This window comes from Pezoporus flaviventris, unplaced genomic scaffold (assembly GCF_033815535.1).
Source record: "Pezoporus flaviventris isolate CSIRO_AGI_PZ_B2104156 unplaced genomic scaffold, CSIRO_AGI_Pfla_v1 ptg000002l, whole genome shotgun sequence".
NCBI classification, from domain to species: domain Eukaryota; kingdom Metazoa; phylum Chordata; class Aves; order Psittaciformes; family Psittacidae; genus Pezoporus; species Pezoporus flaviventris.
Window position 1 is genome coordinate 25,878,449 of NW_026892550.1, and position 59,029 is coordinate 25,937,477.

Below are 59,029 nucleotides of genomic sequence, written 5' to 3' on the forward strand. Positions count from 1 at the left end.
TAACATAAATGAATTTAGTCACAGATACAAAACTAGCCAGGGCCACTTACCCTTAATAAGTTGCTACTATGAATTCAAGCCATTTTGGGCCCCAAGACCTCTCTAACTGAGCATTTCCTTTACATTAAATCATCTGGATTTTGACCTAATGTAGGATCATCACGATCCTTCTTTTTAATTACTCAACAGCAGTGCTGGGAAAACCCAAAAGAACCAGCGATTTTCTTTGCCTAACAAGTATTTTGCCTTTTCAATTAAAGTGATCTCTTTAAACTGTTCAGAATTCAAATAGTTTTTTTTTGGTGAACAATTTGTATTATTGCCAACTGCTCAAAAACCATAAGCTAGGGCTCCCAAAACAAGGGGACTGATTTAAAATAGAGACTTTGGGGTGGGGGGTGGACGGAAGGGAATAAAGACAAGTTGTTTTTTTTTATTTTTGCCTTCTGGCTTCTGAGCAGTTGCAGATTGTATTTTAAAGCTCTTCCCTACAATCTTCAGGGCTAAATTATTTATATTATCTCCGAGATAGAGCATTACATTTAAACATTGTTGTCTTGAGATTTACAAAAAGGTATCATTTAACAAATTGATTTAAATATTACAATCTATATCTAAGTACTGTAAAAAGTTTTTACAATCTACCTGGTTTTGAGTACTGCAGGAAGTTTTGGATTTGCATATGTAGTTTATTAAGATGATTCTTACTGAGCTATTACAAAAAATGTACTTACTTCATGTAACTTATCTCCATAAATATCTTAATTTCTGGTGAAGTTTGCCAATCCCAAACTTCAAATCATAGCTATTTAACAATAGATGAGCTCTAAAGAATTCTTCATGTAGGGTCAGACAGAAAGCCTTTCTCCCTCAGGACCTGTTCCTACCTACCACTAAAAGATAAAAAATAATTTAGTTCTATTATATTACAGTAAGAAAGAAATCTTTATTGGCCAGTTAAAAGCCATCATACCTAAAAATAATAATTAGTTTTCACAGGGAGTCACTGACACCTTTATCATTAGTTTTTCAGGATAAAGGTGAAACAGACATAATTAGCATAATCTGTTAAACAATTAATACCAAGTGGGTACCTAACTCTTACTATTCAGGGAAACTGGAAATAAGATTATTTGTAGGAATTAACAAATTGCAAGAAGCTGAGCAAGTTCTTACAATGTTATGTTACAGGCTGTGTCCCGGAAATCCTAATAGCTTCTGTCTGCTCAAACTGTTGCAACTTTATTCTTTGCCAATTGGACAAAAAAGAGGTAACACATTTCTTCTCCATTGCACACAAAACCCATACAGTATTTTAGAAACAACATCAAAGAAAAATCCTGATGACTGCTGCAGGAATTAAATAGTTGATTTAAATTCCTGCCAGTTTAATTTCCATCACTGTAATTAATTAATAGAAAGGGACTGTATGAAAATGTCCTCTAACATTCTTACTAGGTGAGTGTACTTTCTCATCAGGAGAGTTAACACTTTAGAACAAAACTCATCTGTATATGCTCGCAGTTTCTCAAGTTTCCTGATTGTATTTTAAGTCAGAGACATTGTCTTAATAAAATATCAGAAATGCTGTAAGAGGCAATCACTCTGGCCTCCTTACTAAGGGATTTAACTTTACTTGCTCAGAGCTCTACTCTGGCCCACTATATTAGAATTCTTAGAGACAGTCATAGTTAAAATACAGACATGCCTGGTAACCGAGTAGATGACTGCAGATGCACCCAAAAGTAGACAAGATCTTAACCAGCACTACTGCTCATGTAGGAGCTTTACAAAGGAAACACTTTGTAAACCAGAAAGCCGCACGCTGTTCACTGCTGGGGTTTCAGTACACATCACACTCAAATCAGCTTTACTGTAGGTCATTTTGGGATACTGCTGGAAAGGTAGTGGTGGTGTCACAGAATGTATTATGGCAAACTTGGGTAGTAAACAGGCGAATAGCTCACACTGAATACAGCGCTGGTATGAGCATAGCACAAGCCATATCCCTCCACACCAATGAACTATCAGTGGAAAACTGCATCCATGACACAAACCTTTCTATACAGCCAACTGAGAACTTTCATAATAAAATTTAGGCCTTGTATAATTCAATATTTACTTTATTGAAAACTGATACTTGAAGAAATCAACATGTATTTCTGGTCATCGGTATTTATCACCAGTTACCATTTCTGTTCAATTCCAACCTCTCCCCTGCACCTCCAACCTGCACAGCCATCAGTGTCAGGCTTCTGGCCCCTGTTGCGGGCTGAAACTGGTCTGAGATTGTACCTATTATTTCTGAGTGAGAGGAGGAGTGATGCAGACCTAGATTTGTACTAAAGAAGAGGCTGAAATTGAGTTTTAAAACACTATAACCAGTTACTTTGGAGAGAAACTGTTGTGGGATGCAGAAGACTGAGGCAGCACAAAACTGCAATCTGTTAATTAAAAATCATATTCCATCAAGTCAAACACACTTGTGTAGGCTTGTATGAAAAGCATAGCTGAGCTATTTTCAAAGTAAACAGTAGGAATCCACAGACAAAAGCTGAGCAAAGGATGAGGTTTGGGAAGAGATACAGAAGATTTAGATTTAAGGAAACTTGTAACTTTCTAGACCACTCCCACTATCAACAATTCAGGAATATAATACTCACTAGATAATATTTTACAGAGAATAAATATTTTGAAGACATAGAAAAATAGTTCACAGCATCAAGGTATTTGTAATATATTACCTTGAAATAAAACTTGTATTTAAAAGATTAAAAAGAGAAGACTATTCTTGTAGTGGTATCAACTTTTCATTCATACAAATATTAAGCAGGGTATATTTGTTTTTTTCGTATATTCACATTATTGCTTGCTACCACAACTGTACAAGGAACATCTTAACTTACATTAATGTTCACATACAGTAATTTTAGATACCTAAAGGAAATTAAAAAACATGATTGAGTTGCAATTAAAAAAAAACTATATGTGAAGATATGTACAACTAAGATACAAGAAATGAAAATACAACTGGCCTGACCCAAGCATACATCATATATCCAGTTAAAAAAAAAAGTCTTACACTTATGCAGAAAATAATACTTGTAAACCAAAATAAGCAGAAGCAAGGGTGCAATAAATAATTATCTAACACATTAAAACTTTTCACTGTTGCCCAGTGTACCCTGCTTTGATTATTTTTAATACATGGCATCTGCATTTGCATCTGGAACAGTATTCAAGATTTCTTCAATAATCTTTTCCATTTATGTGGCTTCAAAACAAACAAAAATAAAAATCCTGAAAGGTCCTCTTGGACGATATTTTCTAGTAAAACAAGTCATCCTCCACCTCTGTGCACAGGATCTGGTAAACAGTTAGAACAAAGCTGATACATGGCATTACCTTGAATTAAAACAGCTACATTATAAATTGTAATAACAATATGCTTTTGTGATCTTGAGTTCTACTAATCAGATGCATGCAAGTCTCTCAGCAATTCTTCTAGTCTGAGTGAAATAATTCTAGTTTGTTGGGGTTTTTTTAAAAAAAAAAACAAAAACCAAAAAACCTTTAAATTAGAACTTTTTCAGAACCAGCTGACTAGACTTCTTCATGAAAAGCACAGAGATTTCTACTAATGCAATGACATCTGGGTTCCAAAAAGCACAGTTTCAAAAAGAACTTTATCTCCTTCTTTTGTTGGAAGAGGGTAGCCAATATCCCAAAAACAAATAAAAATATTTACAATTGACTAGTCCCTGACAAAAGCTTAGGAAGATCTCGGAAGGTATTTCAGCATGTAAATGAATGATTAAAAGGACTTACATAATGTACAGTCAATCAGTTGTGTCATTTTGGGATAAAAAAATACCTGCTCGCTTGTATACCATTTTCAGCTGTGTATTTAGTTATATATATATATATATGTACACACGCACGCGCACACATATAAAAGACTCTTTGAAAATCAAGATATACTAATAAACAGAAGTAGTAAAAGTAACAATAACTTAAGTAGCAGTTAACATTTGTGTGAAATTCCTTTGCAGAGTTTGACCAAATGCACTTGGAACATGCTCTTACTGAAAAAAATAAACCCAACAAAACAAACAAAAAAGAATGACAACACCACAAGATTCTGTAGAACCAATCTATGTTACCACCAGGAGAGCACCAAGCAAGGCACCATTGGAAAAACAACATACTTGAATAAGTCTCTATAAATAAATCAAATGTTAATCTGGTCGAAAAATCGGTGTCTTTGGTAAAAATTCTATAAGGATGACCTGTATAAAAAGAAAAAAAAAAAACATGTATTAGATGGAAGATGGCAGCAATCTGATTATCTATCATAATGATAATTCATAAGCCTTTTTTTTCCCCAAGTACATCAAGTTATAATGATGATCAGAGATCACTTAAATTCAACTGGAAAGGTTTGCCTACCAACACCTAACATCTAAACAAACTGAAATACGCTATTTCATAATTATTCTTTGTTATAATTCATTTACTTTATTAGGAAAAAATTATGAAAGAGATAAACATTTATTAAAGAAATCAGAAGGTGCAATGTATGCAAAGTTATTTTTAAATTACATATTCAATTCCCTTTACTTAATTTTTTTTCCACTTGAGTATTCTGAATTATATTTAACATTCAAAACTTGTACAGATAGAAAGGTGTATCAACCTTTGCAAAGTTCCCATATCTAACGAATCTGCAAGTAGTTAACAAGAAACCTGACTAATGCTTTTGCATGATTATTCTTATGGCCCCTATTTAAATTTAAACCAGGTGTTTCTGAGCTACGAACACATGGTACTGTACACTCCAGAATACAATCCAAGCATTCATCCTACTTTAAACAGAAAGCTTAAGGGAAATACTCACTTGTGCACTTTCTTCAGAAATAACAGTCATTACACAGCAGCATGATTGTATTCATAAACAAATAAACGCACCCAGTAACAGAACTAAGGATTTTATTTACTTTTAGGGGAGCTTGCCTTTCTAAGAAGTTAAAAAAAAAATAATTCTAAACGTTTTTGATTGTAAATGAGAACACAACTTGGCTGCTTAGAGAGTAACCACTTTATCTCTGATAGCATGTTGAACATCAGAAGTCTCTGATTTTATTATTTTGAATCTGTTTGCCTTAGACATATCAAAATCAGATGTATAAATTTAGTTTTAAGAGATATTCACAAGTGACTTATATGCGGAAGTGATGTAAACTGCTCAAAATCCACTGAGCCCTGACACGAGTCAACCAGTGAATGCTTCGAATTCCAGGGCTACTGATACTCAAGACAGGGTTTCAAAAAGGAAGCAAAGACCCAAAGCTGGAACTCTGTGTTTATGCCAAAGATGTAAGGCTATTGTGGTTCTGTCTATTTAATTATTTATTTAATTTAGCATCTTCAGCAGTGGATTTTGAACTTCAAGCTGGAAAAGCACCAAGTTTTGGGTACAAGAATCTAATTTAAATAATCTGCTTTGGAAAAAAGGATATATATTATTTAAAATTAAATCATAAACATAACATTAGGGACAAGAGACCAGCAAATCAGTTCCCTGAAAATGAAAAAATGGTAGAGAGGTTTTGTAAAAATTCTCTCTTTATATATGTCTGGAGATAACATATTAAACATTTCCCAAATTGAAAATAAAATCTTCATCTTTAGCCTGTGAAACTACATGCTTATGACTACATATTAATGTAAACAGGTCGTGCAAAACTTATTTTAAATTGTATTTAACAGAATTAATATTCATCCGTAAAGGTTGCTGGGCTATAGCGTTTACAAATTAGCACTGTACATGTCTTTTTCAATTGAATCTGCAAAACATTGGATGTGACAATGTCTTCCTGTAGGAAAATGAAATTTTCAGTGAAATAAAAAAAAAACAACTCGAAACACTTCATTTAGGTAAAGTTCAAATATACTTTCTGAAATTTGCCTTATTCCATTTTCAGCCACATCTCTTAGATCTAAACAACAACAGAATTGTAGAATAGATGGTACAAAAAAAATCTACTTATAGAGTCATTCTGTGAGAAAGCACTTTAAAGATCTTATGTTACAGGCTAGAAACAAGATCTAATTTACAAACAGGAAAAGGAGGAATACTAAAAGAAAATTATTCTTTTAATACCTTTTCCAACTGCTTAATCACTTTTAAAATTTTTATATGCATGATAAAGACCACAGATACGTTAGAACTAATACAGTAGACATTTCTCAAATAATAATCTTTCTTTTTAACAGGTTAACCCTTCCTATCACCTGCTTCCTAGAGCATTAAAAAAGTATGCAAATTCTGATGCTTCTCACATTTTAGCAGCTTAATTTCATCTTATTCTATGTACCGCCAAGATATTCTGAAAACTGAAATAAAAGCAGCACCAAAAAAGAGAAATAAGGTTGCAAGCTAAACAAACTGAAATCCCACATTGGACATCATTCATTTTAAACAGTATATTCTCACTGTATATTTCCAAGATGTGCTTATGGAGTTTCAGCCAAAGACTGGAGTAAATTAAACCTCCAGAGACTAATTTAAAAATATTTTAGTGACACAGCTTAGAGATAAAGATACTTTCAAGACAGTTGAGGTAAGGGGCAGTTAAAATTTAAAAAGGCTAAAAGTTTCTTAAGCTCCAACAGCTTAGTTGAAAGGTCTTCTTCCATACTTTTAGACTTGATTAGCATTATATAAAACAGCCATATCTGACTTGCTGCGTAACCAAAGTTGTGGTTATTCTTTATACAGCATCTAAAATTTCACACTCCATCAGCACATGTTCAAGCTATTTTATCTTGGCAATTAATTTATTATTTTTCAGAACACAGTGAAGCCTTGTTTTCAAGTCATTCATAACTTTATAAATCAGTCCTGCACATGAAACCATGCATCTGTGAACCGTAGAAAATCCTTGCACTCAGGCGATTAAGCTCCTGACACCTTTACTGATTAATAATCACGAAAAGAATAAGATCAGAAGCAAAATAAATGATCATTTAATAGAGAAACTCACAAAACAGCCCTTTAACTTACATATTCCATCATGTTATTCGTTTCACATTTCCTTTTGCTTAGTCTCCAATGCAAGCACAGCTAGACAAGGAGGAAAGAAAAAGAAGAAAAATGAGCTGTATTTTATTGCAGCACACAGACTAGCCCATTTGTCCACCTTTCATATTTTTCGTTCAACAAAAGCATCTGTTTCCATACTGTGCAATTCAAACTCCAACAGTACGAAGCTGCTCCCTGCGGCACTCACCTTGTGGTATAACCTATTGTTTTCCCATTCTAATAACTTCTCAATCGATCTTCGTGTCTGGAAGACAAATGAGAAAGAATTTTACTCTTGACTGGTTTTAGAAAAACTTTGTTATGCAGCTGCTTTTGTGTGAAAGAGAGGTACAGGACAGTGACTGAGTACAGGGTGGTCTGTAGTACTATCAAAACTTCTCTGGTATTAAACAGTAACTAGAACAACTTTTTACAACACCCAAATAACTATCTTCAAATATTTTGGAACAGCTGTTCATATGTATATGCTTTCTGGTTTTTACAGCAGTTACAACTTTAAAATCACAGAAATTATGAAGTGATGTAAGTATAAAAGCAGGAACACTGCTCCCCTAGTATCAGTGGTCTAAATGCACCGCTTTTGAGAAGGTTGGTATCTAAACTGACAAATGTTGCCAACTATTTTGCAATGCTGTAGGTCAAGTACAAACATGCAATACCCTAAACAAAAGAGATTTTTTTTGTGACTTTTATATCCAGATTTTAGAGACTGAAAACCAAATGCAGAAAGTTCCAGTAAATTACACAAACAACTATTACTATATCTGTGCGTTGTATAAAGAGTGAACCCAGTATTTAGGATTCTAAAGCAAAGTTTTACTGCCTATGTTGCCCACACTTGACACTTCATATAAAGAATCCTTAAAGCTGTTTGCAGAGCTTTTTAAGATTATGCAGTATCAAAAGGACATTCTGTGCTGCAAAGTTTCACAGTATTTTGAATATAATTATTCAGTTATATTTACATTTAAGAAATACATACTGACATTTATGGTCATTTGACTGCCAGAATATATACTGCTTAGCTCTAAATGGGATTTGCTACTGGCTATGAATAAAAAGAGGATAATTCATGGTGCCAGGTGTTAAGATGAGACCAACAGAGCTGCAGGTGCAAAAGGACAGAGCAATGACAAGGATCAAATACAACTTAGTGCAGCTGCAGCTTCCTTACAAGGCAGAGAGGGGTGAGGGGAAGGGATGAGAAAGCATCTTGCTGTTATTAGTACAAAATACAAGTACTGTAAATGAACCTTAACAAATCAAACTAAATGCTGTCATGAGAAACAAGGATGTCTGGGTAAAATAAAACTCAGACAACAAATTACTCATTTCACACTAAATATTAGCACCTTGGTTCTCAAACATCAGTTTCTCTCTAGTTTAATACCAAAGCGTTGTGGGGAAGCATATCTAAGCATGTACTGTGGTCACATGATTCAAAATTAGATCATTGCTACCTATGAGTAATCATTACACTGAATTTTTATTATGTTTTATTTTAAAAAGCACAAGTCAAGGAATTATCACAAGGTGGATGTGCTAGTGACTAATTCATCACATCAATTGGGGATTGAGTATTTTGGGGGTTATTGTTATTATTATGTTTTTAAAGACAGTGCCCTTTAACAATAATCAGTAGACCTCACTTGTTTCTTTGTAAAGATAGCCTTTTAGAGTCTGCTCTCCTTTTAAATGAAAATAGGGCAGCAGTTATGGTCACACTTTTGTTAATTTAGTTGCCAGTCAGCTCCAAATCAAAAGAAAATAAGGCTGCAGAGTGTAATTAACATTCAGTTCAGTCGTTTTGTCCCTTGTCTAGCCCCCAAGCTTTGTTAAAATTGCCATCTGAATGCTGAAGGCTGTAGGGAAATCGATTTGATTCTAATCGCACCATGAAAAGAACATGATCTAACTGCTTTCAGCCCTCCGTAAATCTGTACTAGGTCTTTAGCACAATGCAACTTCCAATTTAAAAAGCACTGAATGTCTCGTCAATGACTTTGTGAAGAAAAAAGAACAAGGAGCAGACATAAAAATTCCAATAGTTGTTTAAGCATTAAAGTTCATTTGCATCACAGCAAACCTGAAAAGGGCTGACCTCTCAAACCGCCTCTCAGGTCTATGAAGTTGTAGCCTTGACAAGCTCACATTGACAGAGCTCATTGACTCTGAAAGGCTACTCTATCAATGGTGAAAAATGGCAATAGGTTCTACTCTGAGCAGGCATCTGCCTGCCCACCCGCTGCTAAACCAATGGCAAAACTGATTCAAAACCTGAATCTACCTTGTAATCTTCCTTTCCAGAACCTTTTAATAATAGATTAAGATCACTATATAATTTAATTTCATTGTTTGCCCCAAAGAGTGTGAAAAACATCCAAGCTTTTCAGATTCCAATAAAATTACATATATATTACAATACATACACATAAATAAGAAATTGATAGGTAGTTATGTACTATTAATTGGTTTGTTTAAATAAGAAGCCAGTTTAAAGTAATTTGAATAGTGTGAGATAAAAGCACATGCAGCTTCAAGAATACAATTATTTAGGTTCCCAGAGCTTTAAATAGAATCCTTCCTGAGGTATAATTTGGGACAGTCATAGCTCCCAAATCATGTCACACTACCAATACAGAAATAAACGTTAACGAAAATTAGACTATAAAATATTTCTGCGAACCTCAGAGCTTGGGATAAAAAGAAATGAATCAAGCAGCATCACACAATTCACTATAGTAAGTTTTCTTCCTACTTGACAGGTGAAAAAAAAAGCACTTGCACGTGCAGCTTAATTAATCACTGCTCTTGACATCTCAATGATTTACAGTGAGGAGCAGGTGAGGATATACAAAACCAGAAAGGAACACTTGATTTGAGTGTAGCATTTCCAGCACACTAGGATGACAAGCTTATATATTCTATCAATGGTGCACAGAAAAACCCATACAGCAAATTATTTGTTAGCCGCAACAAAAGCACAAATTAAGTGGAAGAGAGACTTACTTATTAGGAAGATTAAATACTATCCAGCTTCTAATTTAAAACTGCAGTGTAATATTTGAGCAAACTAAAACTACAATTCAAGTACACATTTTAGCATGCCAATGATAAGAAAGTATGCTTTGTAACATATTTTGTGAAGAAAAAGCAGATAGCCTTTAATGTTCACCAAATTTTGTGAAACAGAGCTCTTCAATCAACAATCTAGATGCAATGTTTAATGAAACACTCCTGTAAAAGAACTGATTCTTTAAAGATATTAATGTTTGACAGCATCTTTGAAAAATCAGGCTACTGAAAAAAACCCAACTCAGAATACATTGTCACCAATGCTTATTGCTCCCAATTAAGTAAAATAAAGTTTTGCCCTTAAACATGGAAGAAAAAAAAAATAAATAGGAAGGCTATGAACTTTTCATGCAGAAACAAAGCAGCATTGAATACAAATACTACATTACCTGCATTACCAACTACAAGACCTACCAGTGTCTACTGAAGTTAGCTTACAATTCCAGACACAGTTATGATCTGGACTGGGATGCTGCGCAGCCACAGGGTCCCTCTTGCAGTGCATGACCTGGAACATGCACGTTATACTAAACCATACTACTGAAGGGGCCAAAGCCCCCTCAGCTCCGGCTGTAAATCAATGAATGACTGGTACAATATTAAACAAAAGGATCTTACACGACTCTCAAAACAGTGGTAATTTGAGTACCTCCCTTTGTCTTTTAAGTGGGGAAATAACCTGGATAGTAACAACTCCACTACTGATTTTATTTGTAGTTGTCTGGGAACAACAGAAGAATCTCCAGCTAAATGTATTTGATCTCTGACTTCTCACCTGAAAACTGCAAAACATATGTAAATGTAGTGCAACATTAGTCTAATAAATAGAGATTTTAAAATTCCTTCATATAAAACTTTACCAAAGTAAAGTATTAGTAATTCTGAATATTGTCCTAAAAAAAATACCCTTTATGCTCAAATTTCAAAATACAAAGAGACCAATTTAAGCAGATTTTTGTTGATTCTTATAGGGTCAGATTTTGTATTATATACCAGAGAAGAAAGCAGAAGGAGTATATCAGAGGTCTGAACTTTTAAGATGTCAAAGAGAAAAATTATGGATGTCAGAATTTCTATTCATTCTCCAAAGATAAACCAACTATAGAATTCATACTCATGCAATTTATCAGCACAAACAAAATAAAAAGTAATCTTTCAACTGAATCACACAACTGCACACTCATTTTCAACATGCCAGAACATCCCCCAAGTCAATTTTGAAACCCACATTGGTACCACAAAAATGTTAAAGCTGTACTTGGAACACACATACCTGAATTACATACATGTTTACCTGTGCTGAGCAAGTCCCCACCTTTAACACTGTGTCACAAATAGACCCTTTAGAAACTGTAAATTTGTAAGATTCCAATCTTACTGAGGAATTCTCTATTTGTGAAGGGCAAAGATAACAAAGGTGAAGCCTGAGTTAAGTCCAGACCCTGACAACCTGGAATACCTGCTTCAGCATGTACAGTAACTTTAAAAGGTGTATGATCAACCACATAAGAAAGGTGATGCAAGATACACCCATGAATAGCTTGGATATTTCTTACTAGAGACTACTAGGTGCTCATCCCAGAACCCTCTGCAGCATCCATGCAAGAAAATGAATGAAGACCATACATCAAGGATTGAAGACTATCTGGAAATAAGTGTAGCATTCTGGTGCTTTTTGTACAATCTTGCCTTCTCCAACAGGATTACTACTGCTGTATCTTGTCATACCTTACAGATGATTCTGGGCAGAAAGCAAGCCCAGACAAAAGCAGATCAAAGCTCTTGATCAGGCAAAAAGAAATATAATCAGAATTCTGGAGTGGAAGAACTGACAACATCAAGTTCCCTTCAGGAGACTTGCTGTTCTAAAAGATAGCCCTGAGAATATTATCCCATTTTCTCACACAATCTTTATACTAATTTGTATGGGTCTCAACCCCGGATTAGTAAATCAGGAGAAATTAATTTAAAGCTTAATTAATCAAATCAGATCAACTACTTTCTGGAAAGGTCTCTTCCACCACACTGCTAATATAAAGAGAAGAGCAGCATTATTTGACATTACTGCATGTAACAGGTTTTAATGTTTAAGCCAAAGACGATTTCTGAGACTCTGGTTACCTTAATTGTCAAACTCCTAGACTGTTTAAGAAATCACTAAAGCAATGAAATATGTGGAGAATGGAGAAGGTATCAGAAACATACACCCCATGTACATTATTCAGGAGTACAATAGAGAACATCTTGTAGTATTATCACCATCAGACTAACTGATAGATACTGGATGACTCCAAAGCCACTTTGGTCTGGAGCAGAAATGTGTGGCCAAGAGCAATTATCAAGGAAAATCCCTAAAAGTTGATTACAAAATTCTCATATAAATATACTCTCAAATATAGACAATATACTCTCAAATATAGAAAATACAAAACTTTCAAATGAAAAAAGAGGCTTATAATAAGTGGAAGCAAGGACAGGTGGCATGGGAAGAGTACAGGGATGTTGTCCAGGAAGCTAGGGACCAGGTTAGGAAAGCTAAGGCCCAGTTAGAATTAAACTTAGCTAGAGGTATTAAAGATAACAGGAAGGGATTCTACAAGTACATAGCAAATAAAAAACAGACTAGGGAGAATGTAGGCTCCCTCAAGAAGCTCTCGGGAGAACTGGCTACACAGGATTTGGAGAAGGATGAGGTTCTGAATGACTTCTTTGCCTCGGTCTTCACTGGCAAAGGCTCTGACCAAACCCCCCAAGTCTTGGAAGGCAGGTGCAGGGACTGTGAGAATGAAGACCCTGCACCCACTGTAGGAGAGGATCTGGTTCCAGACCATCTTAATAATCTGAATGTGCACAAGTCCGTGGGTCCTGATGAGATCCATCCACAGCTCCTGAAGGAGTTGGCAAATGAAGTTGTGAAGCCGCTGGCCATCATATTTGAGAAATCATGGCAGTCAGGTGAAGTTCCCGATGACTGGAAAAAGGGAAATATAACCCCCATTTTCAAGAAGGGGAAAATGGATGACCCGGGGAATTACAGACCAGTCTCACCTCTGTGCCTGGCAAAATCTTGGAGCAGGTTCTCCTGGAAGGCATGCTAAGGCACATGAAAATCAAGAAGGTGCTTGGTGACAGCCAGCATGGCTTCACTAAGGGGAAATCCTGCCTGACCAATTTGGTGGCCTTCTATGATGGGGCTACAGAACTGATGGACAGGGGTAGAGCAGCTGATGTCATCTACCTGGACTTGTGTAAAGCGTTGAACACTGTCCCACACGACATCCTTGTCTCTAAATTGGAGAGACATCAATTTGATAGGTGGACCAGTCGGTGGATAAAGAACTGGCTGCATGGCCGCACGCAAAGAGTTGTGGTCAATGGCTCAATGTCCAACAGGAGACCAGTAACGAGTGGTGTCCCTCAGGATCGGTGTTGGGACCGCTCTTGTTTAACATCTTCGTCGCTGACATGGACAGTGGGATTGAGTGCGCCCTCAGCAAGTTTGCTGATGACACCAAGCTGTGTGGTTCGGTTGATATGCTGGAGGGAAGGAATGCCATCCAGAGGGACCCTGACACACTTGTGAGGTGGGCTGATGCCAACCTCATGAAGTTTAACCATGCCAAGTACAAGGTCCTACACCTGGGTTGGAGCAATCCCAGGCACAGCTACAGGTTGGGCAGAGAAGAGATTCAGAGCAGCCCTGCCGAGAAGGACTTGTGGGTGTTGGTTGATGAGAAAATGAACATGAGCCAGCTTCAGTGTGCACTCACAGCCCAGAAAGCCAACGGTATCGTGGGCTGCATCAAAAGGACAACTGACCAGCAGGTTGAAGGAGGTGATCCTGCCCCTCTACTCTGCTCTCCTGAGACTTCACTTGGAGTATTTGTGTGCAGTTCTGGTGTCCTCAACATCAAAAGGACATGGAACTGTTGGAACAAGTCCAGAGAAGGGCCACAAGGACAATCAGGCGACTGGAGCACCTCCCGTATGAAGACAGGCTGAGGAAGCTGGGGCTGTTCAGCCTGGAGAAGAGAAGGCTGCGTGGAGACCTCATAGCAGCCTTCCAGTATCTGAAGGGGGTCTATAGGGATGCTGGGGAGGGACTCTTCATTAGAGACTGTAGTGAAAGGACAAGGGGTAACGGGTTAAAACTTAAACAGGGGAAGTTTAGGTTGGATATAAGGAGGAAATTCTTTCCTGTTAGGGTGGTAAGGCACTGGAATAGGTTGCCCAGGGAGGTTGTGAATGCTCCATCCCTGGCAGTGTTCAAGACCAGGCTGGATGAGGCCTTGGGTGATATGATTTAGCGTAAGGTGTCCCTGCCCATGGCAGGGGGGTTGGAACTAGATGATCTTAAGGTTCTTTCCAACCCTAACTATTCTGTGATTCTATTCTATGACTCAAGGTGCTAACTTTATATTTTAGCCACTGGATATTTTAGCGCTCCTGTAAGAGCTAAGTTACCAAAGTAAGCATAGCTAGTTACTTCCTGTGATGACGTGACAGTGACTAGAGTCAACTATTGTGGGGCCTTCATACTATGGAGAAGACCTGCAGAAGAAATAGTCTTGACCCTGACAAAATTAACTCACTTCCCTTGAGAAGGCCTAACTGAGATGTGGTAAAACACACTTCACAAGCAGATGTTGAACTGATCCATGAAGCATCGAGATTGTAACTAGTGTTGTTATTTTCAACTCTTTTCTTCTAAAATTAAATTCTAGCTCTGACTCTTTGCCATTACAAAGAAAAAGGAAAATTAATCTCTGTTCCCTCCTATGAAATTATTCACATCTGGCCATAACAACCTAAAGCATTCACCTCCTGCTGAAGGACATTCTCGTAGAAAGGGCAACAGAAAATTAACACATAAAATGGAATGGACCGTAACAGCGATCAAAACAGGACTGAATCTCCATCAAATAACTCATATGTTGTCATCCACTGCGGGAAATTCTAAAGTGAACATGAGTGAAAATTCCACCTCCATCTTTTCTTTTAAAGTTACAGAGATGTTAGTTTGGGTCCCCATCACTTATTTCCAAAATACCCACTAGTATGCTATGGAACATAGTTCAAAGACAGTGCAGGTGGAGAAACTAATCTCAGGTTACATTTCTATTAGAAAATGAAACTGTGCCCAGAAACATTCCCATTCACTTGAAGCCAGCTGGCAGGGAACAACTTACATCTGTACCAGTAAGTTTTCATAATCTCTGAACAACTCAGAGAGCCTGGAGCATTCCGGTAATGCCTAGGAATTGCTACACAATACAGACCCAGAGCCTGCCAGGGACCTCTTGAAGACTAGAAATTATAAAGCACCCATTCCTAGGAACACTGCCAGTTTTAACTTATCAGTATATAGGAAGCCTTTGGCTTCAGCTGTTAGGAACATTTAAGGGTAAGCACCAAGAATGGAAGAGAAGCTACATAGCCAGAAAGACTGAAAGGCAGCACAACCTAACAAAATAACTCTACAGTCCTCTGTAAAATCGAGCACTTTACTAGTGCGCATGTTGAAGAGAACAGTCCCTCTGAATGAGACAGCCTCCAAAGTGCCTTGCCCATCTAGGATTGAACAGAAAATTACAGAATCCCAGAATCCCAAATAAGTTGATCCTGTAGCAATTAACCAATTTAGGGAAAAAAAAGCTAGCTACTTAAAAATATTTTTTATCACCATCATCATTAGTGCTCCAAATTCAGCAATTAATTCCAAAATTCAGCAAAAATAACTTTTATGTGGAACAAAAAGAGAAGTACCTTGTCAATTTTTCACTTCAGTGTATGCTTGGTGTGGTAGAAGACTTATCAACTCCTTCAGTCAGTCTTCACTTTTGTAGAACAGCTGCGCCTCTCACCCTCCCAACTGTTTTGTCAGCAGTCATGTTTCTTAAAATACCTTTTCTTTTTGTTGTTCCAGTGGTTAAATAACAGCCTACTTTATTTATACATAGTACTCAAGTTACTGAAAGCGCTTCACTTGCGCAGAAAATAATGCCTTACCCTGGTTTGTTTAATAAAGTGAGAAAGTGAATATATCCCAGAGCAAGACTACTTAGAAAAAAGGCAAGAGGCACAGGTCACCTCACACTTCCCAGCAGACCACTCTAGTCATATGCTACTGTAACACAGACTCTACCAAGTTATTGTTCAGTGAAGTGCTTTCTACTTAATGTTATCATATGAATTTCAGATAATTTTGCATTCTAGTTCTTTCCTCAAGAGTGTTTGCATATGCTCTCTAGTTGGCATTCTCTACAAGTTGCTAAAGACAGAATCCTAAAAATTTCCAAATCTGACAATTAGCTAGACCATTTTTAGCGTGCTCTTTCAAAATAGCTCTATGCAAATTTCAACAAGCTTACATTTGTTTCAGAAACATGTCAAACTGGGCATGAAAAGCAATACAAAAAGCAATATTAAACCCAAACCACTGCATGATCTATGATGTATAAGGTATAGAGAGGGAGGCACAATGTAAAAGGCACTATAATAGGAAAATGTTAATCCTGCATGTATTATTACAGTTCATATTGGTATCTTCAGAGATATCATTCTAATAACAAATGCACTAGCATTTACAGAAACCAAAGATACATGCTGCATTTACGATTAATATAAAACCTATTAAGAATACATGAAATTACAAATTTAACTTTAGGATACATATTTTTAATACTAAAGGATCTGCATTCCGAAGGAGGTGATCCTGCCCCTCTACTCTGCTCTCCTGAGACCTCACCTGGAGTACTGTGTGCAGTTCTGGTGTCCTCAACATAAAAAGGACATGGAACTGTTGGAATAGGTCCAGAGGAGGGCCACGAGGATGATCAGGGGACTGGAGCACCTCCCGTATGATGATAGGCTAAGGAGTTGGGGCTGTTCAGCCTGGAGAAGAGAAGGCTGTGTGGAGACCTCATAGCAGCCTTCCAGTATCTGAAGGGGGCCTACAAGGATGCTGGAGAGGGACTCTTCATTAGGGACTGTAGTGACAGGACAAGGGGTAATGAGTTCAAATTTAAACAGGGGAAGTTTAGATTGGATGTGAGGAGGAAGTTCTTTACTGTAAGGGTGGTGAGGCACTGGAATGGGTTGCCCAGGGAAGCTGTGAATGCTCCATCCCTGGCGGTGTTCAAGGTCAGGTTGGACAGCGCCTTGGCTGGCATGGCTTAGTGTGAGGTGCCCTGCACCCCATGGCAGGGGGGCTGGAATTAGATGGTCTTAAGGTCCTTTCCAACCCTAACTATTCTATGATTCTATAGAGAAATAAACTACTATTTTTTTATTTAATTATAAATATAAGTATTTTTCATGCTAATATAATTGCCCTGCCCCTTCCCCCTCACCCCAGCAGGCTGGCAAACTAAAAGACACAGCAGAACTATTTGCTCCCACACCATATTATGCACCGACTCAATACCCTTCAGGAAAGCACATGAAAATCTGATAAACCCTTACAGAGTGCTCTCAATGAAATAAAAATCTGAGTTCAGAGGTAGGGGAAAAAAAAAAAATAACCATAGAGCTATACACTGATGGTTTGACATTTATAGTTTTCTACAAGCATTGCCACTTTAAGTTCAGTACATGGAGGACTTAGTGACTCTCCTGTCCAAAATTATAGTGAACAATCTTTAAAGAAAAATATACCATATCTGAATCCTCAAATTCTTTTAAAGTTTTCATTTCATAGCTAACACTAAAAAAAAAAAGAGCTAATTTTAAAGACCTCTGAAGGAAGACAACGGTCAGGAATGCATATTTGATTCATACAAGCTCTATTTGAAAAGTTTTACTAAGCTGACTAAAGCCAATATAGAGAGCACATATCTTCTGGTTAGGATAAACAGAATAAATACATTACAATTTTACAGATTCTGCCAAACTGAATTAAAGAGACTTCAAAAACAAGGCACCTTCCATCTTATGTAATCGCCTTGAGGAACTACTTGGAAATGCATTATGGTATTAGAGTATCTCCAGTGCCAAGTCCTTGGCAACAGGGAGAGGAGAAAAAAATAAATTCTTTTCAGTTTTGAAAATTAATGTAATATATTCATAGCTTCAATAAACTGAGCTATTTTAATGTCAGTACCATCCACTGACAAGCAAGACTACTGTATTTAAGAAAATTCACTCCAGCTCCTCCCCGACATATTTAATCAATACTTGGGAATTTGTAATTGGCTTATGTTTATACAGCACTCTGAAGATGTAAACTGCTATGTAAGTGACAACTAATGATGAGGCTTAAGAAGCATTCATCAGCTTTGTGTGAATTCACAAACAAACAAGTAGCTCTTGAAAGTATTAATACAGACCGCTATTAAATATCTCATTCTATTCATTTTAAGAGATTGCCCATGAACCTTCTGAAACATGCAATTTACATGTACAATACCAGCTTTTAAGAAATCTAGCAATACTGCAATTCTATCCTAGCTTTCATTGTTACTGTTTCTGTTGAAATTATTTATCCTATTTACACACCAGGAACTACAGTATTTAGTTAATACTGAAAATGAGTGCCAATTCATTTGAAAAAGTGGCTCTAAATGGGCACCTCAGCCTGTAGTGCTTTTCGAAATTATAATTCACCACGTCATTCCTTTTATTTAAAGAACAATAACTTAAAGACTTAATGCTCATTTCTACAATCTGGAACTTGTCCCAGGAAGGATAGCATAATCTGTGAGTAAAACTGCTGAAGATCATTGATGATCCAGACCTGCAAATGAAGGCCTGTATTTCCTGTAACTCTCTTGAAAGCTTTTATTCATTAAAATTGAATCAAGACCACATAAAAGGAGAGAGGCAATAAGATACTGAATCAAATTGAACATTTATTCTACTGGTGAAGACTAGCAGGCTTTTTCTCAAATACCCCAGTGCAAAAGAAGAAAGGAAACAATACTGTACAAAGACTTCCAAAACTAGCACTGAACAAAACACTGAAAGGAAAAATGCAGTGAAGGGAACGCTTTCATTGCATGGAAATGCATTAAAGTGATATAATTAACAATTAAGCTTACAAATGCCTGAGACTTAAATTCTTAGTTTGAAGCACCTGCTGATTTAAGGAGACAAACCCAAAACTTCTTATTCACTCTACAAAAATAAGCGTATATTCCCACTACACACAAGCTTTAAATAATTGTCTGTAATTTCAAAAACCATATTTACATTTGTGATAACACTGCCATGTTAGAATTTCAGAAGTCAATGAATGGCTGTAAAAACATAGAATACAAAGAAAGATTAAGAGAATTACTGTAACTTCACAAGCTCCAAAGCTGCGGCTTTCATTTTGTCTACATAAACCTTAAAAAAAAAGTTTCTCTGAAAATGAGTTGCAAAGTATAGCAGCAATTTAAGAACATGGTCTTATTAAAACAGGCATTTCTTAATCAGTCATTCTGAGAAAAGCTACTTTTCTACATTAAAAGTAATTGCATAGATGAAACTTATTTAATAAAAGCCTTAACTTCAGAAACACTCCCACTTCTCAGCTCACTGTATATGCAATTCAAAACAAATTTGTTAGTGTTCTATTTCAGTAGGAAAGGGCAAAGATGAAGGCTGGAATGTTTTCATTGTGTGATTAAAACACGTTCTACACAAATTTCAGTTCTACATGAAACACTTCCATCCTGCTTTCAGCAATCAAACTCTCCAATTGTATGATCTTAGAAGTCTTGTGTGATCATTGCAGGATGTAACACACCAGTTCCAAGTAACTGTCCTTTCATTTTAGGACAGGGCTGAATTAGACAAGCTCTCTGGGCAACACTTTTCAGACAAAATGCAGTAACCTTTTGTTTATTGTTGCTTTAATATAATAGTTTTACATTGTGAGTGTCAGTGAGAAAGAATCCATTGTATCTAAAAGCTAAGGAGAAGAAACAGCCACAGATCATCCTGGATCCCTGCTTCCTCAAAAGGTGAATCCTGGCTATTGCGACTATACCTATGGCTGGAGTCTGGCTGGTGAAACAAGATGTGAAGAAGTCAGAGCATGGAAGATCACTTGATCAAAGTGATTCAAAACACTGTGAAGTCACAAACAAGCAGTACAAGGGTTCAAATGTAAGTGATTACTTTGCATTAAACACGTTAGTCTGCCATGTTATCAGCAAAGCTGTAGCACTAGCAGCAAATCAAAACAGTCAATAGATCATTGGGGTTTGTTTTTTTTTTTCCAGTGGAAGAACATGAAGTTGTTTCCTGTCACAATTCCACTGGAATCTACTGAGCAAATTACAGATTGGAACCTAGATGAAACAGGTTGTATTTGCAGCTGCTGTCAGTTTGTAGGGCAGCTCCAGGTAATTCACATCACGCACTGTCTCTCATTTTTGCCACTTGTAGGAAAATACATACAATTAATTTCCTGCAATTGTCATAGCACTTTGACATAAGCTGATGGAAAGCCCTGCATAAAAGGAAAATCTTATAAGCTTGTGGATCCAATTCAGTATTGAGATCTTAAGGGTTAGAAAACCTGTAATTCCAGGTAAGAGAGATTTAAAGGATTTAAATCACTTTCTACTTTCCTGATCTGGGTCTACCAAGAAATAAAGTTGAACCCACTCATACCTATTCAAGCAACTCAAGTGGCAGTAACTTTTCACTGCTTTTCTGTGAGCAGTAGCCCTGACCAGAATCTACAAATTCTTTGCTTGTTTCCTATATTAGAATTTGCAATAGGTCCTTGATAATATCTCACAGCTTCAAATTCTATTTTCTAGCCCCCTCCTTTTTTCTGACTTTGTTTAACAATGTATAAGATGTTGATTATTTGTGACCTCTGGTAATAGGTTAAGAGACCCCAGTTTAGATGATGAGGGCTTGTGGCATCAGCCCCTACCATGTAACATCTGCTATCACTTCCTGCTACAACAGCACATCATATAAGAAAAACGGGTCCAACTACAGAGCACCAGATGCTTTCTCCTGTAGACAGCAGAAATGCAAGCTTCTCTTGTGTCTGCAATGAACAGAGCTAGGCCTAGATCAATAAAGGTAGGGTTCTAGGACTTTGATAGTCATGATGACATTCAGTGTACTTAATTGTACACAACTTGTAACATTAAGAGGTTTACAGAAGAGAGAAGGAGCATATACAAACCTTGCCATGAATTGGAAAGATGAACAACGCTAATAGCGAGGACAGGATGGGGAGGCACAGAGACTTCTCACAAAGAAGTGAAAGAGTACTAGCCCAAGAAAATTTTTATGCACATGAAAATTGAAGAGACTGAGGGTAGCCTAATTAACTGCACTGAGGGAAAGAAAGTGAAAAACAGGCACATGCAATGAGCTTCTGCTATGAAGAATATATTAAGTGCCAAGTGTACACAGACAAAACACTATTTTCCAGGTTTTAATGTAAAAAAAAAAACAAAAACCAACAACAAAAAAACACACCACAAAAAAAACACACACACAACAAAAAAAAAAAATCACAAAAAAAACCAAACAAACCAAACAAACAAAAAAAAACCCACAAAAAACAAAACAAACAATCAACAACAAAAAAGAAAAAAAATCAATTTACTCATCTACAGCTTGGAAACAAAATCGCAAAAGAAAAATCAATTATTATCTTTTTTTAATTGCCTTTTTAAACAAGTTACGGTTATTTGAACCAGTGTAAGCAGAAGCTCCTTAAAGCAAACTGCTACTCAATCACTTACAAATTCTGATAAGCCCAAACACTGTATGACAGAAGATGCAGCTATTAAAATAGTATGTTGAAAGCTACTTCAATAACTGTTGTTCAGTACACAGTTCTAGTGGAAACATTCAGCTATGCTACCACTCACTGAGTTATAAGCTCAAAGTTCTGACAGGTGTCTGTTTTAACTAGTATGACAGACAACTGATACCAAAACATATGAAAGCAAACCGATTTAAGTGAGCTCTAGCACACTGTTTCTAAGCTGGGGGAAGGGAAAAAAACCAAACAAACCAAAACCCACAAACAAAACAGAGAACTAAAACTAAACACCACCACAAAATAAGAACAAATCCTGCACAATTCTATATTAAAACTTACATGAATAGTTCAACTTACTCTTTTACTGAGGCAGATAACTGGCCACATACTACAACCTAAAGTGCAGCAGCAGCAAAGGCATCCACATAGTAGCCATCGTACATTAACTGGAAGGTTCTTCTTAAGACAGCTGTTAACTCTACTGATGCTGGCTTTAAATTCTTCAGGTGCAACCTACAAAGGAAAAAACAAAACAAACCAAAAAATAAGCTAGTACTACAGCAGTGCTTTTTATTACTTTTGCAATGGTCTACACCTGGAACTCTTGTTTTGTAATAAAATCTTAACTATGATTTCAAATTCCTATTCACAGATACTCGCCTTTCCAGTTAAAGATGAAGGAAATTCTGCTTCAAATTTGTTGCTTAGTCCAAACCTGCAAAACCAAAAATAAGATCATACCAAAATTAGAAATAACTTGTGGCATGGAATGAAGTTATAAGCACCTCATAATACCCTCTGGGTTTGTATCACAATAGCATTAATTTCAGGGAAGAAGTTGTTAAAAGTAATTCCTAAAATTATCTTAACCCACAAAAGTACCCTTAGTACACAGTCTGAAATCCATCTTGCCTATAGCCTTCTTCTTAAAGTTTTGTTGATACTGCTGACTCTTCCCCAAACTCAGCAAAATCTTTATAAGCAATATGCATGAAAAGTAAAGTACTTGTCACAGTTTGAATTATCTCTTCCATCACCAGTGCAGATGTATCTTAAAGGAAAGCTCACCTAGGCTGTGCTAAATAACTGTTCTATGTATTAAAACTGAATCAATACCAGCTTCCTTATTCAGAAAAAAACATATTAGTAAGTTTCAGAACACAAAAATACTACCTAACAAAGCATTATTTAAATAATTATTTAAATCATTAAAATAAGTATTTAAATAGTAACTAATTTGAAAGAAACATACTGATTACAAATGTAAAGCTATGAAGGAGTCTGAGATGAGCTGGAGTCACTGACTATTCTAGGTTTCAGAAGATCTAAATAGTAGAGAAGTTTCATATAATCTATTTAAAAAAAAAAAAGGAGGTTTCTATCTTAAAGTTGGCTGGTTGAGTTAATGAACAGATAAACCTCAAAGAGTATTTTAATATCTTCTGGCATCTAGCCTGGGCAATAACTTCTAATAGGGACTATACAGTCTAACAAAGTAATTAGTAAAACTGTATGACTGGCTACTAATTCAGGAAACAGCAGTTACTGTAAAACTTAAGTTGTAATTAATAACCACCTGAAGATAAACCAAAGCAGTCTTACTATCAGATACTACAAACACCACAAATCAGAAATTAAACTGCTCAAGACTTGAATACAGGCAGCAAAACCTAACACACAGTGCTCAGTTGCAGGCAGAAAAGCTTACCTGAACTTTGATAGTTGAAAAGACCTGATTTGTTTTGGCAGTATGTTTACTGAGCAGCTAGATGTTTCTTGGGGTTTATTTCAGGTTTTTTTCTTACTGAACCAAATGATCTGCAAGCTAACAGAGAACCTTATCCAAGTAATCAAATGGGCAGTTAAGTGCCATACCAGAGTTGAGCTACTGTGGAAGGGCCTCACAAAACCCAGTGGACAAAAGGTGACAGATGAGCTTCTGCATATATAAAGGTGGTGAATCTTGGAAAAGCTGAACTATACTTACATGATACTCAACTGAAGCTTGGTAGCTACAGCTCACAAGACAGATCTTTTATCACCAGTCATGATTCTCTTAAATATCTGCTCAATGCAAGCAGCAGCTGCCAGAAATATTGGGCACCACTAGGAATAACAGGATTAAGAAGCCCACAGAGGCCATCATTTTGACTCTCCACAAAACCCTCATGTACCCATGCATTCAGTACTAGGTGAGGTTCTTGCATCCACATTTCATTGAGGACTTGGTGGAGTTAAGAGAAAGCAGAAAGAAGGAAAACTAATATAATAAGGGAATAAAACAGCTGCTTTAGGAGACTGACAAGGCTGACACTAATCTGGGAAAGAGAAGGCTGAGAGGGTATATGATCAAAGTGCAAAGATTCAGGAAGGCAGTGGATAAGCTGAATGACTGACTGCTAATCACCAAATGCCACAACAGAGGGCACTCACTGAAACTAGTCAGATACTGGTTTAAAACATAAAAAAGTGCTTCTTTAAGCTGCAAGTAGCAAAATTCTGTGGTCTTCCACTTGAGATTAATGATGAAGACTGTGACAACAGATTTGAAGACAGACTACACAAGTTCCCTGGCAAACAGGCTGTAAGGGAAAGACGATGTTGAAGTATATATCACCTCCCACAACTGCAGATGACAGAGAGTATAAGAATGGACACCAAGAACAGCTAGACTTGCATGCAGCCAGCCCACAAACAGCAACGCCTGTTGCCTCAGTCTGCACCAGCACACTGGGCTATGTATTTTGTGAATTTGACTCTGTAGGCAATTTTTATGGACGGTCTCAAGGAAAGGTAAACAAGTTATCTCCCTATCACTGACTGCAGGCAGTAGAAGCATAATTATTTAGGACTATCAAAGATTATCTAGTCCAACCCCCTTGCCACTAGACCAGATTGCTCAAAGCTCTGTCCAACCTGGCCTTGAACATTTCCAACAATGGGGCATCCACAACTTCTCTGGGAAACCTGTTTCAGTGTCTCACTACCAGCACCATAAGAAATGTCTTCCTTATATCCAAACCAAATCTACACATCCTGTTTAAAAACATTGCCCTTGTCCAGTTACTTACTAGAGGCCCTGGTAAAAGTCCCTCTTCAGCATTCTTATAAGCCTCTTCAAAGGCCGCAATAAGGTCTCCCCAGAGACCTTAGTTACACACAAGTTACCTAAGCGTATATGAGTATTTGCAGTTAGAATAGTAGCTCTGTAACCCCTATAAATCCCTTAAAACTGGTGAAGTTACAAATTAACATTGTTCACCAGAGAAATATATGGCAAGTTTACCACTTCAACACAAAAGAAAACCAAGACTCACTGGAAAGATACTTCCATCACTGAAAATCCTGTTGAATACCCCATGACAGGAGGACCATCCACCCTTTCCCTAAAATCCTGAGTCAAACCAAGTGCTGAGGCAAAAGTTACGTAAGCTTCAGAAGGAAGTGCCATGCCCTGTCAGTTAAGCTACTTAAAATTACCAGTAAGGTGAAGTGGAACCAAAGCCTGAAAAAAATCCCTTGGATCTGTATACACTTCATAAGCAGCCAGGAGCATAAGAAGGACTCCAAGATACACAGCAGGCATCAGAAGTCTCAAACTAAAAGGTAACATCTCTTTACTATATAAGTAATTCATCAAATCAGACAGATGTCTGAAGAGATGTCCCTTCAAAGAATGATCTTCATGTACTTGATGCTTCAACATCCAGAAGAAATTTTCCATGAATAATGGAATTAAATATGATTTTGAGCAATAAGGGAGTGGCCAACTACCAAGGATAGGATGATTCAGTCCAAAGCAGCTCTTGTTGCAAGAACAACAGCTGAGCTCCTATACAACACAAGACAGAATTTCAGCTGTCCCTCTACCCAAAATAAGGAAGGAAGCCCTTTACCCTGAGGTGCAAGCAGGTAAGTCAAAGGCACACAAAAGTCTCCCTGCTTTCAGTTAAGTAACAAAAAGATGTAATTGCAGGAAAGCCCTGTTCAAGTCTCATCTTGAAGATTGGCTAGGAAATCAGCAGGACACACACAAGGCTTTTTTTGTGAATGCATGATCCAAAAATATTCACATACTGAAAGCCTCAAACACAAGCAAATATTTATGGAGATCGCAAAAGCCATGTCAACAAAGACAACCCTACTGGAAAAGCTCTAGAGGTATCTGAATTTACAAACAGGCTGAGGCATAGTGAGGCACAGAAACTTCTGAGTTTCTTCACCAGTTACACTTTAGTGAAGTTGTAAGTAAATGAGACCAAGACTCCATACTTGAAGCTTGTGGCAACATTTACAAGTGTTTATGGTGGGGTAGCAAAACTGAAACATCAAAGCTAACTCAAACAGCTACCAACAGCATTCTGAGACTTCTGTGTTACAGTTTTGTCACCACATGCAAGTAGAAAAAAACAGTGACTCCATACACTAAAAGCTTTGATAAGCAATTATATGATCTCAGTATTACCAATCTTGATTGTAATCTGCAATTTGGAAATTAAAATACTAGAAACTTCACAGAGCACTATGACATGTTCATTATAAAGACATAAAAGCTCTGACAAAAAGCAGCAAAAGATGTCTTAAAATCAATATTCTGAAAATCAGTATTCTGGAAATGTATTTCCTCAGCCAGCTGTCCTCATGTAACAGTAGATTTCTTTTCTACAATACTGCATCTTCAGTGACAAGTACCCTTCCCTGCTTGCTCTATGCTTTCTGCATTCTACATCATGTCTTCAACAGATCCACGTTCACCTCCCAGATGACTGCTTTCTTTAACCTTCCTGGAACCTGGAAAAGTGTTTCCGGAACATGACTCTGCTTGAAAGGTTCAGCTCAGTTACTGCCCTTGTGTACAGTTTAGAAAGAAAAGCTGAGAGGTAGAAACATCAAAGTACAGAAGCTTACAGTATAGGACAAAGCCAACCTGCAACCTTTTCTCAGCTTGCAACTCAAATATTCACAACATATAAAACTGACACGCTACTCTCTTCACCTTTGTCCTCTCTTATGGGGACACTAAACCATTTTTTCATTGCTCTTAACCATACTCTTTAGTTTCACATGTTCACAGCCCTTACAAAATAAATATGTATTCCACAAAACTTAACACAGTCTATCCATAATTTCCACATAGCCCTGTTTTCACTCGTATGTCCTTGATACAGAGTAAGGTTCAAAAAAATGTATCAGCAGAATTAAGTTTAAAGAAACTGACTTGGGTAAAAATACATTTTATGAGGGTTTTTTTTCTCTCCAAACAGTTATATTGCATCAACACAGAATATGCTAAGATGACAAATAGCACAGAAAGGCATTCATTAGCACATCACAATGGCTTTCCAGCATTCCAGCACTGCAAAAGGCTAATGAATCCAGTATTACCACTACAAAATACAGTTTGCTACAGACTAGCTAATACAGTCTGGTATAGAAAAGGCACATATGTCTCAGCTAGTAAAGGAAGAGGAAAGCACAGGAAAACAGCCACTGAAAAACACAATCAGACATCAAATACAAATATTCTCTTGCAATTTCAAACTCATCACGTACCCCTCTTTCCACCCTGAAAGCAAGTATGAAATACCTTGGACTTTCAATCCAGTTCTAAATCCTGTTATTTTCTCAGCTTTCAGGTTTCTTGCCATTAAAAGAGATCACCTCAAGTTATCAAAAAACAAGTCAAGTATTACTCCAGACTACTGAATTATCTAAACTTTGCTGGTGTGAAAACAGTTTAAATGAATATTAAAAAAACAATGTCAAAGAAAAAAAGTTTTGTAATTGTGTGCCACATGGTCCCAACACTGAGTTTCAGAAGAAAACTTAGAGCTAACAAAAAACCCCACACTCTGGAAAGGCAAGGCCTTTGTATGTTTGATTTGGATAGTATTTACCCGCTGTCCTTAATTTGCTTTTAACTGCTCAGCTTAGAAAGATCTCTCACACACTTCCGTTGTCAGCTGGATGAAACCGAGTGGTAGTAAATGTCTTTCTGACATTAATCTGTAGGCATGGAAATGCCATATTTCAAACTCAACATTATGTAAAATCAGAGAGGACAGACTGTGAAAAGAAAACTTCTGTTTAAATTCACACCCTGCAGAAGAGTGTCAGTCACTCTTTAAACAGCAGAGCCGGGGACAGATCAATCCAGTATTTGCTTAATTGCAGATAGTTTTTGTCAGACATTCCAAACTCATACATGTTTTTATACCAGGCCAGACTAATTCATTACATACGTAAGGCTTGACCTACTCCTGAAACCCACCAAGTGAATGTTCTGACAGTGATCTAACTAATAATAAGCATCTCTGTCAATGACAAAAGAAGTTATAGGCTGTACAAAGGTAAAAGTGCCTGATGCTATTTACTGAACTGTTCACACCTGGTGCAATTAAGAAAGCAGATGAAGATGAATCGCCTAATTTTTGAGGTACATGTTTGCATTTCATTGCTCATCCAAAGCCTAAAGTGCAAATATTTTAAGAAAGACCTTAATGTAATAATGAGCTAGTGACCATTAATAAACAATTAATGAGGTAACCATCCTTCTTCAACCACAATACCCTTAACTAGTCACAGACATGCTACACAAGCTTCCTACGATTCCACTAACGGGCCATGACCTTGTCTCACACAACTTACTTTCCAGTATTGGAGAAGAAACCAGTGTTTGCCTCTATTTCAGTTCTTTATACTTCCGCATTTGCTAATATGAAAACCGTGGTTTTGATGTTTACCAGAAACAGGCTGAGGCTACCAGCTTATTTTCAGAGAAGTCATTGGATGGGTAGCATTTTTTAATTTTTTTTTCCACAATAAACAGTCACACACTGAACAGTTTGGCTACATGCTTCTGTCCCTTTATGGGGCCTCCTCAGCCTCCTGCCCATTTCATCCTTCCAACTTCTCTCAGTCTATCGTGTCTTACTTCCTGTTGTTAACCAGACAGTAAACTGCACTGCCCAGCTGTTAGTATTACTTAATGCCAACCAAACATAGCAATAATGTACTAATGTGCCACAAAACCACTCCAAATTTAAGCCTGGTCTTCTGGAAAGGTCAATATCTGCAAATCAGTAGAGTTCATGGAACTCTGACATAGATCACAATACCTTCAACCTTTATGCTTCTATTGCAAGTCTAGTCTTGCTGAACAGTGAACAATGGAAAACAAAAAAAAGTTCACACTGCCGTGTTTTGTCTCCAGGTCGGTGTTTCAGTTTCTGCAGCTGTACATCGTTAACTGACAACCACGGCATTTCGGTAGAGTGTGCCTAACAGAACTGACTGAAGGAAAGACACTCTCATCTGTTGCATTATTGATAAGCTCTACACTAACTCACGGACACTTGCTGCTAGATCATCAGAGATACTAAACACTGACAAAACAGAACTCAGTCACTCCCAGATTAAACACAAAGAAACAACACATCAATCACAACTTAACATGATTTTACACATACCTGACTCACGGATACCTTTTCTTTCTTAAAAGTTCTCAAGAACTGTATTAGCGGCCACATGTCAGATGGGAGTGGGTAACAGATACATAAACAACCCTAAGCAATAGCCCAGCCGGTCAGGCGCCTGCATATACCTGTTATACACAGGAACCTTACTTCCTGACAGCTCATCGTTTTGGACAAATACTTCACATTCCTCTGCTAGTCATAGCTCAAGTCAGCCTTGCTTCCTCAGCGCCTCGTTTGAGTTTTGCACCCGCTTGCGAGACCCAGGCAGCCCACAGCTGCCCGGCGGGACCGAGAGGCCCTTCCGCAGTCCCATAGAAGCAGTAAAGGCCCAGCATCCCCCCCACCCGCCTCCCCGACCTGGAACCGCCGTCGCCACCACCCCCAGGCCCGGCACCCAGGGGCCCCTGTCCCGCCGCCCAGGCCTCCACCGCCCGCCCCAGCCGCGCAGGCCCCGGCGCGGCCCTTACACGGTGACATGGCCGGAGCCGCGCACCACCACCGGGTCAGGAGAGTACTTGAGGAGCTGCTCCTCTAGCGCCCGCTCCTCGTCCTCCTCCTCCTCGTAGATCTCGTCAAAGTCCGCCATAGCCAGGCCCAGGAGTCCGCTGAAAGAGAGAGGAGCCGGGGCGGCGCGACAGGGCCAGCCGCGGAGGCCGGCAGGAGGGGGCCGGCAAGGACACCCCGATGCCGGGGCGGGCGGCAGCGGAACCCCAGCAAGGCAGCAACAGCGGCAGCAGCACCGGCTCCGGGCGAGGAAGCGCCCGTCACCCTCCGCGGGGGGAGGGGGCGAGGGGCGGGGCAGGAACAACAACAACAACATCCGGCCGCGGGCCCTGCCCTCGTGGTGGGAGGCGGAGTTGGGCGGGGCCGCCTCAGCGAGAGGCGGGAAGGGCGGTGGGCGCCCGCTGCGTCACCCTGAGGGTCCGGAGCGGCTCTGCCCCTCAGTGATGCGCTGGGAGGGGTGGGTGGGTGTTGGTTTGTGTGGGCAGGGTGTGCGCTTATCCCTAGTTTTAGCCCCGTTTTGGGCACCTGTGGAAACAGCCGAGGGGTTTGGAGGTTTCCGTTAGTTGAGGGGGCGCACGTTGGGCCCTCTGGCTTAGCTCAGCAGGATGTGAGGGAAGCAGCGCTCATACAAGGGCAGCCTGTTCTGATGAAGGCTGGTGCCAAGTGTTGGCATGACCCGTGGTGCTCTTAGGGTCTGGGTTTGCCATCTTTCTGGTAGCTTTTGAGCCCTCTATGGAAAGCGCTACCCCAAGACTCTGGTTTTCATGGAGTACAGAGCAGAAAAATTGCAGAAGAACAGCCCCATTTAGGGATATATATGTATATGCATATATATATATATATGAAACCTAACTAGAAAACCCTAAAAATGAACGGGAGTCTTGTTCTCTCTCTGAAGTTTTGGTATTTGTAATAACCAAAACCTAAAGCAGAGGCTGGAAAATAACGATGAGCATAATGGCCTTAGCTACAGATAGGCTGTCTCCTGTTGTGACAACAGTGGAAGGCATAAGATTTAGAAGCAGCAGGCTGACATTTTAAAAAGGAGGAACAGATCTTTTTTGTTTGACATGGTGGGCTAGTGGATCATGTAGTTGCAGCAGTGTTTAATACACAGATAATGTCAGTTACGAGGTTCAGCCCCAAACAGTCAAGAAACTTTGGTGCTGAAACTTCTTTTCATGAGTGTGAAGAGAACTCTACATTCCCTTTTTCTTTCCCAGTACTTTAATATGTGTATCTTAATTACAACAGCCCCTTTCTCATATTAGATCATTTTTCCTCTGAAACCTGCAGGGTTTTTTTTTTCTTGTCTTATGACAGTATATATACTGATCAGCTTATTTTCTGAAAGACTATGTTGCTGCTTAACCTCTGTTACTCATAAAGAGGCTTGTGGTGTATTTCTCAGGAATAAAATGTACACAAAGATGTGATGGTGCTTACTGCTCTATGCAAAACCAGGGTAGAAGCAGTGTTGTTGTGAGACTGTCCATGACACTGTCTTTGCCGTAAAGGAAAAAAGCAGTATCTTTTACTGTCACACTGGAAAAGTGTGACAGTATTTCTGCCATGAGCTACTTGCAACAGGTTTCATTTCTCAAATAACAATTCTACAGAATAACACAGAATTTCTTAGAGTAATAGTTTGCTCTCATACTAGTATACTTACGCATGGGGCTTTTTTACCTAGTTACTGGTTTTGCATGTGTCTCACACGTAGAAATTTGATTTAGCAGGACTGATAACTCATTGCTTCTGTCTACCATCCTGAAATTGAGAAAATGGATCACATTTAATACTGGAAAAAAGCAAGAGGAAGCACACCCATTTCAGTGAAGCTATGCCTCCTTATGCTAGCTCACCTTATAGGGTGAATTTGGTAACCTGTTTGTTTTCAGCTGGCTGTTTCATAGTAGCATTGAAAGGGTGAGCTTACCTACGTCACACTCAGCCCTTGTAGCAGTGCTGCAGGGCCAGCTATCCTATTTGAGATCTGAGGTCCCTGCGCTGCGCAGCATGACAAGCTTGGGTAGCTCACTTTATGGCTTTGAGATAAGACAAGGAGAAAGAGAGTCCCTCAGCTAGTTCATTGCATTAGGTGTATGTCACTTGCCTAACAAATACCTGCTCCATGGTCTGCTGTTCAGTGTGTGGTAGTCTTTAACAAAGAGCTGTGACAGACAGGAAGCAAAGTGCTCAGCTTCTAGGCTGAGATGCCCATGATGTTTTAGTACATGTTCTGTAGCACCTGTGCAGCGGGGAGTGCAAGGTACTTCAGCATATTGGGCTTTTGGGACAGGCACCAAAACTGAAGTACATGCAGCCAGCAGCCACCCATGAAAAATTCAATTTAAGTAACATTTCCATCATCTCACATGGCACTGTTAGAATCTTGTTTTGCAGTCAGAAATTAACTGCCTTAATCTCGAGTATGCTGTGTCTGTGTCGTTGGCACTAACATCTTCAGTACTGATGCCAGCGGTACTGAAGGTCACCCTCAAAGGCACTAAGTTTCATGCAGCTGGCATCCTACCTCACAGTGAAGAAGGTCTTGGCATGGGCCTCTCTTGTGTTTCAAGGAGTACCACATGACTAGTTGTTCCTTCTCCACTGCTGTCACCTCAGTTGTGTGCCAGACTCCCCATCAGCCATGCACTCCTGAATCCATGCCTTCACATTGCAGCTTGTGACTGTTTTGGTGCGTGTTCTGACCCGAAATGGTGGCACACCTCTCTATAGTGCGTTGTCCTTTCTCTGGGAACAGTGAGAGTAATGCCAGACTCATGCTGGCTGTTTTTAAACCCCTTACTCTCTTTAAATAAAAGAGGATAGGCCTGAAGTCCAGCTTGAAGAGCACTGTGCTGTTATTACACGTGGGAGTGCCCTTCCCAGTGAATTTGCTTGCTGTAGCAAGTGGTTCTGTGGAGAACTGGTGCCGTGCACAGGTTTGACCGATGTATTCACTGTCCTCTGAGTTGCTTTGTAAGGACTGTATGCTGTAATCTAAAGGGGACATTAAATCATTGTCACATTTCTTTTTCTGTAGCTCTTTATTCCAGTTCCCTCTTTCTATTTTGCACCTGCAAAAGAAGAATATAGAGAAGAATAGAGTCCTTACAGTTTCAAGTCTGCTGAAACTGTGGATGGGTGCACTTGGATACTCCTGCTCTTTCAAAGACCACATGACAACAAGTTACGGAAGGCAGAATCTCCTAATCCAAAAAGAATTTGTGATATACTCAACTTATAGACATACTTGTGTCCCACATAACCTACAGGCAAAATAAACTCTTGGCTGTTTTTAGGCATGGCCTTGAGATTTTTTTTCTCAGAGGACTCATTGACATAGGAAATATGTATAGTCGCTAGTTTCTTCCTTTCTCATCAATATGAGAATCTAATGCAGCAGAATCCTTGCTGGTTTGTTGTTTATTTGTTCCATAATCACATCAATTAAACAGAAACACACAAAACATCTCTGGTTTTCATTTTATTTGAGACAGATGTAGCAATGAAATCAATGAGGGTTTTCAATGCCACAAGTACAAAAGCATGAAGTCCACTAAAATGAAACATAAACAAAGTCATATAAACAGACAAATGGAACAGCAAATTCTAGGGGTTTAAAGCATTCTGAAAATGGCAAATGGCCAATATTGAGCCTTTCTTCAGAAGATCACAGTATCTGTTGGAAGTGCTGAAAAGGAGTATCGAGGAATACTGTAGGCTGAAGCCTGTGCTGTATCTGATAGAGATCTGATAGAAGATACTGTTTGTTGGGTAAAGCTGTAGTCAATTTCTTCCCTAAAAAAAACAAGCAAACAAACAAAAGAACCCAAACCAAACAAAAAAGCTGATGATAAAGGATATGAGGCTCTTGTAGCTGCTGTTGGAGAGAGCAGTCATACCACCCTGAACCTCAGCAGGGATTTTAATTTAATGTCTTTATTTTTTCTTGTTTCTTTGTTTCTCCATCTTTTAATGCCCCATCTCATAGTTTATATTTATTTTGAAGACAGTTATTTTTCTCTTGGTAAATATGACCAAATGACCAAGTTGTTTACTCACTGTCTTTAAAAAACAGTAGCTACTTAACTACTGCAACTGAACTACAAATCTCTAAGTCACTATTAAAGATGTAGTTTTTAATTAAGAAAGTGCTAAAATCAGATTTACTACTCTGTTCTTAAGATAAAACGCCTTCATCTAACATATTCTAGAGAATTAGACAATGTCTCTGTCCATTTTTGCTTGAGAATAGAAAGTGCCAAAGTTTTTATCCTGCTTAAAAGCAAAAACCCTCTGCTGTGCCACCCACATGTACCCAATCTGTTGGAAAACTAGAACTATGTATTCCTTTAGGTTTGAGAACATAATTCTTTGCCTGTCAGATTATTCTGACAAATTACATTATAATTACTTCCTCACTAATTACTGTGACAAATGTTGATCTAAAGAGAGCAGGGAAGGATGTCTTTCATTTAAAATCATCAAAACATGAACAACTGAGATTTCCTCTGAACACTTGAACAGTCATTGATATTTGGACATGCTAACATGTTCATTCCTATTGCATATAAGCAGAGAGAGACTTCTAGCACCTGTCTCTTTCAGATATGACAATTTTATTTGCTTTTGAACATCTTTAAAATAGCATCTTTTCTGCTTTCAAAGAGATATTTTTTCTCTCTGATAGCATGAGACATGGTCCACAAAGCATGAAAAAAATATAGATGCTCTTGTTCTAGAAGTTGTTTCAATTTGACAAAAGCACTTACAGTGGAACATACTACACTCCTAGAGCATGAGGTCCTCAAGGAAAGTAAAGAACAAGTAACAGTTCCACCCTCTGTGGTAAAGCACGAGAGATGGTAATAATCTGCAACCTGAAAAGAAACTTGATTCCCTTCCAAAGCAAGATGCTGGAAAGGATCGGCCTCTCTTCAGGATCCAGTTCCCCCTTTTGAGTTCATTTATGGTAGTCTTGTCCTACCTTGTCTTGTGATGTAACAGAGTGAAAATCTGTGCTTTAACCTATCACCATATGAATGCTACAGTTGGTGCCTGTGTGAGGAAGCAGGAGAGGAAAAGTATTGCACACATGATTCAAAGGCGCTTTGTGATCACATTTGTAAATCTTATTGCAGCTTGGTTAAGACATTGGTATAGAGTTGTTTTCTCTCCTCCAAGGGACTAGAGTAACAATAAATGAAATCAGTGATGTTTCAGTAACTGATCTGTTTGTACACAATGGACTGCTTGTACCAGAATGTCCTTGCAAGTAGGAGAATAACCTGTATAAACTCTTACCCACAAAGGGACAGGGAAGCTGCATTAAGCTTCCTTTGCCCAAGGAGTTATTAAAGTAGATTCAGATTAAGCAGGTTCTTTGCAATTCTGCAAGATCTCTTATGAAGCACTGTTATTTACTGATGCTGAAAGACAGAAGACTTCGGGTCAAATCCCATTTCCACAACTATCTTGTTCTAGAACCTTGGACGAAATTGATTGTTTGGACCTATACACCTTTCCCATAGTGGGTCAGTTTCTGGCCAGACTCTCACTGGGACACTCCCAGGGTTTTTCCCATTGGGTGATACCTTAACATACAAGTGTTGTTTCTATGTGTGCATCTAGGAAGTGTGATCTTGGCTTTTATTTTTATTTCTTTGATACCCTTGAAAGACCTTTTGTAGCACAGGAGAATGAGCTGACCTCTTTTATTCCCCTAGCCTGAAAAGGGTCATATTTTGTTTAACTAACCTTTGAAAACACCAGGCCAAATTCTATTCCCACTGCACCATTCAGAATAGCTGTGGAGTAACTCTCTCTTATAGCTCTGGATGAGAGTAGAATTTTACCCAAACCTTTCCAATTTCTGACTTCTAACAACTGTGTCGTACAGACAGTCATGCCTTTTATACACTGTAATGTTAATTGTATTCTATAGGTATAGGTGATTTAATAGGAGTATTGGTCTTTGGCTCAGCTGCAGTGTAACAGAGAGAACCCAGGCTGCTGAAGTGGAGATACTTGAGTCTGAACTGCTCTTACTCCTTCCTGGCTGATGGTTTTCCATCTGGTCAGTGTATGATAGTAATTATGTTTTGTCTGCACTTTAAAATTGTGACTTATACCTTCCCGGTTACATCTTCTAGCTGTTTAGGTTCTAATACTTCCTTCTTCAGAAGCTTCATACTGTAGTGGTTTTTTTTTTCCATTTTAGTGTCTTTACATTTCACTAGAATAGTGCTCTGAACCTTATAAACTAATTTTCAGGACTCCTGTCATTCTTTTTCATAGTTTTTGACAAGCCTTAATGCTATAGCAGACTAAATCATCTTTGAACTAATATACTTACAGAAGATTGTAAAACATGAAATTATTTAATTTCTATGATTTTTTTCAAAGAGAAAGCTTCGAATACAAGCTTGAACAATGTATTAATTAAAAATAATAAGAAGCAGGCTATGCAAAACTTTATTGCTTTAATAAAAATCTTCACTTTGGTTGCATTGCTCATATTGTGTGCTTCTTAAATATGTGATTTTCTTCCCAGCAAAGTGAAAGGTAGGGTACCTCTAGCCTGTACTTTGCTGAGACTCTGCTTCCAGAAACTTTTGGCTTTATTTTAAATTGAGGATACAAATACATATAAAAGGATTAAATTGTAAAAGGGCTGCTTCCAGTCACAGGTATTAGAGATCCGTTTTCATGCTTTCATGGCTGCTTGGACAAAGCTAAGACTATGTTGTGAAAAGGGAGCTGAAGAAATGAGATGGTAGATTTATTTCTTATAGAGGTTTCCAGATTGTATCAAAATTAGACCAAGGTTTATTCTGAAAAAATAATTCACCATTTTAGCACATGTAGCTTTTGTCTTCCATTATCTTAACCGCAAATGTAAAAAGGGAAAAAAGCCCCCCAAAAACTAGTTTGTATCCAGAACACTAACCAGGCAATGAAGATAGAAGTTACAGGATAGAGGACAGGGAAGACAGTGGGCTGCTGCTTCCAGCCATGCTCTAGCTGCTCTGTGGACTTTAGCTTCTAGGAATTTCAATCCAGTATCTTTCTTAGAAAATACATTCTCTCAAATAATCCACAACTTAATTTTAAGTCAGTACTGTGTCAAAATGGATATTAAGCAGTCTTTGTGTGTGTCTTCTGTCTGGAAAAGAATCCTGTAACTTCAGGCACAGGCAGAAATTTGTTGAGTTTTCTCTTAAAACTACTTCCATTTCATATTTACATTGGTAAGTCCCACAATGAGTTTCAGAACTGCATTTCTCTCAGCGGTTGTTTTCCTTTTTTTCCCCTAGGCTACATTTCTGCCTGGCCAGAGTATATCCACCTCTTGTTGTGGTGATTCTCTTCTTTAGATGGAATAGGCTCTTCTCTCCTTTAGATGGAATAGCTCTTCTCTCTTGTGGATATTTACCTCACTGGTATAAGCAACAATCATGTCTCCTCTAAGTCTTCTCATGAGGGTTCATGTTCTTTGCTGGATTGGGGCCTGTATTACTACAAAGAGTCACTCTCATGTTGATTCATGATACATCTATGTAAAACCAAAGCTGGTCATGGTTGGCGTGTTCCAGAGTCCATGGCAGTATTCTGAATCCTTGTTCTGATTCACCTGAGCTCAGCGTTTCAGCTCCATCTCCCACCATACTCCACTGAGCCTGTTGCAGAGGTTTAGCTTTATCCCCTTTAAAGATATACCATCACAGCTTTCCCTCTCATATCATCTGCAGCAGCTAACAAATTTAGCAGCTAGAGCTCTAAACAAAGGTTGTTAATGAAACCAGGGCCTGCTTGGTGTGTCTGGGCTGATGTTGCCCATATCTGAAGAGTACTAGGGCCACACCAAAGTCAGGCTCAGAGAAATACCAGGCAAGACTGTGGATAACAATAATCTCACTGTGGATTTCCTCTTCTGGCTCCTCCACATGATCTCTTGTAGCGAAAACAGTGAGCAAAAACACTTGTAGACTTCAGTGTGCTGAGAAGGCACAAACAAGAAGCTTCTTTTGCATCCAGGCGCTGAATGGAACCCATCAAGGAGCTAACAGTCTTTCTAAGAGGGTTAACAGGGAGAGAATTAAGGTTTACACCAACGTGTTTTAAGTACAGACCTGATTCACTTAGGAAGAACATGAATTGCAAAGTGAATTGTGAAAAGTGCAAAGCGAATAATGTAAGTTCCCACTCCCGAGAAAATAGCAGAATAAGGCCTGCAGGCACTTGGGAGGGAGTAGGGGGTGTCTGGGGCAAGAGGACTTCGGCAGCCTCCGGGGAAGAGGAGCCAGGACCTGCCCTCTGTGTGGTGAGGTTCCACGGGTCTCTCAGCCAGCCATCACCAGCCCCCATCAGCCCCTTTCCTCGGAAACGGTCCGATTTTCTGAGGGGTACGGTGGGGGTGTGCCGTGCCCAGTCGAGTGGGGTGATTTATGACTGGGCCTGCGGGCAAAGGAAATCTCTCACGGAAGGGAAGGGCACCCGAGACCTGCATTTGCAGGCAATAGGAAGAAGGAGGCTCCCCCCTCCTGAGCCTGCAGTCAACCTGCTAGCCCTTGAGTGAGCCCGCAGGCCGCTGCTCGTCTCCGGGAAAAGAGAGGTCCCGCGCCTCTGCCTGCAGGGGCCAGGGAGGGAAACGCGGGTGCCCAGCATGGTTTGAGGGTGATGGGGTCTCGGCCTCGCCTGTGCTCCCCCGGGCCCTGCACGCTCCCCTACGCGGGCACAGTTCCCATCCACAGCGCGGCGGCCGCCCGCCCCTGCCCTTAATGAGATTCTTTGAAATCCGAAAAAGCGAGTTTTAATGTTACATCCTTATCTTTGGAGGAGCGGGGGGGGGGTCTCGCTGCTTGTTAAATAATCAGCGGCTGAGCCCCTGAAAAGAACGGCATCGCACCCTTGTTGCTGAATGCGCTTCTTAGTGCTTATAACGCCAGGGCCTTTTGATGTCTCACAATGCTTGTTACGCCCAAAGATTGTCTCTTTGGACAGATCTACAACGCTTGGCTTCATGTTTGGAAGTTAAATGGACAGCGAGGTTGTTGAAACTCCCACGCTTTAAGCCCGCGCAGACACTCGGTGCGCTCCCCCGCTTCTTGCCGTAGAGACGGAGGCGGCGCGGTTGCAGGGTTGCAGGGACAGGGCTGCCGCTTCAGCGCGGGCTCGGGGCGGAGGGGGGAAAAGACAGCCTACCCCAAACTTTTCCTCCCTTTTCTTCATTTTATTCTTTGGCAGCCTTAAAAATGGGAGCTCTGTGCAAAGCGTGCGCCCTGTGTAGGTAGCTTGTGTCTTGAAGTCGCTGGCAATGTTGCTGCTCCATGAAATCAAAATTTATGATTATTCAAATGTTGGGGACTGTGAAAAGAGAGGAAGAAAGAGAGAAAATTAATATTGCAGCTGTTCTTCTGATTAATGAGAGATAATTGCTCATGAAAAGTCACCCCTGTGGCATTTTGTTGTCTCCTGGATCTTTGTTCTTTTCCACTATTATTGAGGACTTTCTTGAAGACTAAGCGGTTCTTTTCAATTTTTGGTATTCAGAAAGTGTTGCTTGGTTACAGATAAAGGAGAAATCTCGGGCTATATTGGGTAAGATGTGCCACAGACAGCAATATCACAATGCCACTTTCAGAAAAGGATGGATACAAGTTAACGATGCGCTTTCAATAAAACATTAATAGACTTGTTCACGCTTTTATAATGACCTCCTTAATGGGAGCTGGGGGCAACTCCTGTCTTTTGCTTGCCTTCACAACTTCGGGATGGCTGATCCCTTTGGAAACTAATAGCAAATCGATGTTAGCTTAGGGAATAAATGCAGTTACTGCGCAGAGGCCCGTGGCCCCTCGCTTACTCGCGTAGGGCTCTATTTCGAGCGCAGCTTTCCCGCTGGGGACCTGGCCCAGCCCGGGCCCATCCCGCCCAGCGCCGCCGCCTGTCACCCCACTGGGGTGCTCGCGGCCACGGCTGCCCCTCACAAGTGGCTTTGCGGGTTGTTTTGGGGTGGTTGTCCGGGTCGAAAAGTGTCCTCGGGCTGCGGCGCCTTGCAGAGAGGCAGCTTCTCCCGTGAACTCCGCGGAGATGCGCGCCTGGGAGCCGGCGCTCTCTCCGGGCGGGCATGGCTTTTTCTTCTGCCGGGAGCTGCTGGGGTTGGGGGAGGGAAGGGAAAGAGTTGCTTTTGTCATTTAAGCCGTGAATCTCTTCTACATAAAGGTGTTGGAGACATCTGGAAGAAAAGAGGGACCAGCACCCAGTCCTGCGCTCGGCGGACCAGGGGAGCGGCTCTGATGTTCTTTTTGAGCTGCTCCACTTTCAAAAGGGGGCAATTTCGTTACATTCTCATTTGTTACACTGTCTTGAACTAAAGGCAGACAAAGCTATACTCTGTCACCCCGAGCAGAATGAAGGGAATCAAAGGATTTTCCCTTAAAAGGACTAATTTTCTCCTTGAATTATGAAAGTAATGGCTAGGTAACAGCCTGTGCTCTGTACCCAACTGCTTAATACCTTCTAAATCCTTCCACGTGGCTCTCCCAGTCGTAGCAATTAGAGCTCATTATAGGCTCATAAGAGCTCTCATTTCGGGGATTACTTAATGGACAATGAAATTTTATCGGACAGAATTATTGAAAAATAAAATTGTAACGAGGCCGATGTGATGTGGGCGCACGCCTTGCATCATTCCGCCTGGTTTGGGATATCTTTGCTTTCAAATGACTTCTTTTCTTGCTCCAGCTTTTAGGGGTGGGTTTTCTTTGTGGGGTTGGGGTTTTTCTTCCTTTTTTTTTTTTTCTCTCTTTTATCACTGCGTTTGGTTTATTATAACAATTACAGATTGCAATTTTGATCCGACTCTTGCTCTGTCTGCTTTCCCTTACGACAGCCGCCTCCCCAGATCCACTCTATCACTGCAGACAGTTTTCTCTACTGAGGTCGGTGGAGTTTTTTTTTATTATTCTTTTCCAGATTAGCCTCTCTTAAAGAAAAGAAAAGAAAAAAGGAGAAGAAAACAGCGAGATTAATTCAAATCTCCGCCAGATGAACTGTGTTTTAAACGGGAAGAGACAGGCAGAATCCAGTGCCTGTGCACTGTGCCCTTGATGAAAACTTCGCAGGCCCTCGGAGCTCTGAAGACAGACCCCAGGCTACTCCTGGGACCGCGCTCCTCAGCGCCCCGGTGGGGGCTCGGATAGCGGTGCTGGCCCCGCCGCTGCCCGGGGCTCCTGGGCCTGGCAGCTCCGAGGCCTGGGCTGAGCCGTCAGCAGCAGTTTGGGGAAAAGTAGTGAGGTCGGAGCCAACCAGCCTAAACCCCGCGAGTCCCTAATTGTTGTCACAAGACGCAGGATTATCGCATTGCTGGAATAGCTGCCTGTTTACACTCCGGAGCCCCGCCGGCCGGTAAACACTTTCTAATTGAATTCTAATCACATTCAAATAGCTCCATAACCAGCCTCAGCTGCAATTCATAAAACTTTAATTGCCACCCATAAATCCTCAGATCGCCGAGTGCGGAGTGTCCCTAAAACCACTGTTGCATAGTATTCGGTAGCGGAGGTGGTGAGGGGAGGCAAGTAGGGGTGGAGAACAGGACAGCAGGCGAAAGCCGGCCCTTCTTAGCAAGGCTTGACTTACACTGCTGAGCCTCGTTGGTCCCGGGGACGAGAAAGCGCCTTCTCCAGCAGCAGTTTTACTTTGCTGGGGTTTCACAGAGAGCGAGTGGGTGTGCGGGAGGGCTGGTGGGATGTCCGGCGCCCGGCCCGGCTCTGGGGCCCAATAACAGCCTCTAGGCACGTTACGGCCATTCATTCACTCCCCGGCCTCTGCTCAGCCCCTGCTAATCAGGCGTAGTCTTGTGTTTTCTGCTTTAGAGCGCAATTGTCACTTCCCTTTCCCGATTCAAGCGGGATGAGATCCGCAGTCCGTTTTAAACGCCGCTTCGCATCTGCCAAACGAGAAGGCGATCGCCCTTCCATTAAAAATGGTCTCTTCTTAAACTCCCATAAAACAGGTCATTGGAAAATCGTGTAATATGCTGTGAACACCCTGGCTTTTTAATGCAATCTGAAATGCTTCGGAGCCACCGACCGTATTTAACTGTTTATCCAATTTTACTTTGACTGTTTGCTTCAGCAGACTTGGTGGAGATCAAAGAACACACCACCCCCACCCTCCCCGACACGTTCTCTTTCATTAGCGCTGCGCGCTGCGGTCCTGAAGCAGTCGGGGGAGCTCACTTGGAAGTTTTCCGTTTTGATACCGTTTGGCTGAGAAGTGTCCAGATATTTGAAGGCTTTGTCCGTTGGAGTAATTGCCAATTTGGCAAGATTCACTGGGGGTGAAAAGGGCGAGGAGGAAAAAAAGCCAGCCACCAAACCCCACGCGGTGCACATATGTGTGCACAGACACAGGCACCCGCGCGATCTTTATATCTATGTCGGTATTTCTGCCTTTCTGGTGCCAAAAGGGCTTCCTGAAGGAGTCCTGCGCGCAAGGTGGAGACCGGGCTGGGGAAAGGTGTTGGTCCGCGGGAGTCACGGCTCTTTGGATGACAGTTTACGAGGGGAGATGGGAGGGCGGGCGACGTTGAGGCGCTTTTTTCAGCACATCACCTGCTCCCCTCTCTCCTTCCCTCCCTGCGGGGAAAGCCCAGAGCAGAACCTCCCCGACTGATTTTACACACCCCCTCTGGGTGTGTTGACAAGGGGATGTGCCAGTAAGCAGGACGTGTGTCGGGGCCGCGGCGCAAGCCGGGCAGCCCCCCCTCCTCCCCGGCTTCCCTGCTCCTATAATTTATCCGGGGCGGAGGCGAGGGACTCAAGTCATCGGGCAGCGAGGGAGCACGCACACTTTGCACACACACACCCGGCCTTGTCCCCCTTCCCCCCCCGCCCCCCGGCAGCCTCTCTGCCGGCCTGGGAAGCCGGGGAGATTTAGATCTGCGAGGCTTTCAGCCATCACGTGTTTAAATAGTTGATATAAAACCCCGGCACAGGGGATCCAGGCGGGGGGACTTTAAGACCAGCCCTCTCCAGGGACCCTTTTGTTCAGCTCTCAAACATAAGCACCTTCTAGCCTCGCCAGGGCTTCAGTGGCAACTTGGCCAAGCAAGAAAAGCCCGGCTTCGGGAGAGAGCCTCCCCGGCTGCGGCGGCAGCCCTCCGAAATGTCCCGCTCTTTCTATGTCGACTCCTTAATCATCAAAGACTCCTCGAGGCCGGCTCCGTCCCTGCCTGAACACCACCACAGCCAGGACTTCTTCATCCCTCTCAGCATGCCTTCCCCCCTCGTCATGTCGGTGTCGGGCCCGGGCTGCCCGTCCCGCAAGAGCGGCGCTTTCTGCGTCTGCCCTCTCTGTGTCACCTCGCACCTGCACTCCTCCCGCCCTGCTGCCGCCGCCGCCGCCGCCGGGGCCGTCCCACTCATCAAGAGCCAGTTCCCCGCCGCCGCCGCCAGCGAGGCCCAGTGTTGCCCGCGGCCCGGCCACGCTCACCACCCGTCGCAGCACCCGCCGCCCGCTGCCTCCGGGCCCGCCGCCGCCTCCCTGGGGCACCCGGCGCATCACCCACCTGCTTGCGCGGCCACCGCCTACAGCGTCAGCGACCCCCGGAGGTTTCACTGCCTCGGCATGGGTAGGAGTCCTGCGGCCACCGGGGAGGGGAGGGCAGCGGGAGAAGGGATTCCCCCGGGGAGAACGGCTGCCCCGGGGCGGAAAGCTGCGGGACCATGTCTTTTCTGTCTTCTTTTTCCCCTCCTTTCCCCCATCTCACTGAAGTTCGTGCTTTTCTCCCATGCAGGAGCGTCCGATTCCAGCCAAATTCAAAATGGAAAAAGGATGAGGACAGCTTTCACCAGCACCCAGCTCTTGGAGCTGGAGAGGGAATTCTCCTCCAACATGTACCTGTCCCGGCTGCGGAGGATCGAGATAGCCACCTACCTGAACCTATCAGAGAAGCAAGTGAAAATCTGGTTCCAAAACCGGAGGGTGAAGCACAAGAAAGAAGGCAAAGGTACCCAGCGAAACTCGCACGGGGGCTGCAAGTGCAGCACCAGCCAGGGGCATTACCCCAGGTCTGAAGACGAAGAATCTCTGTCCCCCTCATCGGCAACCGAGGATAAAGAGATCTCCCCGTTATGAGCCCGGCCCGGAGCTCTGCTCCCGTTGCCGGGTCCCAGCCCGGAGCAGGCGGAGGCACCGCGGCTCACCTGGAGTCCCCGGACCAGTGATAGCAGCCCGCCGCCCGGGAGCGGGCTGGCCGTCACAGCCGGGAGGCTTCTTTACATCCCTTTGCAGTCATAGAGAGAGAGAGATATAAATATATTTTTTGAATGTAAATGGTTTAGTCGTGAGAGTTCAACTAAAACGTTATTTAAGTAACCCCAGGAGCGGGCACCTGCTCTTCCTAACACGTACCTCGGGACTGGACTCGCACGGCCCGGGGTGCCTCCCCCCCGCCTGCCCCAGGCAAGTTAAAGGAGAACAGTTAAAAATAAAGTATTTGGAACAGAAAGACGAGACGTTAAAAAACTGAAAAGCAAACAAAAACCTGTAGGGCTGAGAACCTCCTGGACGGACTTCTGAACGAAAATGAAAACAGAAGTAAAGATCAGTCGTTTGTGTTTGGGACGGCGGTTTATTCGTGAATAGTTTTATATAAAATTTATATTTATATTTATTTAAATAAATGAGATCAGACGAGAATTGGGTTTTTCTTTTCTCCTCCCCCTCTCCCCCCAAGTGCCAGCCTGATCTGAGCAGCGAAGGTGGGCTGGCTGGGCAGGGTGCCTTTCTTCGCAGTCCTTTGTATGGTGAAAACACCAGTGTGTATGTGTCAGACCTCCGAAAAGACTAGAAATAAACGCCATTGGCTACTAACCTGAGTACGTTTGCTGCTCCCCTGTGACTCGGGCCGGCCGGGGTGGGGAGGAAGGGGGACGGGGACCCCGCTCCGGAATGCAAATGAAGCCGCTTTTCGGAGCCCTGCAGCTTTGTGCTCGCTGCCAGCCGGAGCCAGTGCCCGCCCTCGCCCTGCCGACAGCTTTCCCCCGGCTGCTAGCCCGACGACACCGGCTGCCCCTGGCCCAGGGCTGCCGCTGGCAGCAGCGGGCGAGGGACGAGGGGTTGATTCCCGGGTTGCTCCCCTGCTGCCCGGCACGGTTGCCCCTGCTAGTACTACCCTAGTTTTTCCCATCCAGGGGCTGCTGCACACACCAGCCCTTCGCCAGGCTGAAACTCCGCTTATGTTATCTGGGGTGACGTTAATCAGAAATCTGGGTTTATTTATTTATTAATCCCCTCAGGCGGTGGGACCTTATCCAGTCTTCTCGGTGTTGATTTGATTTAGGCACCTTGGCCAGGCCCAGTGAGCAGAACAAGCCTGCTCGTGGGGTCAGGCCAAGCCAGGCTGAAGGGCTCTGAAGGACTCTGCAGCCTGTGCTGGACAGTGCCCGGCCACGGGCCCCATCCATTCTGCCTCTGCCTTGGGCTGTCCATGCCGAGCTCCTTGCAGGGGGCTGGTGCAGAGTGCGGTGAAACTGGAGCTGGTGAGTACCAAATGGGCCTCTGTAACTTTTTTGCTAGTTGCTGCAGTCCTGGCAGAAAAGCACATGAGCAGATCACAAGCGCCTTTTGCACACTGTGTTATTTCTCACTGGCGCCTTTTCCTGAGTGGGTCTCCCACTAACCCAATCTACACTTTTGACTTCAGCCCCCAAAACTGTTGCAAGACTTTTCAATATATAATTCCCTGAATTTCTCATCTTTGATCAATAACCTCGGAACTCATCTCTCCAATTTCACTTTCGTGATCTGCTTCTAATCAGAAAACAAGTAATAGACCCACTTGGGATTTCTGCAGTGTGAATAACCCAAGCAGCCTGATTGCTGGAGAGGGAGAGAGAGATGAAGCCCTAGCACAGTGGCACCCTCGCTGCTTGCTCATCTTGGAGGAGAGGTTTCATGCATAGGCAGCTCTGGGATGGGATGAAAAGGGCCTGGTGTGGGCATTGTCCTACAGCCCGGACCAGCTGCAGGGCCTGTGGCAGAGGGAGCCCAGCGCACCCACAATGCAGCTGCTTACCAAAGTAGCAGTCCCCTTACTTGCCAGGCTGGGGAGACCCGAGGGCCAAAGGCTTGTGGTCCTCATGGCCACCTCCCAAGGGACCTTATGGAGGACCTGGCTGAGGGGGCTGCCTCTTCTTACCCTAAAATCTGCTGAAGTGAGCTCCAGAAACTGCTCTTCCTCTGCTTCATTTCACTGTGTCTAGCTTGCTTCTACAATCCCACCTGGTCTTTTACAACCTAGAATATCTAGGAGGAGAAGACCCTGTCACCCTCTTGGCAGATCATCCCCATCCTGTAACATGTGGGAATCAATAGACCTGCAGCAGTCTGGGAAGGCATTGCTTTGCTGGGGGAGAAATGTCATCACATATAAGCTATACCGTCGAGACAGCTGCTGTCATCAACAGATTTCTTTTTATCTCAAAGTAAATGTTTCATGTTAAAAATTTTGGAAAAGGGGAATGGTGCAACAGTTTGACCTAATACATCTCAGAAGACCAGTACAACCAGCTTAGCCTGAACCTAGCACTGGGGAACCCAAGCCAGTGTGATGGGAGCACTGCTTGAAGTTGTATGTACCCTAACTTGCAGTAAAAGTATTGTAGGATTTCAAAGTCCAGCAGTCAACATTTAGAAATTTAGTTAAAATGACATTATAATGCATCAGGTTTGTTTTGCTTCTTCTTTCTAATCTTTATTTTCTCCCACAAAGTGTGAAGTGCAGGTTTTTCCACCAGCTCATTCAGTGCCCAAGATAGGCAGTGTGCAGCTCCCTATTTAATATTCATCTTCTCTTTAGTTTTCTAAGAAAATAAAGATTATGCTGTCACTCGCTTACCTGTCTGCCACTTGCCTTCATTCCCTCCTAGCTCTTAAACGGGTTGATACCAACCAGCGAGTTGACATGATAGCTATGTGAGGGTCTCCAAAATAGTGTTTTCCTAACAGTTCTGCAGATCTCAACAGCGAGCTGAGGGGGAGACACCCTGGAGAGACCTTAGCTCCCACCATCCCACCATCCCGTCTGGCAGAAATCAAATAACCCATATCTGGGGGGGCAGAGGGACGTCTTTTGCCCAACAGCCTGCCGGAATAGGATACCGACAGGGGAACGAGGTGATGTCATGGAGGCAGGCCTTGAGGCAGAGGGTATGGTCAGCAGCAGGGCTGGGAACAGAAGCTTTAGAGGAGACTGAAGGGCCTGGGGGGACATGGGACAGCACCCAGCATCTGCACCCAGCTTTTTCTCCAGTGTGATCTCGAGTCTCATTTGTTGCAACTGCAGCTAATAAGTAGCTGGCTTTTTATTTTTCTTTGGTACTTGTCACGACGATGTCTGAGAGCTGGGAAACATGACTGCATTTGTCTTTATCGCTCCCGTGGGAGCAATAAATTCGCTTCTCTTCAGAGGTCGAGAGTGAAGCCTCAGCGAGGTTTGCACTTACAGCATGAGGCTCCATGCAACTTCCCAGCCTTATTCCTGTTCTTAGCACGGGCGTACTCCAGATGAGGTTACCGCACTTATTTCGGACATGTCCTGCTCCGGGCAGTTAGAGAAAGAGGAAGCAGCCCGTTCCGGTTTGCTGCCATCTCTCTGCTTGACGGAACTCGGCGGCGGAGGAGCTGCCTGCTCCCCGAGTGGTGGTTCCTGTGCGTGTCCTCCCGGGTGGCTTTCAGGTCTGGGAGGGTCGCACAGGCGAGGCCCGGCAGTTCCCCCCCCCCCGCAGCCGGGAAGCAGCGGAGGGAAGGAAAGTCGAGCAACTGAAGTCCTTGCGTTTGCACGAGGGATGCGAGTTATGGCTGTGTGAGTGACCCCGCTACCGACCTTTTGTAACCTTTCGGGCCTCCAATGAACAACGCTAGCATTCGCCCAACGAAGTTCCCCCCCCCCCCCCCCCCCGGATATTTATTTGCTTCCGTCTTGAAGAGTCTCCCTGACCCCGATCTGCCCGGCAGAGATGAGATCCACCTCTCAGGTTGCGACAACCCGGCTACAGTGCTTGGATCAGACTTGATCGCCCGGCTGCTCTCTCCAGACCTGCCCTAGAGCCCCCCCCCCCGGCCCGGGCGTTGTTGAAACCTTTCCCTGCTATCGGAGCTCTTGACGCAAGGCCCATCACCAGCGTCTCGCACCTCCGTCCCGGACTTCGGGAAGCACAGCCCTTGGTGAGAGCTCTCTGCTTCCACCCGCGGTGTGGCCGGGGGCACCGTGCAGAGACATGTCCCGCACCCGTGCCTCGGGGACAGCCAGACGGGGGTTGCTTAGCGGTCCCGGCCGAAACAGCCAGGGCACGAGAGCTCATGGAGGATGGGCTCCCGGCGCAAGGACCCGCAGATAGAGGCCAGGGGACTGAGGGAAACCCTCCTTCCTCAGTAGCTCCGGGTTTGGAGCTGAGAAAGAGAGGGGACAATGTAATTCCCCCTCATTCATCTCTAATTTGTCCTAATTTCCTACCCCCGCCTCCCCGCTGGCCCGACCCGTCCCGGACCTTGCCCAGCGTTTCCCTTCGGCTCGACTGCTGCCTAGGGCTCCTTCCTCCCGCTTACACAGTTCAGCCGATTGCTCAGCGCGGGACGAGGCCACGGCCGGAGGGATCAGGCCCACTCCTACCCACTGGGATAAGGCAGCCAGAATGGAGAGAGCCCAGTTGCCGCCTCCCCGGGTGCATCCTGCCACCAGCCCGGGGGGCGCAGCGCTGCGTTCCTGGGCAGGGGCCTGCAGGTGAAACAAGCCCGGCCCCAAATTATTATTGCTACTATTATTATTATTAATTATTATCCTCGGCTGCTCGGCTGCTTTTAAGGCCGAACCTTTGCGCACCTCCGGGGTTTCGCTGGGAGAAAGGTGGGGGGTTTCGGGGGGTTTGCAGCCCCCGGCCCCGGGCAGAAAGCCGGGCTCAGGGCAGCTGCTGGGGAGCTCGGCATGTCTCCGCATCCCTCTCCGCGCCTTTCAGCCGGCCCCTCCGCTCCTCCCTCTGCCAGGCCCCATCCCGCGCCTCCGGCGGACCCTGAGCCTTTGGGAGCGAACCCGAAGCGACCAGAAGCGTGTGCTGTGTGTGCTCTGGAAAAATAACGAGTTTCAGATTAATGAAGGAGTGACAATTTCAAGGCTAACGTTGGCACTGCCCAGGCCAGAGCGTGGGGAGCTCGCCAGGCTTTGCTGTATATTGTCCACTTTTCTGAAGAGCAGACAAAGATGGATAGAGAGACATTGAAAAGCAGGAGGCGTATTTCAAGCGGTTCAATAAAGAGGGTTGTCACTTAAAGACAAGAACCATAGTGCTTTGATGACTTTGTATTAGCCTCACCGTTTCAAATAAGTGACTCTACTCTCTTTGCGGAATTCACCGAGTTTCAGTGGATGACACTTCAGTGAAGCCGCTTCGGACAGGAACTCCTAACTGCGGGGACGAGCTCCTCTCCGGGCGGATTTTACAAAGTAGATTACCGATCGGGGCTGCTTTTACTTTCTGCCCTCAAACTAAGGGACCTCGGGAGAATCAAGGTTTACAATTTACGCGGAAGCACTGACAAAAGAGAGAAAACGCTCCGCCTCCTAGGGACTGTAAAGAAAGCGGCGGTGAGATGTGGAAATGCCGGGGGAAAACGCTGCCTCCCGGCAGCGCCCCGCAACACAGCGCCGGTCCTTCCAAAATCGCTTTCTACACCCTCGAAGGAACCACCGACACAGGGTGTTGAAAGTAAAGCTGTTTAATCCCCCAGGAAGCCCACGCGTGTCCTCACCCCGCGTGCAAGCGCAGCCTCTCCCGGGTTCTGCGTGGTGTCCCCCCCGTCCCCGGTACTTCCCTTCCCTCCGGGACAGCTTTCGTCTGCCCGGGGCAGCCGGGGTGCCGCAGCCCGACGCTGGCGCAGGGGGAGGGAGGGAAGGCGCAGCCCCGCCCGTGAGACTTTGATATCAAACCCCGAGGATTTATACATTTTTCTCTTAAGAATTATTTTATTTTTTTAAGATGGGAACCCCAGAAAGCTGCAGCCCCCCCCCCCCCCCCCCCCCCCAAGGCTTTGCAGGCACAGCGAAAGGGCTTCACTGTGGGTTTGAGCAGATCATTTAGTCACTGTTTCATTAGGCACTATTTGAACCTTGCAACATGTGGTAATTTCTGGGGCAAGCTGAAAAGGGAGGATTATGTAGGAGGGACACAAGGAAATTAGCTAACGGTTAATTTAACTCGTTTTCTGGTAGAATTTTCGATACATTCCTAATTGACTGAGGAGGCAGGTGAAGTCTTCAGTTCCAGGCAGACTCATTCACGGTGAGAATAAATGGCTCTTTTTCAACTCACACTGCTCACAATATATCATCAGGGAAAAGACATGCAATGAATATGTTGATTTTTTTTTATTATTGTTATTGTTAATGGAATTACACCCTGCCACGCAGGTGCGAGGGTAAAAACCTATACTACGTTGAAATCAGATTAACAAAGAAATGAGAATTTTATTAGCTTTCTATGTCACCTAGACCTGGATTTAAACTGTCAAAACAAGAAACAAGGAGGCCTGGGGGAAAAAGATAGTCTGAAGGCAGCAGTGCCGATCAACAGGCAGAAGGAGCAGCTCGGTATCCAAATTATAATTAGTTGCAATTCGCAGTGAATATCCACCCCCCCCAGTCTACGTTATTTATATCATATAGAGAATGTATGATTAGCCTGTAATGGGGAATCTCTTGTGAGCCCGGGGTTTGCCAATTAATCCTAGTCACCCCGATTTGCTGTGACACGGGAACATTTGCTCATAAGGTCTGAGTTTTAATAAACCAATAGCTCGTGTCGGAAATAAACTCTGGCTCAGACTTTTGCCGTGTTCGCAGCGGGGAAAGGGCCGAGGCAGAGCAGAGTGTCCCGCGGGAGCAGCGCGGGATGCAGTGGGACAGGAGCCGCTATCCCGTACCAGGCAGCTCCGGGGAGCGACGGGCTGGGGGTGACCCTGCACCGGACACGGGTGGCGTCGGCTGTACCTGAGCGGCCTGCGGAGAGGTGATGGGCGCAGCCGGGCAGGGCCCGCCGCAGGGGAAGCCCGCCACGTCTGCCAAGGGCCCTTTGTAACCTGCTATAGAAAGCGGGAATACTCTGCATGACAAAGCCCAATTAAGCTCGCTATTCAGGACCTCTGCAGCTGGCAGCCCATTGGGAGAATGGGAGGAAACGCGAATATATTAATTATGCGAAGGGGCGGTGAAAAATACCAACAACGGCGGTTCTGGGTTGGGTGTTGGGTATGTTTGTTTGGTTTTTCCTGTGTCAGACCTGTTATTTATGTATGTATTTGATGGCGGGGCGGTGGGAGGAGGTGGGGCGCTGCCCGGGGGCACAAGCCTCAGCCTCGGGTCTGTCTCTGCGCTACTGGCAGCAGAGCCCCGGTCCTGAGGGGCATGAAACCCCGGGGCAGGCTGAAGTTTAACCAAAGAAGTGAAAATACTGGAGACCTGAAGTTAAGATTGACCCAGACAATCCATTTGCTTTTCCGTTTTATTCCCATAACACACACGTGGTTATAGTTGGTACGTAAAACACAATTTCAGACTCCAAAAGCCACGACATAGTCATCTTACTCTAAATAATCCAACTCTCATGATAGCAGGTGAGTTTTAGTTCAGAACTATGTAGCATTACATACAGAAGAACTACGCTTGAGATCACACAGTCCTCAGACCCTGGCCACAGATGCATGGACTTGACCACATGGACATTCCCTTTTCTTCTGTAGAAGTAGACATCGACAGAGAAAATTCAAGCTGGTTTTATACCACAAGTGCTACTAGTCTTTCCAAAATGGCATGGAGTTTAGGCCAGAGTGTGGTCAGCCATACATGCAGAAGATAAAAATAACATTGAGCCAAGGAGCATACTTGGCATAAGACATGTAGTGCACTTGAACAAAATTTTGATATTCTATTTTTTTATGCAGTATGTTTAGGTTATAACTAACCTGCCACCATCATCCTATTCTTCTAGAATGGTTATCAGAATAGTCATGGCCTCAGAGTCTCAGTGTTGCTGCAGAAAATCAAGTAGACATCACCTCCCCCTTCACTTCTCTCTCAGTTTGGGTACCATAAGGAAGGATACATTGCTTTTTGTTTCAGCTCCCCTGGCAGACCAGTCCTGGCTTTTAATGCATATTCTATATTCTGGAGTGTATAGACAGGGCTCCTTTGCTGCCTTGAATTAAACTAGTAAGCGCAAAGAGAGCGCAGTCTTTAGACAAGTGAATGACTCAGCTGAATACAGGACAGTTTAGTGTAAAAACTTGCATAAAAACTGGAACAACTCCGAGGAGAGATGGGATAGCAGCAGAAAGAATTGCTACTTGATGCCCACAGCATCAATTTTCATCTTGCTGTTGCCATTTTCACCTGCTCCCATAGTTTTGTTTTGAGACTGCATTTTTTTGTTTATTATTCAGCCAAATGAAATGATGGATTTTAATGAGTTAATGAATAGCCATCAGAGATCCTTTTTTAACTTTATTTTTTTAATCAGGTGTCTGCCAATTTTTCACAGCCAAAGGATTTCAGCTTTAAAATCATTATGTTAAAATAATGCTGCCATTAAGATTTTTCAAGATCTGATTTGTCTTTTGTAATTAATGCAAGACAGAGTGGGCTTAGGCAATGTACAGTTTAATAGATTGCAGCAGTTTAGCTCATGAGGTTTTCAGCAAAACTTGTCAAATTGCAGTAAAGTTGTCAGCATTTTTTTCTCTTTCCCAATTGCTATTAAATGTAAGCGATTGCATCCACAGAAAGTAGCTCTCAAGCTTTAGGGTTTTTTTAGGCAAAGGTAAAAGTTCATTGGGGTTCCAAATGCAAGTCCACCTGCACTAGGCTGCCTCAGCAATGCATTGCCTTTCGAGGCCATCTCCAGTTTTGTGATAAAATGGGCAGAATGTTTTATCTTCAGAGCTAACTTGCAGAATAAATTTAAGCTAGGAACTGCTATAGGTAAACAGCTTGGACTTTGCATGCCAGCTGCCATTATAGGTGAGCATGAGAAGAAAGAACACCACACTTAATAAAAGACCTTTTAAAAAACAAACACCTTGATTCAGGACTTGACACTTTCGTAAATATTTGGGAGCAAGACTGAGATCATCACCTTGGTACTTGGAGAGCTTCTTTATTGCATGTAGTGTCAGTATAGGTAAGGAAGGCAGCAGATGCATGGGGTAGGAGGGCATGAGTCCCCTGCCACAGGCCTAACCTCAGCAGCTGCACTGATACTGCTGAGATAACAGCAGCAGTGCTCACCGTCTTGAGAGCATGAACCATCATGCCCATCAGAAATGCTGCTTTTTGCATTGAGGGAAACACTGTGAAAGTTAATGAAAGTGAATCCTGCAAAGCACAGCCTGCCAGGCTGATGTGTATCAGCCTTTTTTATGCTGGAGTCTCATGAAACAAGACAGTATTGCTGCCAGAAACAATGGCCTTTGCCTCCTGTCATTCCCTGCCTCTTGTTCTCTGGGCTGTCCCATCCTTTGCATTTGCTTCTTCCCTATGGAAACTTCTGGCTTGCTTTCATCCCATTTCTTGGGAAGTGCACAAACCCAAATGATGTGATCAGTTCATCCTGTTTAAAGCCCTGCTCCTACATGTGAGGAGGGAGCATCTTTAAGACTTCTCCTCCTTTCTAACTGACATTGGTTGATAGATCCTAAAATTGCAGGGGAGCTGAGCTGGGGGGACAAGTTTAAGAGACTGAGGGAGGTATAGGCAGATTGCTTTCATAAATGGAATCTCTTTGGAAAATGAATTTTACAGTATTGGAAACTGCAGTCCCATAGCTGCTAGGTCAAAGTTGAGATGGTTTAAAATATCTTCAGTGTAAATGTAGCATTTGAAAGAGGTTTTTCTGGAGGAAGACTTCTACCATGCTTGAGGTACAGGAATATCAGCAGGAGCATGCTGTGCCTGAAGCTATAAAGCTGACATACTTTGGGTGTCCTCTGCCCCTAAAGAAATAGAAGGTTCTGACTTGCAAAGAAAAGACTTGGATGAAACTGCAGGAAGAGGAGATGGTAAACATAGTACATGTTTAGAGCAAAGGACAGCACAGATCTGTTGTTGTCATAACTGTTTTTTCCCTTGTTAGACTTGTGTTTAGTTCTTCCCATAACTCTAAAGGGAAGTGGAAGAGATCTACTGTTTTTTTTTTTTTCCCTTATGTTAGTGTTTCCCTGCCCCCCAACCCCGAGGCAAGCTCAAGGGCATTTGAAGAATTCTGACATTTGAAACTAAAGAATAATTTCTGTGTGAAAAGTAAACAGGAGATACAAACATTTGAAAGCTGTTTCTGTTTAACTTGATTTAGAGCTTCAGCTTCCCCAGGTTCTGCAGCAGGCTGCTGTCCTCTGCCAGTGCGTCCTCCTCTGTTTCTTCACCTTGGCATTCCCATTTCATCTTATTCGGGCATCAGCTTATCTTGAGGGATCTTAAGAAGCTCCTAGGTCATATTTTGCAGGAAGACTGTTTTTTTTTTTTTTCCCCATAGGAAAGCAGGGAGTATTATACCCCAGTCTTTACACTGTATAACACTGTCTTTTACAGAACTAACAACACAGAAAGAACTCGTTTTACTGAATTTGTGTTATTCCCTTTTTCTGTTTGAGGGGTCATTTAGGAATGAGTTAATGAATCATTTTCATCATTTATGCATTAAAATGGTATAGATATGCACAAGACATGTTATTGCTGGAGAATGCTGGCAAACCTACAGAAGTAACAGCTCTGGGGATGGGCAACATCCAGGCCTCAGACCAGGAGTGAAAGAAAACGTGGTCCAGCCACCTCCAGGAGGCACTTTCGCAAGGAACACAGTCCTCGCAGCATTTTGCTCCAAGAGGGAATTTGAGCTAATGCCACCTAATGGAGAGTGCGGACCACTGCAGCAGAAAACGGGATCAAAGGCTGGGGTCAGTTCAAGGGGACTGGGTGGTGATTCCCCTCCCCGGACCTCTTTGGAAGGTATGGAAAAGGCAAAAGATGGAAGTTGAACAGAGAAAGTGGCGAACAAAGGTTTTCCTCACAAAAAGGAGTATTTTGATTCACTGGCGATTTTACTGTTCAAGCTGCCAGACTGTAGAAAAGGGGGAGCAGGAATGACCATCCAGTCAAAGAGGGGAGGGGGATTTGAAAACTTTATTTGTATTATAGCCAGAGGAGAAAATGGCAAAACATGAATCCATTCTAGGGGCAATGATTGTAGATGAGAGTGGGAATGGCACAAAGGTAACGCATTCCAGTCCTAACAAGGTAACACTTGTATGGTCCTAACACCCTTTATTTTGTGCAATTTGACAGTTTCTTTGCTAGAACAACTGCATGCTTACAGCCATGGAACAGTGCATTAGCAAATACTCTTCCATCTTTGAAGAACAGAAGTTTTCACTTTAATTACATTAATGCTAATCAATAAATGTCTTTGAACTGTCCTGTAGCATCATGGAAGTGATGTTACAGTGACTAAGGCAATACTTGCAGTATCAGTCAATTCCTTAGCTACTTGGAGCACTTCATAAAGTCAATTTTTTTGTTTGTTTGGTTGGTTTTTGTTTGTTTTTTTTTGTCTAAGGTGTGCTGTACTTATTGTCAGCAGAAAAGGGGAGAGGCAAACATTACAAACCATGTGCCTGGTACGTGCGGGCACAACTGGACCCACAAAGAAACCTTGACGTGTCTGTGAAGGCATAGGTTTGCACATGCAAAGGAGGATGCATCTGTAAATGGGAGTTTGCTCACACAAACTAACTAGCTGGAGCAGAAAGCAGCATGAAAATGTTGCTTTAATTGTTTTAGAAAGTGAAGTGCCTGGGCCACTTCATGCTGTTAGCCATTTCCCACTCTCCTGGGAAAGCACTGGGAAGGCTTTGCTGGTTTGTAGGTACAGCTTGCTGGGTTTGTATCCAGCTAGAAGAGAAGTGGGACAAGAATTCAGGAGTGAAGGTCAGCAAGGGTCAAACAGGTCCTTATGGAAAAAACCCTCCTGGGAACTGTTAGAGAGCTGCTAAGTCTTAAAGACAAAGTCGGAGTAGGCTGGAGCAGGACTGACAGTAAGTGTGGTCCAGGATGAAAGCCAAGTCTCTCTAAATACGTGATTCTGTAACTCTTCATGGTTTTTTTTTTGCTGGTTTTTTTTTTTTTTGGTAGAACATTAGAATTTGTTCACCAAATGTGTTAAAACCTGATGAAAAGATATGTGACTCCTATATTTATGAACACTTGGAATATTATCAGAACATTCAGGAAACCCATGTAGTATTTGACATTTAACAAATAAATGACAGCTTTAAGAGGTACTTATGGGGGAAAATATGCCCAATCTAAGTTTATAACATGCGTTACATTGTTTTTAATAAAAAGATACATTGTACAGGTAAAAAGATGGGATGGGCAATGGCTTCACATTTAGGGTTTAATCAGTTTTTTCATCTAAAAAAAAAAATATTTGTATAATTCCAATTATCCATGCCAGAGGAATTAGCTGCTTTTCCTCATTTGCATTTTTCGATACTTTCAGGTCCTTATTAATCTAAAAATGCTGGATTTTTTTAGGACCCTATTGTCCTTCTGCTGTAGTGGTATTTGGAAACGCCCACCATGTATATATAGTCAGTGATCTCAGCTTAAATTTATTATCAATATTCTGTGTAGAAGGAATAGATTTTGAACAAGGAATGGACTGGAAGTGTTATGCACAGAAATAAATGCAACTGTTTATTTGAAAGGATCATAATGCATTCATGCATCTTAGCAACATTAAAGGCAAAACGATTTTTCCATAGACACAGGTTATAAAATGGCAGGAGGTGCAAATTTGTTGTCGAAATGAAATGGATTCTCTCTGAAGAGTTATCTTCAAGTGAAGAAACTGATGTTTCTATTGCTTTTAAATACCTGCAAGAAAAGGAGCTAGTGCTTTTATAGAGCCATTGCAACCTGTAATCAGCAATGCTGTGGGTAACTCAAAAGAAAACGCAATGCAGGAGACTTTTAATCAGATTTATTTTTCTATTTTTCCAAGGTTTTATTAGTCCAGTGTTAACCCTCAAGGAACCAAACTACTTTGCTGCATCCACAATGTTGAGCAGACCATCAGGACAGTACTGCATCTCGATTCAAAATAGTTCTCTGCTAAAAATGAATGGAAAGCTATCACTGCCTTTACACTGCTTTGGCTGATTTTGTCTATTAAAGTTTCTCAGTTTCTTACAATAGCAGAAAGTATTGTTTAACAGAGCTTTCCTGATCTGTTCTTAGAGAACAATTATTGACATTCTTTATTCTTATATTGAGTGAAGAGGATGAAAATAATGAACCACTGAGCACAGATTGTTTGACAAAGACCAAATTTTGGGAGCCCTGTTGGCTGTATTATTCACTGCTCAAGATCAGCCCAGTATGAAGGAGTGTTGGTGATTGCTGGTGCATTTGTCCATACCCCTGAGCCATCTCCGCTTTTGCATTAAACAGATTGACATTTCAGTCTTCCATATCTTCAGAATAAGAAAGGGTCTCACTTGGATAGATGTCTGCTGTTTTAGAGTATGTTTTTCTGAAATCAGTGAGAAAGTACTTTTTGATTTCATCTGCTGCAGGGTCAGTTCCTAAGGTAATATTGCCTGACATAAGAACTTTCAACATACAAAACCTAGATTGTAGTATAACACAAGATGGCTATTCCTATGATACTTTTTTATGCATTCAGTCATACATTATTCCTCAAACACCTACATTTTCGAAAACAAAGATTAATGTACTCTATTAAATACTTAGTGAGAGAATCCTTACATTGAATTACTGTGCACATTAGATTTTACTGTAATTTTGTGGCTTTCAGACTGTTGGTGTTGAGATCCAGGAACACTAGCGAATCTTGACTGAAAATTTGGAAAAATAAGCATATTTATTTCTGCTATTTGGTGTGAAAACTTGTAGTCTTTACTCTGAAGATGGTAAGGCAGTATAACAAGTGGCTATTTATTCCAAAAAAGGAAATGCAAATACACTTTTGGATTGTAAGGCATCTTGGATGGAAATGTCATTGTTATCTGGTTTGGTTTTGTTTTTTTCTCAAGCTGAAATGTACACACAGATAATTTTCTGTTAATAGTGACTGGAAATATCTAAAGCACGCAATTTTAAACAGTTTTACTGTAAGCCTGACAACCCAATAAAAAAATAATATATAAAAAATACCGTCTCAAGCCTTCATTCAGCACACTTATATTCCTTGATGGATTGATTGTATGCTAGCCTGCTAGTAATTCGTAGACTGGACACCTGAAGCAAGGCAAAATGAACCCTCACTGGCTGGCAGAAAACAAAAGTACAAGGATTGGCTATACTATATATTTGACAGAGTGTCATAGCTTCATATTGTTTCGTATTTACTCAGAGTGCAGAAATGTGAGAACTGTCAAAGACAACAGAACCTCCTATCCTCTGCTCTAAATAATGATCCTAAAATGTTGTAAGTATGTCCTGGCATTTGCATACATACCTCTGTTTTTTTTGGTACTGAAATTCAGTATACAACATTGTCAAGGGACTGTTTTATTTTAAGGTGCCTAGAATATCCAGCAATGTGTTCAAATTATTTGAAAACATAAGAATTATGTTGCATAGAGGGTTTCAGTTTCAAATACTCAAAAGTGTATTAAAGAGGCACACACTTCACTATAAGCAACACATCTGCTTGGAGCACAAAGAGCTCTCATTTATAGCGTTTCAAGTGAACCACTTTAGAGGTAGGTACTGTTGTGGATTTACAGGAAGAATTGACAGTGCTATTGTTAATCTTACTCATCAGTGTACAGGGATTTCCCCTTGGGATCCAAGGGCAACAAGGCTTTGAATAAGACTTCCCCTTACAGACCTGATCCTGCTTTCAGTTGTTCAGTGTGCCAGATTAGCTAAAATAATTGCAGGCATACACTCTAAAAAGAAATCTTACAAACAATTTTTAACAGAAGGGAACAGTAAATTGATGCTCTTAGTATTTCATGTCCTGGATTCATCTCTCATCACTGCAGTTTTAC

At 42.1% G+C, this 59,029-nt stretch overlaps 2 protein-coding genes across 2 annotated transcripts; one reads left to right on the forward strand and one right to left on the reverse strand.

The window, feature by feature from the left end:
* Nucleotides 1-3,918: 3,918 nt before the first annotated feature.
* Nucleotides 3,919-30,168, reverse strand: CHIC2 (cysteine rich hydrophobic domain 2). Its single transcript, XM_061472856.1, has 6 exons — nucleotides 29,851-30,168; nucleotides 22,566-22,620; nucleotides 22,263-22,418; nucleotides 7,293-7,349; nucleotides 7,067-7,126; nucleotides 3,919-4,289 (listed from the first exon to the last, which is right to left on the reverse strand). Exons 1-6 carry the CDS (start codon nucleotides 29,967-29,969, stop codon nucleotides 4,239-4,241), a joined length of 498 nt encoding a protein of 165 aa, XP_061328840.1. The 5' UTR covers nucleotides 29,970-30,168; the 3' UTR covers nucleotides 3,919-4,238.
* Nucleotides 30,169-42,797: 12,629 nt separating this feature from the next.
* GSX2 (GS homeobox 2) lies at nucleotides 42,798-44,955 on the forward strand. Its single transcript, XM_061465104.1, has 2 exons — nucleotides 42,798-43,535; nucleotides 43,701-44,955. Exons 1-2 carry the CDS (start codon nucleotides 43,070-43,072, stop codon nucleotides 44,039-44,041), a joined length of 807 nt encoding a protein of 268 aa, XP_061321088.1. The 5' UTR covers nucleotides 42,798-43,069; the 3' UTR covers nucleotides 44,042-44,955.
* The last annotated feature ends 14,074 nt before the right edge of the window (nucleotides 44,956-59,029 follow it).

What these genes read in the sequence shown, in the direction of transcription:
- CHIC2 (XM_061472856.1), bottom strand. Translation starts at nt 29,969, where the DNA reads ATGGCGGACTTTGACGAGATCTACGAGGAGGAGGAGGACGAGGAGCGG. An exon ending in CTTCATCTTTAACTGGAAAG is followed by an intron (nt 22,419 to 22,565) that starts GCGAGTATCTGT and finishes TTTCCTTTGTAG; the next exon opens with GTTGCACCTGAAGAATTTAA. An exon ending in ACAATAGGTTATACCACAAG is followed by an intron (nt 7,127 to 7,292) that starts GTGAGTGCCGCA and finishes CTCCTTGTCTAG; the next exon opens with CTGTGCTTGCATTGGAGACT.
- GSX2 (XM_061465104.1), top strand. Translation starts at nt 43,070, where the DNA reads ATGTCCCGCTCTTTCTATGTCGACTCCTTAATCATCAAAGACTCCTCG. An exon ending in GTTTCACTGCCTCGGCATGG is followed by an intron (nt 43,536 to 43,700) that starts GTAGGAGTCCTG and finishes TCTCCCATGCAG; the next exon opens with GAGCGTCCGATTCCAGCCAA.